General features: G+C 37.1%; 2 protein-coding genes across 6 annotated transcripts in view; both read left to right on the top strand.

Moving 5' to 3' along the window:
• The window catches only part of Rsrc1 (arginine and serine rich coiled-coil 1), a 348477-nt gene extending 326281 nt beyond the window's left edge, over nucleotides 1-22196 (top strand). Inside the window, exons 8-10 of the mRNA XM_035451720.1 lie at nucleotides 12474-12580; nucleotides 21040-21192; nucleotides 21810-22196. Of these exons, the coding sequence (XP_035307611.1) occupies nucleotides 12474-12580; nucleotides 21040-21192; nucleotides 21810-21902 (353 nt within the window). The 3' untranslated portion in view covers nucleotides 21903-22196. The remainder of the gene's footprint in view (nucleotides 1-12473; nucleotides 12581-21039; nucleotides 21193-21809) is intronic.
• Nucleotides 22197-41051: 18855 nt separating this feature from the next.
• On the top strand, nucleotides 41052-70662 carry Mlf1 (myeloid leukemia factor 1). Of its 5 annotated transcripts, none has more exons than XM_027391753.2 (8): nucleotides 41052-41217; nucleotides 56336-56480; nucleotides 61152-61235; nucleotides 62324-62446; nucleotides 64242-64283; nucleotides 64617-64776; nucleotides 67001-67139; nucleotides 69021-70662. In XM_027391753.2, exons 1-8 carry the CDS (start codon nucleotides 41171-41173, stop codon nucleotides 69124-69126), a joined length of 846 nt encoding a protein of 281 aa, XP_027247554.1. In that variant the 5' UTR covers nucleotides 41052-41170; the 3' UTR covers nucleotides 69127-70662. The 5 variants fall into 5 exon arrangements, with proteins under 5 accessions (XP_027247554.1, XP_027247553.1, XP_035307396.1 ...); XM_027391752.2 differs by having other exon boundaries at nucleotides 62318-62446; XM_035451506.1 differs by lacking the exon at nucleotides 41052-41217 and adding an exon at nucleotides 42427-42517 and having other exon boundaries at nucleotides 62318-62446.
• The last annotated feature ends 1427 nt before the right edge of the window (nucleotides 70663-72089 follow it).

Here is a 72089-nt window from a genome sequence, read left to right as displayed (position 1 = left end):
GTGGCCAATAACTTCATGAAAAAATTATCATTAATCACCCAGAAAGTACACATTAAAACAGCAATAAGATCTCACTATATACCAATTAAAATACTACAATTTAAAATACAACCAAATGTTGAAGATACTGGACAACTATTTTATAGACTGTTGGTGGGAATGTAAAGTGACACAGCTGCTTTTTTTTTTTTTTAAGTAGTTTGGCAATTAGGGGTGGCAGTGCAAGGAATTGAATCCATGATCTCAGACCTTAGCTACATCCACATCCAACTTGCCAATTCAACTTACATACCACAGAATTCATCCACTCTAATGTTCACTAACATGAGAAGCAAAGCATATAAAATTGTCCTGATGGGAAACAGTGAGGTGGCTCAAGATGGTTACAGCACTTGCTGTGCATACCTGATGACCCAAGTCAGGCCCTATAACCCATAATAGAAAGAAAGAACTGCCTCTGAAAAATTATTCTCTTACTTCTGTGCATACTATGACATATACATCAAACACATCATAATAAATTTTAAGTTCCTTAGAAAAGTTTGTCCATCATCTGGGAAAACCTCTGAATGTGGGTGACAGATTGTGGGGCCACTAGCCAGGGAACCAGTATTTATCCCTAGTGCATGAACTGGCATTTTGGAGCCCATGCCTCATGGAGAGATATATTGCTCGGTCTAAATACAATGGGGAGGGCCTTGGTATTGCCTCAAGTGATGTGACAGACTTTGTTGGTTCCCCCATGGGAGGCCTCACCCCATCTGAGGATTAGATAGGGGTTGGGGTGGGAGAAGTTGAGGGGAGCAGGAGAGGGAACCAGGATTGGTATGTAAAGTAAGACTGTTTTTAAAAGAAAAAAAAAGAAAGAAAAGTTCGTCCATGAATATTATAGTAACTATATTACACAAAACCAGAAACAGCTCATATCCACTGATGGATAAGCAAGTGGAAACAATTATAGTTATCCATACACTAGAATTCTACCATCACTAAAAGAACACACTAAAACATTACAAAAAATAGTGTAGTTTTTATCTCACAAGCACGCTCAGTGGAAGAACTCAGATATGCCATTTATGTCAAATTGTAGACTTTGCAGACTATAGCTGCAGAAAGCAGGTCTGTGGTGACTCAGGTCAGGATAGGGAGGGAGACTGACTGAAGAGAAGCACAAGGACACTTTTGATGACAGTGGAGACATTGTGTGTCTTGATAATGGTGATACCCAGGTTTAGCTTTGCCAAAGTGGAGCTGGCAGGATAATGAGTAAGTTTAGGGACTTTCTGTTTATAAAGTGTCTTGCCATCTGTCAGATCATTTGATCCCCTAAGTTGTAACTTTGGCAGTAAATAATATCCCCCATTTGGAAGTTTAAGCCATTTTTCAGTCTTTTATTTCATTTACATGATTCCCCTACTACACTAAGTGATTCTGTAGTCTTTGGCATCTCTGATAATATTTTATGGTGAATACTTATGATTTTATTTGGTTACTTATATACTTTGAGGTTTTATATACAATTTTAGTCTCTCAAACAGAGACAGAAGGATGGTAACAAATGGAAGAACATGCTATGTTCCCCCCCAAAACAGGATATTTTGCTATAATGTAATTTAAGAGAAATACTAACAATAAATACTTAAAATAAGCTTCATTAAAGGCCTAACTTGACATTGTGACTGTTTCCTCTAAATTTCTGGGTCCAAATATAGCATGTTTATATAAAAATAAAATGTGTTAGAATTCATAGCTTTCTGTGGACAAATGTTCAAATACAAATATGGTAAGTACCTATTTCTGACATAAAGACATGCCAGGTACTAGCTTGTCCTTGCTCCTGATCCAGAAAGACTTTTTTTATTTATTTATTAATAATGAAACCAAAGAATGGTCAGGAAAGGAAATATAAGACAAAATCCAGCCATCTCCCCTGTCTTAAGAAATTAACAGTTCAAATGTTTATTTTAGTCAACTCTTGAGAATGCTTCTCATTGCCTACTTCAGCCTCAGCAGTGTTGGAGGAGCAAGCATTGAAGCTGTGTGATTCTAAGCTGAGCAGGCTGACACCAACACCAGCGCTCCCAACATCTCCTCAGTCAATTTTCCTTCAATAGTCTTAGTGAATGTAGAATATGACTTACAAACAGAGACAAAGGCATTGCTGCAAGACTTGGGCAGGCTAGAAATTGTTTTTTATCTTCTTTGCACCTGAGAGTAAAACATCACTAATACTGTGGGGGTGGGACACAAGTGTGTCCTGTTGCCTTATTGGAGACAGAGAATTAAATGCATGTGTTATGTGTAGGTTCAACGTTTCTTGTAAAAAATATATCTTTCCATTTTATCATGATCTACTAATAATCTAGAACTTGCCCTTTACAAAATATAAGGCCCCGGAGTTACTATTTGTATTTACAAGCATACCTTTGGATAAATGAATCTTTTAGTCTTCTATTACTCTTCACTTCTGTCTCATTGGTTTGTCAAGTTATACATTTCTTGAAATGAATATTTAAAGTTGGAGGTATAGCTCAGTGGACAAGAGCTTGCCTATTATGAGCAAGGCCCTGGATTTGATCCTCAGCACCACAAAAATAAATAAAAATACACAGATTTTAACCTAAGACAGTTATCCTAAGCAGTGAACCTAAAGATCTTAAAACTTAAGTTATTCTGTTTTAAGTAGTTGTTCATGCAAATGTTTGGTCAGCCATTATTAATATTCCTGTTTTCCCTAATTTGTTATGAAAAGTGTAACTGTGACACAATAATGCACTGCATTTTTATCTTAAATCACAATGATATGTTTATATTTGAATCTAAATGTCAGTATGAATTTGTGAGATCTTATTTTTATATGAATACATGTATTTTATAATGTATGTGATATATGTCTGTGTTTATTATAGCTGTATTTGACTATGCTTATATACACCAAGATTTATATTAAGGCATTAGGAAAACAGGCATAGTCACTCATGGATATTAGTTATATATAAAGGTTATTGAGGATGCAAAGATATAAAAGATAGAAGAACCTAGTAATTGCCTTTAAGATCAGAGCACAAAGCATTAGTTTGGATTTTACAAGGCCAGCCAGCAACAAAAGAGCAGTAATTTATGAGCTCAGCGTAAAAGAATAGCATAATTGCATTAAAAATTAATGCTAATGAACACTAAAATGGGGAAGGTGGTTATGATGAAAGTTTGTATTCATCTTCCCTGGTTTGAATGATGGCTAGTGGCTTGATTAATGGCTTAATTTCTATCAATTAGCGGGGAAAAATCTCCTGTGAGACAAGGGTAAATTGAGCATTGAATTACATATCTTGCTTTTGTGTGCTAAGAAAAAAGAGCTGCGTATCTCTGATATTAGCCACAGTGACAAATGTGGTGTGCCCCGAGATGTCTGCACCAGCTCTCCTGACAGGCGGGCTGTGTGTGGTTATAGGGTGTTGGCGATGGCTGGCAGACAGCATTCATTCTGAGTTCCTTAGAAACATTCAGCTCTCCCATCTACAGAATTTTAATTAGAGTCAATAACAATTCTGGAATTAAAATGGACAGCAGACAGTAACTGCAGTTTCCTTATTCTGATCTACTAATCCGGGTTCTTCAAGTTACATGGCTTTCTTCTATCTCGTTAAATAGAAAACTCCAGTAGCCTTGGTTCTATTGGAATGATTAGTTCCTATGATTGCATTAAAATAGACTTGACTCCCCAGGTTTAACATATCTTGAGCAATCATAAACTAATAGCTTTTATAGTTGGACTGCATAGCAGCCAAATTCATAGAAATTGTGGGGTTTTTTCCTAGCAGCAGTTGTTACACAGTAAATCAAGAACTCTGAAGTGAAAATTTTTCCTGTTTGAGTATTTGTAAAGCTTAAGTGGGAAATGCTTGGTTTTCAGAAACTATTTTATTATTGCTTATTATAAAGATTTTAATAATACAACAATAATTTTTTCAAAAATGTTAAGTATAGAAGATTCTAAAATACACTTCTGTAATCCACATCAAGGTTAATACAAGAAGAGCACGACCATGTATACATCTCTTCTACAAGTAGAGCTATATTACATTTTGCTACATGCATAGGCATTAGAATGCAGAATAAGTACAGTCCCATGTATATTTGTTACTTCTGGTATAATGGATGGAATAAGGGGAAATATATTGCTTGGTGTAAGATAGGTAAGTAATTCAGTTCAGAAACAATGAATAGATCACAAGTCAGGGATTGGATCCCATTTCTACCACCAACTAGCCACATGACCTTGGTTGAGTTACTGATGGCCTTCAGCTTCTCATCTTGCAGTGAGAATAGTAACGTTACCCCAGCAGTTACGATGGGTAAATAAGATGATGTGTGAAGTAGTTAGCCCAAAGTGCCTTAAATCTAGCCTCCCATTGCTGCCAGAATAGTACATGTGGCCATTTAAATGAAAACGTAGGCTCTATCATGTCTCCCACTAGAAAGGCATCACAAATAATATCTGGAGCAAAGGTTTTGTGCATTAGACTACAACAGATTTTCTTTAAACATAGATTCAACCACTTGAGGTAGATTATGCCATAGGAAATGGCAAAACCCCTTCTATCTCAAAGCACTGCATCCAGGCAGCTGTGACAATGGAGTAGCCTCCCCATTGACCCCACTGCCCTGGTTCACTGTGTGGCCAGGACAGATAAAACTTGTGTACCTTCTTGGAGATGTGAGCAGGACTGCCCTCTAGTGCTTTTATTCTCTGTTCTTTCTCAAAGTCTTGCCTGCCCCACCACAAGTGCACATCACAGGGTGAGTGAACCAAAGCCAGTTACAGCCTGGTTGGGTTCAAAGCAGGCTAGTGACTTCAGCATGTTTAGTACTATAGCTGAATGGCACTGAGCATATTACTATATTAGCACTCATCTACTGAGTGCATTTAACAATCTACAAACCTTGCACTGAGCACAGGTGTATCACTTTTTCATGTCAATTTTCTCTGCTGAAATGTCAGGATGTTCTTCCCTGGTTCCCCCATCTAACATAGCTCCCCTAGCTCCTTCTGACCCCCCATTCTGCTCATTTTCCATAGTATCATGAGGCACCTTACTTTACTTGTTTTTTATTTGTCTCTCTCTGAGAGGAACATTCAGTTTCTAAATCCAGGTATGCAGAACAATGGTTGGTGTGTTGAATGTGCTGAGGTCCTTGACAGGAAAGAAGAGGGGGTGGAATCTCTCTTCCTAAGATATGTATAGCCCTGTTACCATCCCCATACCACAAGAGAGCTGAGGCCTGCACAGCGTGCACCATTTGCCCAAGGCTACAACAGCTTGTAAGTGACTGAGAAAGTTTAACCCAGGCAGTCTAAACCCATAACTCCTAAAAATATCTCTTAAGTTGCTGAAGAGATGGCTCAGTGGTTAAAAGCACTGATTGTCTTCAAGAGGACCAGTTCAATTCCCAGCATCCACACAGAGGCAACAATCCTCTGTAACTCCAGCTCCAGGGCATCCAATGCTCCTTCTGGACTCCATGGACCCACCCATTCATTCATGTGCACAGACATACATGCAGGCAAAATACCAGTACACAAAATGCTTAAACAGTTAAAAACATTGAATTTTTTGGTTAAAACTTGTAATTTGTCACTTACCCAAGATTTAATTTTTGATGTTTTTAATGCCTTTAATTTTTGACAAATGTATACTAATTGTTCATTACACACTATGCACCTTCCACTAAGCTCTGAAGGTAATACAGAGGTATTTTGACTCCTAACTGGGCAGACAGAGCTGCCACTCACACAGAGATTGTGATCAGTGTAAGGCAGCATATGCCAGTGGCAAGAGATGGCATCATCACAACACAGTCATTAGACATGGCCTTAAATGACGGGGGAATACACACACATGAAAACTTCCTAGGTGAGAGGAGCTGAGGGAAGATTTTGTTTTTATAAAATGTGGTGGCCTGCTGCCCCAGTCACCTGCTATTATAAAGTTTAACTGAAATTTGTCTTTGCTAGTATAGTCATACTGAAGTTATTTATTTAACCCACTGTAGTTAACAGTTTGATATGAGGTGGGCTTGTGCTGGGCCCCGTGCAAGGACTGCTTGTGAAAACACGTGAGGGTCCTCTGCTTTCCATAGGACTCTGTTCACAGTGTCGGCTTCCAGAAACCTGAACAAGGCCTTTTCTACCTAAAAGAGTTTCCTGATTTTTCAAGTTCTTTGTAGACATAATTTCTGGAGATTTGTTTCCAGGAATATGTTCTATAAATAGTCTTTAAATATTAAGATTGGATCGGTTTCTAGTAATGCTTTTTAAAAGAGACATTGAAGATATATTGGTTTGGTAATAGATAAGCACATAAAAATATGTGAAATGGTGAAAGTATAAAATCCAGTGTGAAGCTTACCAGTTTCCATTCCAAATAGCTATTATAATTGTACAGAATTTCACTGCATTGTATAGTCTTTGGTTCTGGTTAATTATGGTGTCTGATTTTTTTTGCAACTTTTTATAATAGTTTACATAAAGCAACAAGATAAATTTTTTAAAAAGGATAGCAATAACTGTGTTTGTTAAATTTTATTTTCATAAGAAATTAGCTTAATAATTTTAAAATTCTAATTTCATTTGCCTGTAAGTTTTATTAACAAACTTTACTATTCAAGTATGTTTTTTTTTTTTATTCTTGTAAAGCACTTGGAAATTCTTTATAGTACAGACATTGTTGTTTTAATTAAAACTGTGTGTTCATGAATGTTTTCTATTCTTGTTTAATATCTCAGTCAATTTAATCTGAAAATAGGGTAATCATTTGTATTATTCATAGATTTGTAGCAGTACTGTTAGTATATAAATATTTTTTCCTGGAACAATATCATATCAAATAACTCAATAACCTAGACCAACTGACCCAAATTCTTTGTTAACATAAAACACATTTTAACTTTGGATAGGTTCATAAAATATTAATAACTGGAAGGAACCAGTTGAAGATGTGCTTTTTGCATGTCTTTAAGATATCGTTGAAATGCCAGTTGGCCTTATCCCAATATGACATCTTGGGCAATAGTGCCATCTGCTGTTCCAAGCTTGGTACTGCTATTACTGGAGGCAAACTCCCCACCCCTGTTTACACTTGCAATCAAAAATAGAGACTAAAATTTTGTATTTTCAAATGAAATGAAATTTTTCATTAGACTTCTCTGCTTCACAGTTTAAATTTGTAAATAATAATTGTTGATATTCTAAAAGAAAACTTTGTAAATGCTGTTATACCATGAAATCATTAATAATTTCAAGTATGAGAGCTTATTTTTTAATAAACTGTAAAAACTTTATCACAAAAAGATCAAAATTACTTTGTTTGTTTACTTGTTTGTTTGTTTTAGACAGAGTCTCTCTCCCTAGCTGTCCAGGAATTAACTCTGTAGACCAGGCTGGCCTCAAACTCAAGATCCACCTGCCTTTACCTCCCGAGTGCCGGGATTAAAGTTGTGCACTGCCACACCAGCCAAAATTACTTTCTACAAAATTAGTTAATACTGATATTTTTGTCTCCAAATGACTTTCTGATTTGTGTGTGTGTTTATATCTCTTCTGTGACATCTAATCAACAAGGTAGTCATTTTACTTACCAATCACATACTTGTAGAAGTCACTAAGTGCTAATGGCTGCGTATCCTTCCTGTTCCCCGTGCTAAGGTTTTTAAACATGCTTTATTTTTATTCTTCTGGTAACTTTTTTCTTACATGCTGACAACTGAATTCAAGGAGGGCAGAACTCTGTCCCTAAGCTATACCTACTGACCTTCCTCTCCTAGCCTTCCTTTTGATCTGAGTCAGGGGCTCACTATGTTACTCAAGCTGGCCTTACACTCACTGCACAGCCCAGTCAAGCTTTGAACTCACAATGACGCTAACTAATCTCCCCAAGTAGTTAGGATTACAGGTCTGTACCATGAAGTGAGACATCAGTAATTTTTGTTTTTTTCTTTTTGGCTGATATGATACTTTATACACATTCATGTAAACATGAAAGAAGTAACTCATTTAAGTCATATTTTGTTAATTTTAAATTGACACAGAATTTTTTTAATAGCATGTAACAAAGAACCTGAACTAAAATGGTATGGTATATGCTATTGGTGTGTTTCATTTTGCTTCCTAAAATGGCAAGGTTATGCTCAATACTTGCATTTGTAGACATTGATACTAGAATTTTGAATAAGGAACAATTTAATATATTTATGGTTATTGTTTTCAGATAATATAGAGCTGAGCTATTATTATGGAGCAGAAATTTTACATCTCCCAGGCATCTTCCAATTTTTAATTTAAGTATCATTGTTGCTGAGTTTAGGTTCAGCATTATAAGATGAAAGCTGTGTCGTTTGTTTTCACGTTGTAAATCAGGCAAGCTGGCTTTCTCCTCTCTGCCCTGTCACCTTGTTAGTCCCGAGGTGATTTTTTTTTTCTTAAAGGACAAGGATAATGTTCCATTTTCTCTAATCTTTTTTCTCTCTTTTGTAATTTCTACAGTGCTATTTTAATAAGCATACTGGCCCTTTGGCTGGGTTCTGTGATACCACATTTATTTGTATTATGCACTGGTTGTATTTCCAAATTTAAAGCTACAAACACTACAAGCTTTAGAGATCAGTATTGTTTCTCGCTTCACCTCTGACATTTAATACTAATGATGTGCTTTGCAAATCCAAATGAGAGAATATGTTAGACAGTTAGAGGAAAAAATCCAGGAGACCCAGCAGCTGATACATGGGAGACATCATCCTGAAGTCAGAAATAAGGGCTTCTTGTTGAGGATTTGTGATAGTAAATAATCCTGGTAAATCCTGCATTCAAAAAAAATGTTGTTTTCGGGAAAACATTAAAGATGGTATCCATTTTTTGTTATTTTTCTGTGATATAGCTTTCTTCCTATGCATGGAATCTTAAAAATTACACATTAGTATGGGATGCATTAATATTAATACATTAGCTAGACAAAGAATCTCTCATTTCATATGCTCAGTACATCACATAATTAAAATATAGAAAACCTTTTATACTAAAGCAAGGGAGCTATTTGCTGTTTGTAACATTTTGACAGTGTGTGAATTTATACAGGGAAATGTGTTCCTCCAAAAATGGTAAGTTAGCTGCAGATGCTGTTGCTTCCAAGCATTCCACACATGACTTCTCAGCAAGGAGCCTGGGCTCAGGTGGGAGGATGGTCTTCCCCTTGAGTAAATGGATGCTTGCACAGGACTACACAACTATAATCTGTGATTGGCTGAAAGTTGAGACAAAGGTTTTTAAAACAATATCAATTTTTATGGACTCTTCCTTTGGTATTCCTTATGTTTCTCTCTGTAACAGCATCTGAACATTCAAGCAAGGGCTGCTGGAATGCAAAAGCTGCTTTCATACAGATCACCTAATTAAGCTCAGCCATTATCTGTAAAGTCTAAATCCCAAAAAGTTGAGCTGCCTTAACTGAGGATGCAATAGCTTCTGGTTCAGCTGTGTGTTGGTACCACTGTCAAGAGAAAGTTTCTATGGCAAGCATGTAATTTTTGTCTTGCTAACACTATGTCAAAGAAAAACACAAAAATAAGTAAGACTTGACACCTGAAGGTTGCTTCTTACTATTATGCTAGCTATGAAAGAAAACTATAAGTCAGTTGTCTAATGAGCATTCATAAAATCATCACCATGAAAGTATAAGATAGATGATAACTGTATAGCTGTAAAATAGGGTAAAGAAAACTCTAAGCTGTAGTGAGTTGTACTGAAGATATCAGAAGTCAAGAGGAATGTAGTATGCTAGTGTCTAGTGTCACACAGTAAGAAGAGATATAAATAAATAAATGCTTGTAGTTTTATAAACAGTGGAAGCTAAATCCAAACCTAATAAAAACAATTATCTTTGGAATAGAGGAAGAACTCAGGGCCTGGGGTATGAAAAGCAATCTAAGTCTCTGAATGGTCATGTTTTGAATTTTAACCTAGAACTCCATCACCATATAAAAACAGATGTTAGTCAAAAAGCGAGACCTAAAAATCAAAAATAAAGTTAAGAAGATAAATAACCCTATCAAATTTGTAGCTTAATTAAATAGAGAATTATTTCAAGTGACTTTAGAGTAGTGGTTCTCAACCTTCCTAAGGCTGTAACCCTTTTCTATGGTTCCTCATGTTGTGGTGACCCCCAACCTATTTCGTTGCTACTTCATAACTGTAAATTTTGCTATTGTTATGAATTGTAAATATGTGATGTGCAGAATATTTGATATGCAATCCAAGGGGTCAAAGATGCATTAATACCCCTTGTGATTTATAGTAATTGTTGCCATTTTATTTTTTAATCTAATGCATACTTCAGAGGAGAGTGAGTACTTTTGACAGTATTGTTAATATTGAAGATTTTAGCATATGAGAGATGCTTGGGTATAAAATCACTTAAATCACAATTGCTAATTTAATTTATAGTAGCATGGATTCATATTGGAATTTCTCGCTTAGGATATCTTTTCTTCCCGGCATATTAAAAAGACTGAAAAGCAATGGCAATTCGGCAATGGCAAACATGCCAAATGCCCAGATCATTGACTCTGCTGTCTTCTCCTGCTGGAAGGAGTCTGGACTTCGTAGCAAAGTGGATAGTTTCAGTTGAGGGACAAGAACTGTATAAGATAACTCTCCAACTACTAGGGCAAGATACCCAGAGTTGAAGCAATTTGAGCATCAAAATAAGAAAGTACTTACCATGTATTAAAACTATTTGCATAGTATTGTAAGTTAATAATGGCATCTTTGGTCACCTTTAAACCAAAAATACTAATTAAGGCCAGTGAAATGGCTCAGTGGATAAAAGTGATTAACACACAAACCTGGTGACCAATTCCAGTCTCTCAATCCCACAGTGGAAGGAGAGAACCAATTTCCAGCAGTTGTACTCTGGCCTCCACATACATGCCATGGTACACATATGTGTTAGAGAGGAAGTACTTTTTTGATCCCACAATAGAGGCTGTATTTCAGTCACCAACAGCTAATGAGAGACTGTTCCCCAATGTAAAACAATCAGAACTAGTGAATACAAGAAAAATTTACTATTTTATAGCCTCTAATGAAATAATTGATTTAAGAAGCAAACATTAATGTTACTAAAAGTATTAATTGAAAGATTGATGAATAAGAACTTTATAATGAAAGGTCAGATTGACTCATTACCTTGGACCCATTGATCAGTCTGAACATCTAAACAGGCTGTCAGAGGGCTTCCTGATTTAATGTAACCAAAATTACACAACAGGGCCAATTATAAGTTTTGAAGGTTTATTTATTTATTTTGATTGTTATGTGTATGTGTAAGTGCCTGCATGTGTGTGTGCACCACATGTGTGTCTGGTGCAGGCAAGAGCCAGAAGAGTACCTCAGAGCTCCGGGAACTGGTGTTATAGGTGTTTGTTGGTACTTAGACCTGAACCCAGGACATTTGCAAGAACAACAATGACTTTTAGCCCTGAGACATCTCTCTAAATGTCAAATAATATGTTTTTGATCAAAATTAGTTGAGCGGGAATGGAGTCAAGTCTCGGTGCTGTTCTGCACAAACAATGGGTGATAGAAGACCATGTTGGATAGCATCATGAGGTTAAGTCCAGCCAGATCCAGAAGGCAGAGAAATATGACATAAGTAATTCACTTTCTTCAATAAATAATTAACAATGAAAGGGCGGGGTGGTAGGCTCTGTGGACAGAGCCTGAAAATCCCTACCACCAAGCAAGTGTAATGTGGATCCTTGTTTGTATCTTGTTCAAGCAAGTCTACTGCAGGTAGTCATCTTTTAAACCAGTGAAAATTATATGTGGAACATGCAAGTTATATTTAATTACTGGTAATTTGAGGCCTGAAAAACAGTATTATGATAACATTATTATTATTGGTGTCAAGCCTTAATCTGTTAGAGGTGACCATTAAAATATTTAGGGGAAACAGTACATGGTCTGGAGTTTGTTTTTGCACACTATGCCCTCTTGGATTTGTTTCTACATATTCTAGGTCTCCATCCCAAAATATATTGAGAATGAGAGTCAGTAGACTAGCAATAACAAAATGTTGGTGATTATAAAAATTGGATGATGGTTTTGGGTGGATTTATTGTCCTTTCATGCCTTTTTGTGTATTTTCATAATAAAATGTTAAAATAAAGTAGAGGGAAAGGCCTTCCCACAAAATTGCTTAGATTACCAAAAATCCTAATAGTAATACCTCCTCAGTATATTTTAGATTTTAGATGAGAGCCTTAGTTTCTAGTTATATTTTATTTTTGAAATTCAAGGGGAAAATACTTTCTGTAGCTTAACTTAATGTATTTCATTTACATCCAGTTAAAAGAAAGAACCAGGCATGGGTATAATGAACAAGCTTGTACCAAAGTTCACTAACACTGTTCTTTTTCAGACCAAGCTACCCTGGTGGAACAAGTAAAAAGAGTGAAAGAAATTGAAGCCATCGAAAGTGATTCTTTTATTCAACAGACATTCAGATCAAGTAAAGAAGTTAAAAAAGTAAGTTTTTACATGGTCATAATGAGTAAGCCTTTGGGTTCCCACTGAAGAGACACTTTATTAATTAATTTCTTAGATATGAGTGCTTCCTCCAGTGGGCATATGAATTAGGGAAAAAATGTCTGTGGTGATATCTTCTTGTCCAAATAAAGCTTCTCTAAAGATCAGAGGATGGAGCTTGCTACTCGCTAACCATAGAGGTCTGTACAGAACAGAAGTGAGATGGCTGGGAGGAAACAGGAAGTGAGATGACTGGGCAGAGAGAGTATGAAAGTGGGAAGAAACAGGAACTCACTCTCTTTTCTGCTGGGAAACTAATGAGGTAAAGGTGGCTTTGGCTTACCCCTTCTCTCCACTCTCTCAGCATTTTCTTCTGTATCTGACTCTAGGTTTTTATTATTTAGACCAATGAGAACCCCATTTACAAATGTTAGTCACGCTGGTGAGAGAAGGAGTTATAGAGAATCAGCCCAACCCTCTCTATATAAAATACTGTAAACATGGATCTGGCACCATTTTTATTTTAAAGTTTATCAAAACAACTAAAATATCACTGTGATTCTGTAACTGTAACATCCATTTCATTAATATAGACAGGTTTATTTGATGGGGTTTTGGGATTTTTTGGAGAGGGAATTTGGGGGACGGTGTTCAAGACAGGGTTTCTCTGTAGCTTTAGAGCCTGTCCTGGCTGGCCTCCAACTCATAGAGATCCACCTGTCTCTGCATCCCAAGTGCTGGGATAAAAGGCATGTAGCAACACTGCCCTGTGTTTGTTATGTTGTTGTTTTGTTTTGTTTTGTTTTGTTTTTTTACTTTTTTTTTTTCGAGACAGGGTTTCTCTGTGTAGCTTTGGAGCCTATCTTGGCACTCGCTCTGGAGACCAGGCTGGCCTCGAACTCACAGAGATTTGCCTGCCTCTGCCTCCCAAGTGCTGGGATTAAAGGTGTGCACCACCAACACCTGGCTTGTTTTGTTTTTTTACAAATCTCTGTGTGCTCTTTTTGAATTGTTATTCCTAGACAGATATTGGAAAATGACTTTAAATGATAAAACTATTACTCAAATAGAAGAATCTATCTCTGGTCTTTGCCTAGATGTGTGTCATTTATTCAACTTCAGTAATTTAGTAATTTCAGTAATTCAGTTTTGAATGCATTTAATTTCTGTTGAATTTTTCACTTATTTTTTCACTTAATAATACTTCTCTTAAGAACTTGCATTCCTTTAGTGGGAAAAGATGTTATAAGAAATACATGTGTCTTTTTGTAGCAGTTATATAGTGAAGTAGTTGCTGTAGTTTCCATTTAAAGTCTTCTACTACATTACACTTCTAAAGTGCAAATGTAATAAGACTATATAACATAATAATGATAGATGTAATAATCATTTATTTTTTGATATCAGATTTCTAAGTCATGTTTTAGAATGTTACATGTTCTTAATAAGATGAAATTACTTGTTCAAATTTGCCTTATTTAATGTTTCAAAAGCTATCCTCCAAAATTATGCCCAAAAGTACAAGGAGCTTTCTGTCTTTTACACAAAATCTTTTTCATGTTTATTAACCTGATATATCAAAATTATCAGGTTGTTTCCTATAGCATTCCTGGTGTTAAGAGAGATCTTAAACTTTACCAGATATTTTTAAAGATAGAACATGCAAAGACATGAGTTGAGTGGATGATGTAAGTCAAGCACAGGACTAGATACCCTTGGATAACCCATAGCCTGCATTTGAACTTTGAGAAGTGTATCATCACAACTCCTGGAAGGCATAGCTATGAAATGGGCATTCATATGTGTATATGTACATTCTATTTAATATCTTAATCTTGCATAGTATAAAGACATTTGCCTAAAGGAAAGTATTTATTTGAGGATTTGGCCTTGTATTTATTTTCTGAAGTTCATTCTTAATTCTCAGTTCTTACTGGATGTTCTTACAATCAATGAGCAAGTTTTCCTGTAAAAACACTCATCTAGAGTCTGTAGACTGGGTTTGGCCTTTGACACTTTCCTATATGGTTTTCCTTTGCATTTACTTTTAATTCATGTTTTTCTTTTCCTTAAAGAAAGTAAATCTAAAAAAAAAAATTAGTATCAACAGAGAATATGCTGGAGCCTCAGGAGATGTCATTCCCCCTTGAATACACGGTAGAGTCGTAGCCATCCAGCACATGACTGTTATTAGGAACTACACTCCGAGATGCTCAGAGGAGCAGTGAGGGGCTAACAAGAATAAATTTATACTCCACTGAAACATAAAATGAGGGACAATTTATTAGCTTAGAAAGTGGCATTGCTTTCTAGTCTGAAATGTCTGAGTCTGCAGTAGAAGGCCAGGACTCAGGATGCCTAAGAAGATGAATTATTTATGAGGAGATTACTTAGCAAAGAGAAGTAAATTATCCTGAGTACTATTTCATCCAGGTCCTGGGGAGACGTGATGGGCTATCCTTGCTGCATAGCAAAGATTAACTCTCTTGGGGACTAAATCACCCAGGGCCCACGTTTCTACATCTGTCTCTTTGGACAGTTTGTGCTCTTACAAAGTTTGCCTCTAAAAAAGGCTGTCCATGCTAGCACCACTCTCAGCTAGTGTCAATTTCCTTAGGAGTTAAATCCACTAATTAAGCTAGAGAAATGGCACCAGGAGGAAACTGCTTCTTAGCAATAACATTCAAGACATGGCCATCCTACAAAACATATTTATTAACCTAGTTCAACTCTGAAACCTTAACCAAGTACTTAGGGAATGTGATAGATCCTTGATAAATAATTAACTTTAGAGGCCAAGATATAACTTGTTTTCAGGATATTGTCCCACATAAACTTGTTCTCAAACTTTGACAGATAATCCTCCAGTGTTCAAAAGGAAAGTAAATAACATGGGCATTTGTTTTAATTTGGAAGATTAGGAAAGTATTTTGAAATTATACCACCAGGTGGCAGAATTGCACAAAGTCAGCTCTTAGGTGTTTTTTTTTACTGTTAAGCCACAATTTTCTCTTATAGTTTCTGCCACTTAATTAAGGCGCAGCTACTGATTTTATAACCACGTTCAACAATTCTACAACTCCCATGCTCCAATCCTAACTTTTGATAGTTTTAATTTACATGTATATTTATGCTTTTTTTTTTTTTAATGTTGGGGCTTAGAGCGCAAGAACTCTTGCAAGCATGAAGATAAGTGTTTAGATCCCAGCACACAGAGAGGAAAAAAAGCCAGTTGTGCCCACATGTGTGCTGTGGGAAATAGGAGGGTCACTGGGTCCTCCTGGCAGCCAGCCTAGCTCCAGATTCAGTGAGAGGCCCTGTCTCAATCTATGCCTGCAGAGGCATAGAGTGATAGAGCAAGACTCTGCATCCTCCCCCAGCCTCCATGCATGTATGCCCATACACACACACTGGAACACACACACACACTGGAACACACACACACACACAATGGGTAGCACACATAGGAAAAAAACAGAATGAGACTAATTGGCCTCTATAATAAGAATGTTACCTCTGAAGAGAGAGAATCCACAGCTTCTCCATATCTTTTCAAGGCAGTTCAACATGTGGTCAGCATCTCCTGCCTAAGTACTGTGGGAGCATGATGGGGAACAAAGACAGGTAGTCTTTATGAGGATATATGGACTACCAAAAATTGATGAACTGAGTCTTATTATATTCCCCATGCAGAATATTGGGCTTGCCTTTAATGAAATTTCATAAATGTGTATCATTAACTTCATTTCTAGGGCCATGACCTTCTAGGCCCAGTAGATCAGAGATATATAAATGTTTGAAATCTGGATAGCATGGGAGGGGGATATTGGCTCCAAAACATAAGAAAACTGCCAAATAAAATTTAATAACCATTTCTCTTTCATGCATATATATGTGTGTGTTAATGCTGTGGTTCACATGAAAATCATTAACTATTTGGTTTAATGTTGATAAGCATACATTCATTTGGGAACAGTTTGTGGCATAGATTTCTCTAGTTTGTAACAATTTCTGCTCTTATTTGATGACTTCCCAGAAATATAGCTTTCAGGGACATTTTGTTTATAAAAGAGTAAAAGTCTTCTATGCATACAGACCAGCTTCCTTTAGAATGAAAATGAATTCATGCTTGAATCAAATAAAATGCTAAAACAATGAGTGAATCTTACCATTATGCATTAGCTCATCTTGGATGAAGGGATGATTGAGTATATCAGGTGCTTGTCATGTAAGTATGAGGACCTGGGTTCCATCTCCAGAACCTCATGTAAAAGTGTGATGGTGTGCTTGTAATCCTAGCACTGGGGAGGCAGAGACAGGTAGGGTCCCTTCCGTCACAGACCTAGCCTGTTTGTTGTGCACCAGGGCAGTCAGAGACCCTGTATCAAGAAACAGCATTGATAGTAACTGAGGAACAGCATCTAGTGTTGCACTTTAGCTTTAACATGCATTCACATGCATGTAGGAACTAGCTACTGACCACCATATAAGGACTTTCCCTTCTACTAAAACAACTATAGAACTTGACAAGATCAATGGAGCAGTTTCGGGTATCTAACGTTAGGTAGCACAGGAGTGAACATCTTTTTTTTTTTTCTAGATTTTTTTTTAATTAGAAAGAAGATTATTTTACATGTCAATCCCAGTTCCCTCTCCCTCCCCTCCTCTCCTGCCCCCCCCCAACTGACAACCTACCTATCCCATACCCTTTCTGTTCCCCAGAGAGGGTGAGGCCTTCCATAGGGGGTCTTCAAAATCTATCTTTGAGATAGGGCCTAGGCCAGCCCCCTTGTGTCTAGGCTCAGGGAGTATCCCTCCATGTGGGATGGGCTCCCAAAATCCATTCCTATGCTAGGGATAAGTACTGATCTACTACAAGGGGCCCCATAAATTTCTGAAGTCTCCTCACTGACACCCACATTCAGGGGGTCTGGATCAGTCCCATGATGGTTTCCCAGCTCTTGGGGACCAAGAGCTCTCCATTATTCAGATCAGCTGTTTCTGTGGGTTTCACCAGCCTGGTGTGGACCCCTTTGCTCATCAGTCCTCCTCCTCTGCAACTGGATTTCAGTTCAGTTGAAGGTTTAGCTGTGGGTGTCTGTTTCTACTTCCACCAGCTGCTGGATGAAAGCTATTGGATGACATATGAATTAGTCATCAATCTCATTATCAGGGGAGGACATTTAAGGTAGCCTCTCCTCTGTTGCTTAGATTGTTAGTTGGTGTCGTCTTTGTAGCTCTCCAGACATTTTCCTAGTGCCTGATTTCTCTGTAAACCTATAATGTCTCCCTCTAATATATTATCTCTTATCTTGCTCTCTTCTGTTCTTCCCCAACTCAACCTCCCAGCCCCATCCTGTCTTACTCACCCCTTCTCTTTCTTCAAACTCCCTCTCCCCTCCCCACATGCTCCCAATTGCTCAGGAGATCTTGTCCTTTTCCCCTTCTCCAGGGGACCATGTATGTCTCTCTTAGGGTCCTTCTTGTTTACTAGCTTCTCTAGCAGTGTGGATTGTAGGCTGCTACTTCTTTGTTCTATGTCTAAAATCCATATGTGAGTGAGTACATACCAGGTTTGTCTTTTTGTGACTGGGTTACCTCACTCAGGATGTTTTCTTCTAGTTCCATCCATTTGCCTGAGAATTTCAAGATTCCATTGGTTTTTTTCTGCTGAGTAATACTCCATTGTATACATGTACTGCATTTTCTCTATCCATTCTTCAGTTGAGGGGCATCTAGGTTGCTTCCAGGTTCTGGCTATTACAAATAATGCTGCGATGATCATCATTAAACAGATGTCCTTGTTATATGAATGTGCTTCTTTTGGGTATATGCCTACGAGTGGAATTGCTGGATCTTGAGGTAGACTGATTCCCCTTTTCCTGAGGAATCGCCATACTGATTTCCAAAGTGGCTGTACAAGTTGGCACTCCCACCAGCAGTGGAGGAGTGTTCCCCTTTCTCCACATCCTCTCCAGCATAAGCTGTCATTGGTGTTTTTGATTTTAGCCATTCTGACAGGTGTAAGATGGTATCTCAGAGTTGTTTTGATTTGCATTTCCCTGATGGCTAAGAATGTTGAACACTTTCTTATGTGTCTTTCAGCTATTTTAGATTCCTCTATTGAGAACTCTGTATTTAGTTCTGTACCCCACTTTTTCATTGGATTGTTTGGTGTTTTGGAGACTAGCTTCTTGAGTTATTTGTAAATTTTGGAGATGAGCCCTCTGTCAGATATGGGGTTGGTGAATATCTTTTCCCAATCCATGGGCTGTCATTTTGTCTGTTGACTGTGTCCTTTGCCTTACAGAAGCTTCTCAGTTTCAGGAGGTCCCATTTATTAATTATTGATTTCAGTATCTGTGCTACTGGTGTAATGTTCAGGAAGTGATCTCCTGTACCAATTGGTTCAAGGTTCAGGAAGCGGTATCCTGTAGCAATTCGTTTAAGGGTATCTTATGATGAGTGAAGCAAAGTACGATTCTCCCAGTTCCTGGCCCTTCTGCCTGAAACCAGTTTCCTGAACTGGTGCTCAGTGGAGGTGTGGCTGGGCTTGGCAAGTAGCGATCAATGGTCTAACTGTACATTGTTCTGGTCTCCCTTCTGATTTTTCTTCTTTCAGATTGTGCACACTGCTCCCTCTGGCTAAAGCATTCTCTTCCTTCCTCTCCACATGTCTAGCTATTCTTATTTTTCAGGTCTTCAATCTTACCTCCTAAATAAAAGATACTGTTCCTAGGCACCGGATTTAAACTGGACTCACCTCTCCAAACCCCTTCATTCTTATTTATTTTTTGCTGGTGTACTATTATTAATCATTATGTATTTATTTTCATATATGTGTTTATAATCTGTTCATTCAGTCAACAACAAAAAGCTCACCAGCAAAAATACATGGCCCTTTTCTAGTTTATTCTCCCTTTGTATCTGGGGCTTACCAAACAGTGTTTAATGAGATGGCTAAATTGATAGGTATCCAAATTGAAGATAAAGTAATCTAGGAAAAACTTAATTAATTTATGCATGATTCATCTTCTGAACATTTTTCATAGTAATATTTGTTTTGAACTTCATTCAGAAAATGGCTATTAAGAAATAGATATAAGTCCAAAGAAAATAGAAAAACAATAGAACTCGTAGATATAGAAAAAGACTACAGAAGAGAATTGACCTCCCATTTGTTTCTTTTATACTATATTTTAAGTTTAATTTCAGATTCTTATCTAGTTCATTTCATATAATCCCTATAAGTTTACTGCTAATCAGTCACTCCTCCGGCCACCTCCTCTGTCAGACAAGATTGAAGTTTACCTGAGTCAGCACCTGCCACTTGTTCCTCCAACACTGATCAATGATTTATCAGTCTTTGTGTTCCCAGTACTTACAACAATGTGTGGGCACCATGGCCTGTAGTTTGCAAGAAAACACTGAATGTAGTTTGCCAAAAAAAAAAAAAAAAAGGAACAAATTTAGGTTTTTTCTTACATAAAGTGATGTTTCTTTAAAAAAAAAAAAAAACTTTTATTTCAGAATATTTAAGTAATCTTGCCAGGCGGAGGTGGCGCATGCCTTTAATCCCAGCACTCAGTAGGCAGAGGCAGGCGGATCTGTGAGTTCGAGAGAGCTAGTTCCAGGACAGCCTCCAAAGCCACAGGAAAACCCTGTCTTGAAAAAAAAAAATATTTAAGTAATCTTAAAAGATAATCTATGAGTCCATCAATAGATGTTGCACAGATCGATAAAATGTGCAGATCCATACAATGGAATATTTTTTAGCAACTACAAAAAAATGAAGTACTGATATGCTATAACATGTATGATTCTTTAAAATACTAGACTCAATGAAAGAACCAGCCACAGAAAACCACAGAGTGTCCAAAAAAACCAGAGTAGACAAAGCCGTCATTAAGAGGTTGGAAGAAATAAGGAATGATTGCTAAGATACATGAAATGTTGGAAGGAATAATGAAGATATTCTGAAATAGATTATGATTACTGTTGTATAATCTTGTAAATATGCTAAAACCCATAGTATGGTATGTAAATTATAGCTAGCAGGGATAGATATGTATTTTAAGGATAACTTTTGGATTTCTCTTTATACCTGAGGCCAACCAAATATTAGAGGTATATTGTAATATTTTTATTATTATAATTTAGACACCAGATATGTGTATATGTGTGTGCATGTGTGTATGCATGTATGTTTCAATATTATAAGACTAAACACTGATTTCATAAGAAAAATACTCTGATCATAGGAAATGAAAACAGTTCCCCCCACACTTGTATTTGTTTCTTTGAGTAACAATTTTTTCCTCATTCAGGAATGTGGAACCTTTTGAGATGAACATCATCTTAGAGGAGACTTACTACAGCAATTATTGTTCAATATTAGATATTATGAAACCCAACTTCTAAATGTGAATCATGCTTAGATTGCTGTGTTGCATTTTCAGTCTGTAGAACCAAGTGAAGTGAAGCATGTGACTCCAGCATCAGGACCAACATCAGTAGCTGCTGACCCACCCAGCATTGGAAAGGAAATAGACCCTGACAGCATCCCCACGGCTATCAAGTACCAAGATGACAATTCTCTAGCTCATCCAAATGTGAGACCCTTAAACCTGATGAATCTGTTCACTGAGTCACCCAAGCAGTCATTCCTTTGTTCTGACACTAGGAAGACACGAAGGAAAGGGTTCATGGCTTCTCTTTGCTACAAATGGGCAGCTGACCTCAGGCCTTAGGATTGTTTATGTATATTTGAGTCTGATGTTGTCTACATGTTTCCTGACTTCGGGAACGATTCTGTACCTAAGAAAAATGGTCAAAAAAGGAAAATGGTTTTCCTTTTTTATAACTAACAGCAGAAGTTCTAATGCTAGCTCAGCTCTGGTTTTTCAGCTGTGAGCTGTCACTAAAACCATACTTTACTGTCTTTACACAATAATGTGATTGATGTTCCTCAGAAACATGGTGAGAAATAAACTCACAGACATAAGTTGTGAAATGGACAGTCAGTAAAACCATGTTCAGGTTGTTCCTTTGCTCCACTACTGCTAAGTGCTAACTCACAGTGGGTGGGTTAAGCAGTGACATAGCCCTCAAGGTTGAGCAGTGTACACTACTGATCTGAGAGTCGTCTATCACAGTGATTTGTGTTGTGTAACACCAGTTTCGAGTTACTGATGCACAGTAACATTCCTTCTCCTTTCTTTTACTGTAGTTATTTATTGAAAAAGCTGAAGCTGAAGAAAAGTGGTTCAAGAGATTAATTGCCCTCCGTCAAGAAAGATTAATGGGCAGTCCTGTGGCCTGAGGAAGAGACTTATGGTTGAATTGACAGAAGCCTTGTGAAAATTGAGGTTTTTAAATACCAATATTAACTTTTACTCAGAATAATTTAGCCAATTACATAGAAAGAAAATCTCATTTCTTCTATTGTGTTCAACTGAATATTTGTTGATTTGAATCAAACATTGTGAATAGTAAATCTATTATAAAAGGTATGAGTGCATGAACATATTGTCCTGTTAATAAAGCTAATCACAAAAAATGTCAGGGATGAAGTAAATAAACATTCAGCAGTGTTTATCATTGTGGTTCTTACAAAGTTGTGTTTTTGACCCTTTTATGAAATCTAAGCAATGACTATGTCATATTTGAAGGCAACATTTTCTGCTAAAGATTCTCTTGTGCCAAATTTGATATCAACCCTCTAATCTAGTCCTCTGGAGGCCTTGGCAGGAGGATCTCAACTCCATTCTGCACTACAAAGCAAGTGCTGGGACACCGTGAACTACATGGTGAGGCCTTGTCTGAAAATATTTCAATTAGAAATCAGTTTGTGTTAGTTCTCTTTTGAAACCTGTAAGCAGACCCAGCCCTTTCCCTTGGAAATCATATGCCCACTCTATTAGCGACTTTGCGTTGTTGTGACAAAAGGCCTGAAATAACTTCAGAGGAAAGGCTTTTGACTATGGCTTGAGAAGATTTAGCCCATGGTCAGCTGGTCCCACTGCTTTTTTAGACCTATGGCAGGTAAAAACACAGCAAGAGAGCAAGGCCTAGGAAACCTCACTATTGGCTGTCAGGAGCCAAGGGGCAGGAAGGGGCTAAGGTCTTCTGAGGTATACTCCACTGAGATATACTCCACTCACCTGCTCCTAATGTGCTCCCTCCCTCCTGACAACCCATTCAGCTATGGACTCATGTAACCCGTTGACAAAGTTATAATCCTTAGAATCCAGTAACTCTCTCTGTAACGCCACCAGTGGGGAACCAATACTTAAACATTTGAGCCTTGGGGGTATGGGGAGCCACAGCCCCAAGATGGTGCCTGGCTGAATGCCAGCGAGACTGAGCTTAGCTGTAAACAAGCCTTATTTGGAAGCGCTTAGTGGATCTGGTGTGCCTCCTCCAGCTGTGACCTATCTGGGATGGCCAGGTGGTGTAAGCTAATTGGGTAATGAGCTTGCTTATAAGGGCTTGGTGGGGGGACTGATGTACAAGGTTCCTGAATAAACTGCTTGAAGAAGAGTCATGGTCGTGTTTCTCTTGCTGGTCGAGATAGACGAGACATGGGGGAAACACTTCATATCCAAAACTTAATAACCATGATAGACCTATTTGATGAACCAGATACCCATGATGGAAAAAAACAGCTTGTGTTCCCTCCTGAGGAAGCAGCATATGCTGTGTAGAATGCCTTTCTCTAGAGGCCGAGCAACAGAGCTCACTGCAATCCATAGTAAATGGACTAAAGAGAAGGACTTGGGTCCTTGCTGTACAATCTGGATTTCAACCCCTGATGCAAATGCTTCCTTTTTCCATTTTTCTCTGCTTACTTTCACATAGTCTCTATGAGGACTGGAGCTTAAGACACAGCCATGGGAAGTCCTTGAGATATGATACATAGGACATTTTGATTCCGTCTTTTTCATAATTTAGAACTACAGAAATTCTTGGCTCTGTTAAAAAAATGAAAAATAGGAAGAATTTGCACTCAGTTGCAAGTGTTATGCAGAACTTTTTTGTTTGGTTGGTTGTTTTTTTGGTTTGGTTTGGTTTGGTTTTTGGTTTTTCAAGACAAGGTTTCTCTGTATTCCTTTGGAGCCTGTCCTGGAACTCACTCTGTAGACCAGGCTGGCTTCAAACTCACAGAGATCTGCCTTCCTCTGCCTCCGGAGTGATGGGATTAAAGGCATGTGCCAGTAATGCCTGGCAGAATTTTGTTTTAAATGCTTGTTTTTATTAATACATTTCCTTGATCATAGTAGAAGCTGTCTTTTCCTCAGCTCTATAATTAAACATGGGCAGTATCAAGTCAGTTCTGTGTAGTTGTTGATGCCGATACACAGATACACAGTAGTGGTTTCAGGACAATTTAATGTTTCTGAAATATTTTGCTTTTTAGTTCTTTGTATAATATGTAAACTATAAATGTGTTCTCACCCTCTTAGGAAATACATGTCTAGGAAAGGATATAGGTTTTCAGTTGGCCATAGGGAGTCTCCAGAATTTTCTCAGTGTGCTTGAGTCTCCCCATCTGTACCAATGAAGATACTATGACCTGCTTTATAATACACCTTCCACTCATATTCCTTGATAACAGGTACACCAAATACAGAGGATTGAATTAGAATGAGTTTGTATTTTAAAGATAAACGTTTTGTGGGAAGAAGAAAATCAAGTTGAAGTTTGTTGTTTTAGGTGAACAAATAAACTTGGTCCTAAAGAACTCAGTGACTGCTTCCTCCCTTCACTTGGGTATGTCATGAATTTTGTTTCCTTCTGTTTCTTTCTAAAACTACCAATATGACCACAGAAGCCAAATCAAAGATTTAATGAGGAGACTTCATAGAACATTTCAAAAGCATTGCCAGACTCAAGCTAGATGATGCACCGTGGCCATCTTTAATATCCCAACATAATAAGCTTGTAAAACACACAATCCTTTTCATGTTACTTAATTAATGATAATAATTCAGCTTATATGTGACCTTAAGTGCACTGAAGCAGAATTTCTTGCAAATGATAGGCGCTAATGCAAGTTAGGTTTTTATTCCCTGTGCTAGTTAGAAAGAATAGACTAAGAACGATGTTTCTGGCACTCAGTGTTTATGAGGAGGCCCAAATGATGAGGGGACTGAGTACTTTAGGTCATTTACCTACTTGGCTTGAGCATCCTATCTACATGTGAAATGAGGATATTAATAAATGACCTTCCTGCTTTGAATTTTTTGTGGCAGGGATACCATTTAAAATGTTCATAGAAAAACCCAAGGGAACATTTTGACTTGGGGAGCATTTTTGAAATACAAAATAAGCAGTTGCATGGGTAATAGTTTAAAAAGCTACCCTCCAGTTTATGTGTGTTTCTTTGTACTTTGATCTGTTCATGGCAGTAGCGCACATCCCTACTTTGTGTTCAGTCAACCTTTCCTGATCTGCTTCCTTGACAACACCATGATTTTCTGTTCTGTCACAAGGGAACTGCCAGGTACTAATTTGAGTAATCCAGAACTTCTTCATGGTCATATTTACCAACTTATTTTCATGAATGTTATTTTGAGTGCTTAGTTTATGCTTGGCACATTATAGGGACCTTTGAACATACACAAGGTGTATCAGTGAGGTTTAGCTACAAAACGCAGACATATAAATAATAGAAGAAATCCTGCACATACTAGCCAGAGAGAAGACTGGGTTATGTAAAATAAAGAAATTAGTCTGAATCAAAAAAGTTCAAGAAGGCCTCATGGAAGAGATTACAATGGCAGTAAAACTAGACAGCTAAGCAGGCTGGTGCCTCCAGCTCACAGCCGCTGTTCATTCCTCCCAAAGGCAACTTTGGAAGACTGGTTGCTTCCCCAATTCTTTTGCCTATGGTTTGGTCTTTCCCAAAGTTTTTGTTTTGGACAATCAATCAGAAATATTTTGGTGAAATGACCAGACAACTGTTAAATACAATCCTAAGAAACTTATTCCTGGGCTCCCTTGTGGGAAAACGTGTCCACTCTATAACAAGAATACCAGAGGCTTTACAAGAGATCAAGAATAAAGCACAGGTAAAGAACACTGTGGATTGGGTATTATCTTAACCTTTGCCATGAAGATGGACTTTTAATATTTATGCTCCAATTTATGATAGTTTTTTCCCTAAAACAAATAAAATGTCCAGACATAATATATTTCAAGACTGCTTTTGCTATCATTTTACCCTAGAATTTGGCCCAATGTTTGACACAGCAATCACAGCTATTTTTTTTAATTATGAAAGAATTTCCCATTTCAAATAGCAAATATTTTACCTGTCTGGTTATTTAATTTGTTCAATTAAGGATAGGGTATTTATGTTCATTTCTTATTGCTGGGATAAAATCCCCAAGTAAAGCAGCCTATAGGACGAAGGATTTATTTTTTTCTCATAGGTTTGAAGGTTTCATCCATCATGACAGGAGAACATGGCAAAACAGCTTATATGGTACTTAGTAGGCAGGACAGTGTACACCTGGCACTAGCAGGGTGTTCTCTTTCCTCACCTTGTAAGGCAGTGGTTCTCAACTTTCCTAATGCTGTGACCCTTTAATACAGTTCTTCCTGTTGTGGTGACCCCCATTATAAAATTATTTTTGTTGCTACTTTGTAACTGTAAATTTGCTACTTTTGAATCATAATGTAAATACTTTCAGATACAGAGGTTTCCCAAAGTGGGGAAACCCATATGTTTAGACCCATAGGTTGAAAACCACTGTTTTAGACCATTCAGGTCACTTAACCTGTGGGATGATGACAACCACATTCAGAAGTCTTCCCTCAGTTAGTCCTTTCTGGATATATACTCAGAGACACATCTAGAGGTGTACAAAATCATCTAGACTCTCCTCTAGCCAGTTGAATTGACTATTAGATTAACCATCATAGTTGTGGAGTGCAGCCTGTGGTTTCAAGCCTCAGCACCAAAAATACATAGAGAGTGCAATAAAATAAATTTCACAAGCTCATTGGAACAAAGTACAAAAAAATAAACTTTATAACCAATTTAGTCTGTTTTCTCTGATTTATATATCTAATGTCTCTAACCCTACAAGGTTTAGCTCACATGAAGTATAAAATACATGGTACCATCTCTTCTGAACTAGCATCTACTGGCAGTGACTCTAGACTTTAAACAAGCACCTCATTAGTCTCATATTTTCCCAGGCTTTCATTAAAGTCTAGTTTTCATTGCATAGTTTGCATTGAAACTTTTTTATTTATTTTTTTAGAAACAATCTTATTTTACATTGAAACTTTTTAAAAGCATAAATGTTTTCCAAATACCAGCACAATGAATTTGTGAGTAGTTTTGTTTGTTTGTTAATTTTGTTTTTTTTTTAACAAATTCTATGGATAGATCAAATGATGTGGGTATGATCATTCAGGATCTACCCTATGCTGCCCTCCTATGACTTCCTCTCCTTCCAAAGAGATAGATCAATTTTCAAAAACTAAAACTTGCCAATGTAGTAAGACAACACTTTAAATTCCACAATGTACCACTTTATTTTTAGGTCTTTGAGAGGAATTGCAAAATGATACCACTGCAATTCTCAGAGTGGTGAACTGGGCTGACCCTCTCTCTCTTTCTGGATCCTATACATGGTACTCAGTCAAACCCCACAGTACGAAAATTCTGCCTTCAGAAGCTTTTCACAGTGAGCTGTCAATGCCTTGTGTCGAGCAAAATCTATGACTGTGTCTGTCTCCATGATCCAAAAAGTTAAAACGGAGTTTTTTTAAAAATGGTTTCCAAATACCAGGACCAGAGAGTAGTGAGCACTTATATTAAAGATGGGATGTGTTCTTGGAAGATGCTTGTTTTTGTTTTGTTGTTTTCTAAAAATCTATGGATAGATCATTTATTTAGACTTTTTGTAGCTTAAGTAATTCTCCTTGATCTGGAGAAGATAAATCTTAGAATTGTTAAGGTTTGAAATAATGGTCTTCTTTCAAAATACTGTACGCTTGAATGACCAGTATCTACTCACATGAAGGAAAAAAAAAAGTCATCTAAAATCTTCTAAAGTCTTATAACTATGCTTGCTGCATTTCATAAGAACATGTTTTAGAAATGTACCATAAAGCATAAATAGCAATGTGAGCCCTGTGTCATTTAGTAGCTCTCTACCAAGAGCACTTGACCCTTCAAGGAGAAACTCATTTTCACATTAGCACCTGTTCTCTGTGCCTGTGCCTGTCTTCAACATGTGTGGCCCACCTTCACCAGAGGCACTTAGGCAGAGCAGAGACTTTCAGCATACATTTATAGTGAACAATAAGAAGGTGGCCAGTGACTGCCACACATGTTACTATACACCACAGGCTTTAACTTGAAGTTCCAATTTTAAGGTTTTTTTTTTTTATCTTAAAATAACTGTGGTACAATTTCCAAGAAACATTGATCAACTAATTCCTAAGTTCCTAGGGAGGATATTTAAACATAGACCTGTGAGATCTTTGAATAGGAGTTATATAAAAATATGTCTTTTCTCATGTGAAAACCTATTTTGAAGTTACCACAATCTGTGACAAAAATCTGTCCCTTTTGTAATAACAAAGGCAGCAAAGGAGTGAAATGGTAGATTTCAATTCTAAAATGAACCTTGTAAATTAAATGATTGCCTGCCATCTTACTAGATTATGCAAGTTCTTCAAAGTTCCCAATGTTTGCCAATATATTTTAGATAAATTATATAATGAAATCATTTCAGGTAGCAACAATGCTCCTCATTTGCTACCTTTTGTATACAGGAAATAGCTTTCTTGAATAACGTAAAATGAAAGTTATATATTAAATTACTGTTTTTCTTGTCACAGTTGCATGTCTGTCTGTAATAATACCTGCCACTGAGCCTTGCACCCTGAGTTCAGCCCCTTATTGCACATGATGAAAAGTGAGAACTGACTTGCACAAGTTGTTCACTGAACTCACACCTCAAAGAAAAAAAGACAGAGAAGAGGGTGAGGTCATGGGAGCAAAGTATATACCTTCAAGTGTGCACCCTAAGTGACCTACTTCCTCTAACTAAATCCCATATCTCTGTTTCTACCAAAAAATGCCAGCAGACTATGAAGTCGTTTGTGCATTAAACCAATGGATTTGGGTTAGAGCTTTCATGATCCAAATGTTTCCTATAGACCTGCCTTTGATAGTTATACTGAGGACCACACCTTCAACACATGAATTGGGGGGATATTTAATATCCAAACCACAGTGAGAAATAGTGTTTCAGTTCATTCATAACAGAAGATTTCTCAAAAACCCAAGTTCTCTCAATAAGCCACATTTATATTGAAGATCCTACAAAGTGACTAATGCACTGTGATTATGGAGAGATAGAATATTGCAGATCAAGAGCCAAAATTATCTTACATGATCACCAGTGCCTTTTAATGCCCATTTACCATCAATCTCTGTATCTAACAACCTCATAACTACAATATAAAACTTTGACGCTATATCATTAAGCTTAGGAGAAAACTAGCTTCCACTAATCTTTAGTTAAGAATGCTATATGGTAACCTCTGGAATTCATGCAGAGGTTTCCCCTTGGTTCTACTTGGCCTTCCTGATATCCCCACAAAGGCATTTGGTAAAGACACTGTGGTGTCTTGAATGAGAATGGTCCCACATGTTTGAATGCATGGTCCCCAGATAGTGAAACTGTTTCTGTAGGATTAGGAGGAGTGACCTTGTTGGAGGAGGTATGACCTTTTAGAGGAAGGCCTGTCCCTGGGTTTGAGGTTTCAAAAGCCCCACACCTGGCCTAGTGTTTCTCTTCTGCTGCCTGCAGATCAAAAGCTACTACTGCTCCTGTGGTGATGTATTGTTTATGATTTATTAAAGCCACTGGAGATGAAAATAGCAGCCATACTAGTTAACCATAGAGGCCAAAGCAGTGAGTGGTAGCACATACCTTTATTCCCTGAACTCAGGAGATAAAGGCCGATGGATCTCTCAGAGTTCAAGGCCACTCAGGGCTACAGGAGATCAAATCAGTCTAAAAGAGTAACAGCGTGCACCGCCTTTAATCCCAGGACTCATGAAAGGCATTTAAGACAGGAACAGGGTCTCAGAGCTGGCATTCTGAGATTGATTCTCCAGCCACACTGAGGAGAGGCAGCAGTCTGAGGCTTGGCGAGAGCTCATGGAGACAGGATCAGCCCTTTCAGCCTGAGGTAGAGATAAGAGATAGTGGCTTGGTTGTTTTACTTCTTTGATCTTCAGCTTGAAGCTTTAACCCCAATATCTGTCTCTGGGCCTTTTATTTTTCATGCTACATGCTCCAGCACCATGCCTGTCTGCTTTCTGCCTGGATGGTCATGGACTCAACTACTGGAACCATGAGCCCAAAATTGAATGCTAACTTTAATAAGAATTGTCTTGGTCATGGAGTGTCTTCACAGCAATAGAACACTAACTAAAACAAGCACTGATTTCTTTCTTTGGTTCTCTGACTGTCAAAGTCCACATGGCCCCTTCCACAATAAGTAGCATTATTCAGATAACTTACATTTCTGTCCCTGGAATTGCTCATGTGTTTTTGACTCACCATAATCTATTTTCTCTCAAGCAAAATCTGTGTGTTACATCCACAAACCATAGCAAATTTTATCCAAAAACAAAAACTTAGCTACACAATACATCTACCCATTGAAATTTCTGTTAATATGGGAAAAGTCTTAACCTTAACCTTCTCTCAGCATTCCAAATGCTAGACAAGCTCCTCCTAGTGAAGTTATACTAAGTACAACAGCCGTGGCCTTATATACAAACATTTCAGATATAAAGTGAATGACATTTAAACTCAGAATTGCTAACCTCCTATGCTCTTCAACACTTTATTGCAAACTGGTTCCAGTCAGTTAGAGTAGTTCTTTAAAGCTGAAAACAATGTCTTGGAGAAAGTCTTGCTTGAAGGTTTCAACTTGACTCTGTCTTCAAAGTATACATCCATGGAATGAAGGCCTAGGGAAATGAATCACAATGTCATCAACTTAACTCTAGTTTCTGTCCAGCTTGACAACTTAAGTGCTTTGGTTTCTTAACTAAACCTTCTCTTTTTTCAAAGGAAAACTGAAAGGCAATTTTCATTCATCATATATTCAACACATAGAAAGTGCTCAATTCAACTCCAACTCTACATTTCTAAACAAACTTTGCTGCATGGTTTCTGTCTCCACTAGGAGTATCTGACTGTCAACAGGTACTAAATTACTATTTAATTACCCAGCTGTGTGATCTCATAGAGATGAAAATTTCAGTAGGTCTTCAGTATTGTCATTTTTTTAGCCTGCACTTGGTCCTCAAATGACAAACAAAAGGGAAATAGGAGACATAGTCTTGCTCTCTGCTTTCCCAGGAGAAAGATTCCCTGGACAACTTTCCTAAGTAGCCAGCTCTGGAAATCAGGTGCACAACTGCCGGAGTATCCCCTACTTACATGTATGAAAAACGAATGTATTGGCAGGAAATAACTGTACAAAAAGTGGGTTTAGCTGCCCTGGCACCAACAATCCACAAGTAGCAGTTTACAGTAGACTCTTCGTTACTCTCTGTAATGGCTTTGAAAACATATCTGCAAGTTTGTCATGATTGAATGTTTGTCTGTCTCTGTGACTTGCTTGCAACCAACAGATTATATGGGAGGTGACACAATGTGATGCACCCAGCTAGTTCAGAAAGACTTTTGCTTATACCTAACTCTCCTGGAACACTCACACTTTCAACACTTGACAAGTCACAGAAAATGACCAAATATTAGTCCCATCATAATCTGACAAAACCAGGCTCCTGTAGAATCCACTTGTTGGTGTTACCTAGGTAATAGTCTCAACTGAATGTCAGCTCTAAACCTGCATCAATCATCAGACACTGGAGTACAGACCCCTCCAGTCACATAGTCTTCCCACTAAGGCCCCAACACAAGCACATCATCATTTGTCTGTCTAAGGTCTTCATCCACTGAAGTTATTATGCTAATAATGTGATTGTTTTATAGCACAGGAGTTAGGGTTTGGGATGCAGCAATAATAAAACATCAACTATACTGAGTCACTGAAAAACTGCTTAAGCCATGTACTGGTGAGTACTAATATTTATATGAATGTTAGTATGGTAGTTTGAATAAGAATGGCTCCCATAGGCTCATAGATTTTAATGTTTGATCACCAGAGAGTGGCAATATTTGAAAGGATTAGGAGATATGGCCTTGTTGGAGGAAGTGTGTCACTGGGGATGGGCCTTGAGATTTCAAAGGCCCAAGTCAGGCCCAGAGGCTCTCTATCTTCCTGCTGTCTATGGATCCAGATGTAGAACTTTCAGGTACTTCTCCAGCACTGTCTGCCTGTGTGCTACCATGTTCCCCTACCATGATGATACTGGACTAAACCTCTAAAACTGTAAGCAGGCCCCAACTTAATGCTTTCTCTTCTGAGAATTGTTGTGGTCGTGTCTGTTCACAGCAATGGAACACTGACTAAGTCAGTCAGCTTTATGCTGGGCAATTGCTACTATTATTAGAGAGGCTACCTGGCATTGTGCCCTGAACTTGAGCTGTAGAGTTCAGATTCACTGTTGCAAGCTTCTTTGTTTCATGAAAACAGAAAATTTCCATTATGTCAAGTTCCTATGTGAGTGGGAATTTGTATGTGTAGAATATTTAACATAACATAACATAACACTCAGGAAAAAAAAACAGAGACAGTAAAAGTAGGAATAATACAATTCTCTGAGTTTATGTTGGCCATCATTTTGTTTTTTAGAGTAAATTTTCTTTTTTTTCTTATGAGCAATTTTCTTATTTTTACAAAGCAGATTCACCATAGACATTTATGGGCAGTATCTTGTAAATGTGTTTGAACTAAATGACAAGTAGAGTTAGAAAATGAGAGGCCTGTATTATAACAAACACTGGATTATTTAGTGTCTTTAGCTGAAAAGCAGCATGTTCTACAAAGCTGACTGTCAAGAGTAAGGCTCTATGAGCCATAACCATCAAAATGACTGTGAATTAAGAGAGAAAATTAATTCCCAAAGGAAATCACTGTAGATCTCATTATTTCAGGAATAACCCACCTTAGGACTTTAATTAAAAATAATATTTATTCAAAATAAATGAGTGCTGGCAGGTTTCTGCAGAAGCCATAATTTTGGTTATGCTAAATCTTCTTATATTAGTGCTGACATCATTAATCTCATTTGAGGTGCCCTCCAGTCTGACAGCCCTTATAGCACTGGGGCAATTTCTTGCAGAAGCCTTTTTATCTTCACTGAAGAGTTATAATTCATGCAGATACCTAATGTAAAAAAAAGCCTGGGCAATTAGAGACATCACTCTGAGATCGTCACTGGCACTTTATCATGTCAGCGAGTATCCCTTAATGAGTTTGTTCTCATCAGAGGCCAATATCTCAACACTGCCATCAAATTAATGGTGGCTACCTTATTGCTTTCTTTATGTATACCTACTAGTATCCATTCTAGGAAAGCATCAGGTGTTTTTTTTATCAAAATTCACAGAATAAATCTAGATAAAACACAGCGTTTATTAAATCAGAAGAAACAAATCAGCGAAAAGAGACAATGGAAGCAGAAAAGGTAAGTTAGAAAGACTCGAGCAAATACAGGAACTGTGCACTACAGTGTTTGGTTAAGACACACTTTCAAATTTGCCAGTTAATTGTTGGCTGCTATTTCAAGCCCAATGTAATAATTAACTCTGATTATTTTGTTCTGGCCTATTCTGATTACTTTCATACAAGTTACTAGTAGACATCTGAACAATTAATATATAACAATGCCTGGCCTCATGAGTACGATCTCCAGTATTACAATACGTAAATAAAAGGAGGAAAGATTTTTCAACTGGCCAGGGGGAGAAGCATCCCAGTGCTCACATAGCAGATGTAAGGCCCTGGGTTCAATCTCCGGTATCACAAAAAGAAAGTAAAGTGTAGGTTTACTATACAACTACTGTATGTGCTAGCTCCGTGACAGCAAACACTAAGACGGTAAAATCTTGGAAGCAGACAGTTTTATTCACAAACTGTTTTGTGTGAACTATTTTATTCTAACATTTTATCAAAACTATCTGAGAGACAATCTAGAAAAAAATGAAATGTAAGTATTTTAGTCCAGAAGCCAATATAATTTCAATCAAATTTAAAATTTACTAGAATGGATTTTAAAAGTAATAGAATACATTGAATCTGACAAACTTGAACTAAATTTTGTGATTCCGGTGAAAATTAGTTTGCAGTCTAAATGTCCCGCAGAAATGAATTACTGCCTTGTGACCCTGACATTTTAAAATCTGGACCTCGATGATGTGTCTGGGGACTGGTGTCCAGAGGGCCTCATGCCAGAGGCCAGGGTACATCTTACCTCTCTGAACACATGATTTGCTGTCGGTCTAGTTTAGAGTTACGTGTGGAGAAGCCAGTGTGTGGATGTTACAGGGTTCATGTGTCTCTTTCATCCATGAAAACACTCACAGTAACTGGATCACAAGCTGCAGCCTGCAGCCAAATTCAGCCACAGGCTTGTTTTCTGTGGCCTGCTCAGAGGCACTTTGTTTTTAATTAGTTGTGAACTTTAAAAAATTAAGAGAATTCATGTAAAATCCAGTGACCAGTGGGCATGAATCTCTGCAAGGACATCTGAGCACTAAACAGTAGCCTGCTCCTTCAGCAGGAAGCCAGCCCCTGCAGCAACCTACAGGCCCACCCCTCTAGGTCCCTACAAAGACACAGCAGGATGACAGGAATGGGGTTTCTCCTCTGGCTGAGAGACCCCCCCCCCCCCGTTCTTGCACAATAAGCATAGTACTAGTGTTTGCCTGTCCAGTCTTTCCAGCATTGAAGCTGTGTCCAGCACACTGTAGAAGCTCAATAAAGTTGTTTGCTACTTTGATTATTAATCCCATTGCCATCGTCCACTTCCCTCCCTGCCTTTTATTTGACTAACTCCAATTGGTGTCTGTGTTTTTTAACTCCACTCCTCAACTGACAGTAAGGGACACAATGAGTTTTGGTTTAGTTTGGTTTGGTTTCTTTGGGTTTGGCTGTTTGTTGAGAAAAGGGGGGCAGAAGAGCTCATACCAATGTGTTGATTAAAAACTGGATTCCACAACCTACCACCAAACTTCCAATTCCAACCCGACCACCTCCTAGCAAGTATGCTTTAGAAAAACTTCTTATCCTTCTACAACAGCTCATGTTTTCCTCGATGAAATAGGGATGGGTTCTGTGAATCAATGTGCCCTGGCTATAGGAACTTTTATTAAGTAACCCAGCTCATAAAAACAAATATCATTGTTTCTTCCATATGTGGATTCTATATTTTCACATATATACACATACATGTATATGTATATGTGTGTGTGTGTGTGTGTGTGTGTGTGTGTGTGTGTGTGTGTGTGTGTGGATGATATAATTAGAAAGGAAAGTACGATGGGAAGGAGTCAACCACACACACACATCAACCACACACACACAAACACACACACATACACACATAGCAAATACACACTACAGATAACACTGAACTTTGACCTAAGAGTGACTGGAAGCAGATAATCTTACTTTTGTAACTAGTGAAGGCATCGAAACACATCACAAAGGAATGAAGACATTCTAGTCCTCAGTAGCTCTCAACAGATTCCCTTGGTTGTATTGCCAATTCTCTCCAAAAATAACTTTTAAAAAAACAGCTCTCCAAATAGCCTCCTTAAACCACTCCTGAGAGCAGAGGGCCTCTGCTATTTTCTAAAGAAACTTTTCTACTTTTCAGTTGGTTTTGATTCCATAGTTCTATTTTCTTTTTTAAAAGTGTTACTTCTTATCTATGTAAATGGAAAATACAGATCTCACCTCAAAGGGAATAAGAAATAGCTCTTTCTTAGCCAAATATGAATGGCCATAGTGTAAGAACAATACACCTGGATGACCCTGACCCTGACCCCGCCCCCTAACAACCGAGCACTCACCTGCCATGCATTGCAACCTGTGAGGTGCAAAACCCCAGTGCGCATATGCAACATTTCCTTTAAAAGGTCCTGCCACCCATCCCTCTCTTCCTTTTGGCTCCTCTTGGGTTGGCTGACTACCCATCCCCTTCTCCCCCCTTTTCTGGTAAATAAACTCCACGTGGGTTGTTTATCCTTTGTTCCTTTCTTTATATCAGCAGCTGCAGCTTAAACAAAAGAATAACACATAGTAACATAGAGTCGGGTTGCCCTGAATAAGATGTCCCACCATGAAAGCTATTAAAGGAAATTTTAATTAAACACAGAACTATTAAAGTCACAAATTAAGTCATACCAAATACCATAAGTAACCAAGCAGTAGCTAAGTTGAGAAAACTCTGCTATGGACTTCAGCTGCTCTCAGTCGACTTTCTTAGCCTTTGGATTGGTGGAAGCCAGTGGTCTGCTAAGAATACATGTAACAGGTTTTGATAATGAAAAAGAAACAGGGTTGGGCAATGAATGGCTTTAAAAGGGACTAAAAGAGGCCAAGATAACTTGGCTCTGAGCCTGCAACAGTCTTGTTTTCTGCAGTCACAAAGTCTTGTAGTATCTTGAACATGGGTATACTTTTTCTCCTTTTTTTCTGGAAAATTCAGTGTATATAAACAGAAAACATTGCTGAACTTTTATGTGACAAATCAATAGGAAAATACTGCTCTTTATGAAAAAAATAAAAATACCTCTCTTTAAGAAAAAAATTTGAGGGGCTGGAGAGATGGCTCAGAGGTTAAGAGCACTGACTGATCTTCCAGACATCCTGAGTTCAACTCTCAGCAACCTCATGGTGGTTCACAACCATCTATAATGATATCTGGTGTCCTCATACATGCTGGCAGAACACTGTGTGCATAATAAATAAAAAATTCTTTTTATAAAAAAAGAAAAAATTGAGAATCTCAAAATAAAAACTTTAGAATAACAGAATGTTGATTTTTAAAACATACAAACATAGTCATATCAGCCTTATATTTGAAAGCCAAATAGAGGAGCAAGTGCAAAACTTCATCAAGAATAGACGGTAACTTCATACACAGTAAGAAAGAGTAAACTGCCACTACTACATGCTGCAATAGAGGTAAGTTCAAGGAAAAAAGCAAATCTTAGAATGTTACTTACCCTTGAGGGGTGTGGCCTAGGAAGTATCCTGAGGAAGTTTTCTGGGGTATTAGTAATACTTTCTGGTCCACACCTTTAATCCAAGCAGTTGGGGACGGGGACAAGGGTAAGCAGATCTCTGTGAGTCCGAGGCCAGCCTGGTCTACAAAAGTGAGTTCCAGGACAGCCAGGGCTGTTACATAGAAAAACTCTGTCTCAAACCCTTTCCCCTTAACCCAAGAAGAAGCTCTTTGGGGGCTAGAGAGATAACTCAGCAGTTAAGAGTACTGGCTGTTCCTCTAGAGGACCTGGGTCCAATTCTCAGCACTCACACGGCAGCTCACAGCTGTCTGTAATTCAAGTTTGAGGACATTCATCATACTAGGCATGCATGTAACTGTGCATGCAGGCAGAATACACATACACATAAAAGAATATAAAGAAATCTTGTTTTTTTTAAAAAAGAAATACTTTCATATCTGTAACTTGGTGCTGTTTACATATGCCAACACCTCCAAGGTATTATGTTTCCCTCCAAAGTTGTCACATGACAAATTATGAGTTGATCTAACATCTCATTCTAGGAGCACATTTGTCCTAGTTTCATCCTGTTTCCATGATACACAACATGGTTAAAAGCAATTTGTGGAGGATAGGGTTTATTTCTGTTTATGCCTCCAGGTTACAGCAGGTCCCCAAGGGAAGTCAAGGAAGAAGCTCCAAGCAGGAACTTGGAAGCAGAGATTGTGGAGGAATGGCTTGCTTACTCACTGGCTTGGTCTTTACTTGCTTTCTTATACAGCTGAGGCTCTGAAGCCTAGGGCCTGTGCCTCCTACTGTGGGCTGAGCCATCCACATACATCATCAACCAAAACAGTTCCTCCAATGCATGGCCACAGGCCAATCTGACTGAAACAATAGCTCAGTTGAGGTTCCCTTTTCCCAACTGACCCTGGGTTGTGTCAGGTTGACAATAAAACTTACCAGGTACAATGTCTAAGTGCTGTTAAAAGAGGCTGGGGCACAGAGGCCTTGGGTGAACTAAAATCAACATGAAGATGTTTATAACAGCCTAAAACTAAGGATTATAGAGAACTATAATAATGTAAAAAATCTTCCCAGCACTCAGGAGGCAGAGGCAGGAAGATGTCTGTGATTTCAGAGGCCAGCCTGGTCTCCAGAGTTGAGTTCCAGGACAGGCTCCAAAGCTACACAGAGAAACCTTGTCTTGAAAAAACAAAACAAAACCTCGCTGACATTTTGAACTCTTGGCTAGAGTGTAGAGTGTAGAATTGACCATATTGCATGCATTTCTCTGGAAGTCTTTCCTTGATTTGGTCAGTGTTTTTCCAAAGAAAACATAAGCAGTTGTGTGACTAGAGATTACATGTGTGAATATTAAATTTACCACACAAACATACTAGTATGTGACCCTTTTAAACTTTGCAGGGAGGCCAAGTAGGATAGTGGAGATAATATAAACTTTGGAGCAGGACAAATCTTAGTCTAAAGTGCACCGTCGCTTCTCTGGACACCAATGTTTCATATGTAATCAAGGAGAAGCATCTTATTATACATGGTATTGGAAAGTTTAACTGAGAAAACGAACTTGGAAGCACTTAGAACAATGTTTGAAACATTAGAATAACTGAGAACTATTACCCTAATAAATAAAGCTTAGTTTTTTACTCTTTGAAGGTGAGTTCCAAGTCACATGAATAGAGCTATCTATACATGTGAGATACCAGGCATCTTTGTAAGGGACTGAAAAGTTATGTGTATTTCCCTCCTATAGCATTTTGCTCAAATTCACTTTCTCAGTGAAGACTACTAATAAACTGTATGATCCATTCCCTCTCTTCCTAATTTTGGGATTAGCACTTACTACCTTTTAATTTCTAATCCACCCTCATACAGCATTAACTGCAGGAATGTTTCACAAATAACAGTTATCATAATTGTCTTTACAACAATTTCCAAGGTCCTCTCCTCTCAGCTTGGTCTATTGTAAGACCCCCGGATGCTCAGGCCTCCAGAATCTTTTCCCAGGACTGTGGCCACCCCAACCACCAGGGGGAGGCGGAAACTTGATGCAAACAGCAAGAGGCTTTAATGAAAGGTAGACGTTTGTACAAATGGGCTCTCTCAGCATTCAGGCTAGAGAGCAGCCCCGTCCCCGAGGCACAGGCGTTTTTAAAGGCACAAACCATAAGCTTAGGAAGGGCCCTCGACTCTCTGTCCATTGAATATGTGACCAGAGTCATGGGTTCCTAGGAAGCCCTTTGTCTTGAGGGGAGGCCTGGGAATCAGATAGCCTCCTGGCCCCACCAGTTGTAAAACCTGCAGACCTCAGGATGTGCTAGCTAATGGTAGCTATCTCTTTGTTTCACAGGGACCCTTAATTGTTAATGATTGACACATTGGCCAGTGGGGCAATCTGTTTCCTTCATGAGCCCCTCGGGGAGGGTGGCCATCTGGGAATTCTTGATACCCAGTTATCTTATGGCCTTGTAAGGGAGTAATTGCTGGTGGCTGGTAAATTCCAGGCACTAAGTCATAGTAGTAGCCTTGGTCAGTTTCTGGACTATATTTCTTTGCTAATTTTTAAGTCCTTCACTATATCTGTAGTGCTTCCTTAGTGGGGTGTTCATCCTCTCCTGACCCACCCCTTCTTTCGTAGATGTCATGAGCTTTTGGTTCCAATTCTTTTTCTTCTATCACCTTTTTAAAGAAAAGGCATTATACAATGTGTCTAAACTGTGTTTGTAGGTCTGGGTGACCCCTACCAGCCTGTCCCCAAACTGAAGTGTTCTGTTTAACAATGTGGTAAACTCCATGCAACAAGATGGAACTTTTTCTCACAATTTTCTTTCTTTAGCATCAATGCAGAAGTATTTTAATATTATTGCTTGTCATACTACAGTTTGCATTCATTTTATAGTTTTTAAGAGTTTGATCTCTTTTACATTTGCTTTGTGCTAAACAAACTAATTCTTGATGTTGTACAGAAAGTTTTGCCATGGAAGTAGTTTACAAGTTCCCTGATCCATTATGCTATCTGAGCATCATGCTGAGGCCAGAGGAAAATTAAAATAGCCTATTTATTTCCTGGAAGGGCTGTGAAGTCTGCCCTGCCTCAAGCCAATAGGCTCAGGAAACTAGGACTGTCAGAGAAACCTGGTGAAATGAGGGAGGGGTAAAGGTTCAAAGGATTAAATTTCCAGCTCCAAAAATAACCCTGAGTACTCCTGCCACTTCCAAATCCTGCACACTTCTTCCAAGTGGCAGCATGCCACTTCTCTCCCACAGGGCCCTGAAGAGCCGTGGACACCCCTCCACCTCCCTAAGGGTACTCCCCAGAGAGTGTGGGAACAAGCAAATTGAGGGTGTCTATGCAAGATGCTTTTCCTCCCTTCCTTGTCATCATCCATTGTCCTTCTCTTCTTTCTTCTCTGTCCCCAGCTCTTGGAAGGGCCTATGTAATACTTCCCAAGCCTTAACAATTGGATAATTACTTTAATGTTGCTCCCCCCCCATAATACCGTATCTAAATCTCACCAGTACCATTTCCTGAATATCGTGTAAAATATTTGGTCTTATCAATAAGGTATCTAACTGCTTTAAGATGAAAATAAGTGGTTTTTTTTGTCATGAATAGAAGTTTCCTTTATACCATAATGTAATTAATAGAAAGAGAATTTTAGTTAGTTAGATATGGCTGCTTGTTGCAGATCTTGTGCCCAATCCTGCTTGTTAAGAATTCTGGTAACGTGTTACAGACTTATGAGCTTCAACGTGAGATCCTTGAAATGGACAAGGAGGGGACCAAAAAGAGAGCAATTTCTTCTTTCATTTTTTGATTCTGTGTCTACATCTTTAATGTATTGCTTTGAGTTTTAGGTCGCATAAACATGCATTTGTTTTGTTTTTGAAATCGGATAGGCTTCATCTTGTTTCCTTCAAGAAGTGGTGAATACACTACTTGATAATTGTACTTAAAACCTTTTTTTCATTATTTGACCAGCTACCAGAGAATGGTCGGGACCAAGGGCGATTTGGACAAGGTCATGAAGAGCCGGTCTAAAGTTTTGGCTCCCACAGCTCTGATACCAAGCTGTCTCTCAGGAGCCTCGCTGAAAGGTCGGTCGCCTTGGGCCTCCAGCCAAACTTCAAGCCTCTCGTGTGTTTACTGCGGTTGCCATGGCAGCCGCGCACCGTCCTCCTCTTCCCCACCTTACCTCAGTGACGTCATAGGGTCGGGGCCAATGGGAAAGCATCAGGCGTCAGGCCCCGCCTTAGTCGCGGGCGCGGCTTTTGCCGCGGGCTGACGCTTGAAGCCTGTGGGGAGCAGGCTGGTGGCGGCGCGGAAAGCTGCGCCCATTTCCACCCCGCGCCCGCCGCCTGCCGTGCTGCCACGATGTTCCGGATGCTGGGCAGCAGTTTCGAGGACGACCCCTTCTTCGCGTGAGTGCCCCAGCCGCACGCCCGCTCCGAAGGGCCAGGGGACGTGGGCAACGGCCCGGCAGGTTGTGGGGTGGACGGCGGGCGGGAGGCGCGGAGAAGTGGCTGTGAGGAGGAGTGGGTGTGAAGAGGAGTGGGAGTGAGGAGTAACAGGTGTGAGGAGGAGTGGGAGTGAGGAGTAACAGGTGTGAGGAGGAGTGGGAGTGAGGAGTAACAGGTGTGAGGAGGAGTGGGAGTGAGGAGGGGTGGGAGTGTGGAGTAACAGGTGTGAGGAGTGGGTGTGAGGAGGAGTGGGAGTGAGGAGGGGTGGGAGTGTGGAGTAACAGGTGTGAGGAATGGGTGTGAGGAGGAGTGGGAGTGAGGAGGGGTGGGAGTGAGGAGTGATGGGAGTGAGAAGTGGTTGTGAGGAGTGATGGGAGTGAGGAGAAGTGGCTGTGAGGAGGAGTGGGAGTGAGGAGGGGTGGGAGTGTGGAGTAACAGGTGTGAGGAGGAGTGGCAGTGAGGAGGAATGGTTGTGAGGAGTAGTGAGGAGTGAAGGGAGTGAAAGGAGTGAGGAGGAATGGGTGTGAGGAGGAGTGGGTGTGAAGAGTGGGAGTGAAGAGTAACAGGTCTGAGGAGGAGTGGGAATGAGGGGGAGTGGGAGTGAGAAGTGTCTGTGAGGAGGAATGGATGTGAGGAGAAATGGGGGCATGAGGAGAATGGGGAATGAGAGAAGTGGGGACAAGCTGAAGAGATTTGGGGAGCATTAGGTGAAAAGATCAAGATGTGGCACATGAGAGGTTTTAAGGCTATAAGACAAGAAGAAATGGAGGGCATGACAGAGAATGAGCTGAGCAGGATTAGGGATGTGAAGAGGATTTAGGGGCCTGAGGTGAGATAAGAAGAGAATTTGCTGGTGGGAGGTGAGGACTAGGCTACCCAGCTTCTGAACAGCTTTCTATGGCTGGAGGCCCAGGCTGCTGATGATTGGGGCAATTTGGGATTCAGTTGCCTCGGATCTGAAGACCTCCTATGCAGTAGCAGGGCTTAGGTGGTGACCGTAACTGCCATCTTGGTGGAACTTCTGGTGAGAATTAGTCACTTTAATAGATAGGGATGGGGAGTGCTTTATAAGGTGACAGTCCTTGCCTTGAGAAACAGGTTTTTGGTATTTTATTTTTAAATTTTGTTTTTTATTTTGTTTTGTTTGAGATAGGGTCCTACTCTGTAGGCCTGACTGGCCTGGAACTCTTGTGTAGGCCAGGCTAACCTGGAACTCAAGAGAGGTCCACCTGATTGCTCCTCCTGAGTGCTGGGATTAAAGGTGTGTGCTTAGGTTCTTTAAAACAAGTTTTCATATAGTGAAGGCTGTCACCTTGGCAGCACTACCAAGTAGGAGACTTGTGCTGGATGCTTCGAAGGGGTTGGATGTTGCCATGCAGCCACCTTTTGTTTTCTTTGCCTGCTTCCTTAACAGAACTGGCCTTGTTTGGAAAGGGACTTCTCATTTATTATTGCAAAGATGGGGGAGGGAGAAAGAAATGATATGCAATGAACACCTCAGGTGACAAGGAATGGTGAATGGTCCCAGTGAAATAAATGAGGCCTTGAGGTTTCATAATTATCTTGTTTTCTGAGAGTATTTGGGTTTATTATATGCCTAGTTATAGCAAAATGAGTAGCCCTTAATTAAATGTATAATTTGATATGTAATTAGTATCTTTTAAAAGTCTAGCAGGAGTGTAATTTAAGCTGTTGGATGATCCTCTGAGCAAAGGCAAGGAATCCAGGATTTGAGATCAAAAATAGTAACAGATCAGAAACAGACTTACACATCAAAAAAAGAAAAAACTTTCTTCATGCTTAGCATGAAAAAGACCATCAGTCATACTCTTCAACACTTCATAGCATTCTTCACATCCTGGCAACCATTGTCAAAAATATAAGGCAAATTTGTAGTAGTTAACTATAAAACTGATTCATGCTTACAATTTATTTTTATAGCCATTATACATAGCATAAACACATGTGAGAATAAACAAGGAAAAGAATGAATTTATATTTCAGATAATCTGTCCTTTGACCTAACTCTTGCACTCCAATTCTAAAAAAAATAGTATTCATTATTTAATATTAAATTAAATAATTTATTAAGGTGATACATTTACTAAACCATCTATTGACCTTGGGAACATAAAAGGGAAGTAGGACACATTGATCATACTCAGTGGTTTTATATAAAGATTGTACCAGATGCTAACTTTGTGCCTGATCTTTGGGTTCTCTAGTGTTACTTTAATTTAGAAAATATTCAGTAAACATTGTTTAATGATGGCCTAGTATCCTTTATGATTTATGGAGCAGTTATGTATAATGTTTCTTAACTGCTGATAGTAATTACTATTTTCATTAAATAATGCCATTGTTTATACTGGAATTTCTGAGTTAAAATATTACTCTTAAATTTTTTTCTTTTAAAAATAAACCTTATCATTAAAAAGCCTTATAAATAAACAAAAACATCACAAATACAGACTAACTGGACCCATGGATCTTACAGATAGCACTGAAGTATAGGATGAATACAAAAACTTCTTTCTGGAGAAGGTTCTGGGAAATGGCCAAAGCATACATAAAGTGAAAAGGACACAGCAGATGAGAAAAAGAAAATAAAATTCTACCTTGAGCCCAAGCTCCATATGTTTCATGCAAAGCAGCCAAAGCTCCTACAAGACTCAAAAGTCTATCTGGCCTAAGAACCAAAGACAGAGCTTAGTACTACCACGGTTACCGAAAAGTATCTGGTGAGGGTGGGAATGGACAGCATCCCGAAAGAAAGATAGAGAGCTTTCCTGTGGATAAATTCTGTAGAGATCTCTTTTAGGCTTAACTATTTGCATAAGTCAGACTCAGAGCAGTTTACTGAAGATTCAAAATTCAAGCAAGATTTAATCTCCCATTTAAGACACAGGATTTGAATTCTAAGGCAAACACATTAATTACCTTCTTAGGAAAGATTTACCATTCCTGAAGAATATAACAAGATTTGGAACCTCTATAACATAACAGCCCCATTCTGTAAAATGAAGTCAAAATTACTTAACAGGAAAAATGATGCATTTTCTAGATACAAGACTTATCCTAAAGTTACCTAGATAATAGAATTAATAGGCAAAAATTTAAAGCAGTTGTAATTTTGCTCCATATGTGAAGGAAAATAATGATTGTCATGAAAGAAAATATATGACATCTCAACAAAGGAAGTGAAATTTATACATAACATGTCTATCTCTAATGTGTATAAATATAATACTGTACATATTATATATAAAATAGAAATTATAGAGCTGAAAATTACATTTGAAAGAAAAAATTGAGTAAGTGTAGCAGAATGGAGATGACAGAACAATCAGTAAACTTGCATAAAGACAAATAGAGAACAAGGATTGACAGTGGATACTTTTGATCAAGTTCCAGGCCTGCCAGGACTACATAGTGAGACCCTGTGTCTAGAAGGAGAGAAACATGAAGAGAAAAAGCTCCCTTTGAATTATAACAAGAAATAATAGTTACAATATAGCATAGAGCAGAGATAATGCTGGCATTGTGATAGAGTTTTCTGTAGACATTGATGCTTTGGCATCTTTTTAGTTTTGTTTTTCCAAATTGGGCTTTTTTTCTGTAATAAAGAATTCTATTAATTCATGGACATTTCATTCAGCACACAACAGTGGTAATTTAGTCACAAACTATGTTTACAACATCACAATCTTCAGTGACCATTTTATGCTGAGTTGGCAGAAATTGATGGTTTTCCTTGAAATTACTTTAGTGTTATTATAAGAACATGTCTGTGGTGGGCAGAATAATGATTCCTGTAAAGACAATCATATCCTAATTCCCAGAACATTCAAATATGCTATTCTGGTCAGAAGTTTCATAAGCTTCTTGTACCTGTTTCAGCTGCCCTCTAGTTTGAGTTTATCTTATAATGTATATTAGCTTCTTGAACATTACACCTGTAACACAGACACTGAGATCAACAATTAATAAATGGGACCTCCTGAAACTGAGAAGCTTCTGTAAGGCAAAGGACACAGTCAACAAGACAAAATGGCAGCCCACAGAATAGGAAAAGATATTCACCAACCCCACATCTGACAGAGGGCTAATTTCCAAAATTTACAAAGAACTCAAGAAGCTAGTCACCAAAACACCAAATAATCCAGTTAAAAAGTGGGGTACAGAACTAAATAGAGAATTCTCAATAGAGAAATCTAAAATGGCTGAAAGACATATAAGAAAGTGCTCAGCATCCTTAGCCATCAGAGAAATGCAAATCAAAACAACTCTGAGATACCATCTTACACCTGTCAGAATGACTAAAATCAAAAACACCAATGACAGTTTATGCTGGAGAGGATGTGGAGAAAGGGGAACACTCCTCCACAGCTGGTGGGAGTGCCAACTGGTACAGCCACTTTGGAAATCAGTATGGCTGTTCCTCAGGAAAATGGGAATCTACCACAAGATCCAACAATTCCACTCTTAGGCATATACCCAAAAGAAGCACATTCATACAACAAGGACATCTGTTCAACGATGTTCATTGCAGCATTATTTGTAATAGCCAGAACCTGGAAGCAACCTAGATGCCCCTCAACTGAAGAATGGATGGAGAAAATGTGGTACATTACACAATGGAGTACTACTCAGCAGAAAAAAAAAAAACAAAAACAAAAACAAAGAAAACCCAAAACAATGGAATCTTGAAATTTGCAGCCAAATGGATAGAACTAGAAGAAATCCTGAGTGAGTTAACCCAGTCACAAAAAGACAAAAAATGTGTGTACTCACGCATGTATGGATTTTAGACATAGAACAAAGAAGTAGCAGCCTACAATCCACACTGCCAGAGAAGCTAGTAAACAAGGAGGATCCTAAAAGAGACATAAATGGTCCCCTGGAGAAGAGGAAAGGGACAAGATCTCCTAAGCTAATGGGGAGCAGGTGGGGTGGGGAGAGGGAGTTTAAAGAAAGAAAAGGGGAGCAGAGGAGGGGAGAGGAGGACGAGGGAACAGGAAGATCTAGTCAGGGGAAGAATAGAAAGCAAGAAAAGGGATACCATCATAGAAGGAGCCATTACAGGTTTAAAGAGAATTCTGGCACTAGGGAAATGTCCAGAGATCTACAAGGTTGACCCCAATACCTTAAGTGCCTTTCCCCAATAATGAGATTGATGGCTACCTTATATGCCATCCTAGAGCCTTCATCTAGTAGCTGATGGAAGCAGAAGCAGAAGCAGACACCCACAGCTAAACACTGAACTATACTCCTGGAATCCAGTCACAGAGAGGGAGCAGTGATGAGCAAAGTGGTCAAGACCAGGCTGTTGAAACCCACAGAAACAGCTGACCTGAAAAAGGGGTTGCTCATGGACCCCAGACTGATAGCTGGGAAACCAGCATAGGGCTGTTCTAGACCCCCTGAAGGAGGAAGTCAGTTGGGAAGTTTGGACAATCTATAGGGCCACTGGTAGTGGATCAGTATTTACCCCAGTACAAAAATGAACTTTGGGTGCCCTCTCCAATAGAGGAATACTCTCTCAGGCTAGACACACTGGGGAGGGTCTAGGTCTTGCTCCAGATAACTTGACAGACTTTGAAGATTCCCATGGAAGGCCTCACCCTCCCTGGGGAGCAGAAAGGTGTTGGGAAGGAGGGTATGTGGGGTGCAGGGGAGGAGGGGAGAGAGAGGGAACTGGGATTGACATGTAAAAGAAGCTTATTTCTAATTTAAATTTAAAAAAAAACTGCTACTATGTTCCCTCATGTAGACATCTCCACAAGCCCTCCTAGCCATTGTGCATGAGAGAGCACCTAAGACAAAACCCAGTCTTTGAAATAATGTAATTTTGAATGTAACATCCTGTTCCGTTATAACCAATTTATTTAAAAAACAGATCCAGAAGTCCAGCTCATGTTCAATGGCAGAAGAAGTTACATGATGACATGAACACCAGGGATTTGGCACCATTGAACCACTGGAGTATGGTCTATCACATCTAAATGAATGAATTCCTTAGTATACTGTCATCAAATTTATAATATTTCTAAATTGATTAAATTTTAAACGTGAAAGAAAAGACAAGAAAATTATTATAGACTATACTGTGTAAGATTATAATCTGTGGTGAAAACTGAATACCTGTGCTGTGGGTGTAACACAGTTGGTAGCATTCTTGTATGAAGCCCTGGATGTGAGCCTCAGCACCACATAAAACTAGGCATAGTGGCAGGTGCCCATAATCTTAATACTCTGAATATAGAGGTAGGGGGATCAGAAGTCTAAGGCCATCTTCATCTATATATAGTGATTTCAAGGCCATTTAACTACATGACACCCCATCTTAAACAAACAAAACAAAGATAAAAATAGACCTCAACCTGAAAAATGATAATACGCTTAAAGATATGTGGTTGATATTTTAAAACGAAAAGACAAGACCAAGGGTTGCTTTAAAAAATAAAAAAAGGCTATTTAAAGAACTCTTAACAATCAACAACAAAAGACAAACATTTTAAAATATTTAAGGTATATTTGTGCACTGATTTTTAATCACTTATATGAATAACAAATTCAAAATAAAATCAAAATGATATTATACTTGTTCAAATAATTTTACATTGAAAAAACTAACTACCAAGTGTTAACAAGAACACAGTGCTAAAAGAGCTCCTAATACACAGCATTTATAATGTTAACATGCTCTTACTATACATACCAGCAAGTGTACTTACAGATGTTTACCAAAAGAAACTTATTTGCACAAAACCTAGCATTTGAATACTTACAGCAGCCTTATTTATAAAGACAAAAAACTAAATTTAGTTAACATTTGGTGACTAGAATAGCATGGATAAATTACAAAAGCATTATTCTAAGTCAAAGAAAATATATAAAAGATAACACACTATATAATTTCATTATATGAGATTCTTGAAAAAGGCAGAACTATACTGACAAAGCCTGTGATAGTTAATGTTGATTGCCCAACTTGACTTAATTGAGAAGTGCCTAGATTAGTAAAGCACACCTTTGAATAATTGGGGGAAGTTTCTGGAAAGTATTAGCTGAGGCAAAAAACACAAGGTGAATATGGTTGGTCCCATCCTAACAGGCTGGAGTCCCAGATAGAGTACCAGGGAAAAAGGAGAGAGCTCATGGCATGGGTATTCTCACCGCTTCCTAGTCACTTTGATCAGAGCAGCTTTCCTGCATTTTGCCCTGCTCTGCCATGATAGACTGAAACTCCGAAATTATGAACAAAATGAGTCCTTTAAGTTCTTTCTGTGAGGTATTTCATCATGATAATGAAAACCTAACAAAGCATATTAGTATAAGTAGAATTTGGGGAGATGGTTTTCTGCAAAAGCTCAAAACAGAACATTGGGGATGATATAAATATTGTATATCATAATTGTGGTTAGACAATTTTTTGAAAATTCAAAACTGTACAATTATTTGGTGTAAATTATACCCAAGCAAAGCTGAATTCAAACAAAACAAAAAAAAGTTTATGTACACCCAAATACAAATTCAGTTAAGCATTTGCTAATCCTATAGCAATTACATTTGAAGCAATTGTGCTTTTTAGGTTTTTTTCGCTTTTTAGGATGTTTTCAGGGAAAAAAAGGGTGGTGGACAACACTCAGGCATGGTCTGCTATAATCTGAGGCAATAAACCAGGGGCAGTTAGATACATTGTGAGACAAGGTGGGTGATTGCCAAAAAATTGCTAGTTTTAATTGTAAAGCGTAATAGGTAACTTAACAGCAGACCTAGAGAAAATCAGAAGGCTCAGCAGGAGGCACTGTCTCCTCCCATTGAGAGTGCCAGTGGTATTACTCAGGAATGTGATTTGCATCTGGTAGTCCAGGAAGGAATGCTTAAGTCAAAGCTGGAACCAGCAAGCAGGAAAGAAAATGTATTCGAACTACTCCCATCCAGTTCACTTTCTTTCCTACTCTATTTAATGCCCAGTGCAGGTTTAACTGTTCACATTTTCTCTTTTTTTGTTTTCCTTCTCTCTGTTCTTCTTATCCCTTTTTTCCTCCATCCTTTTTTAAAAGTGAATTCCAAGAGAATACAAACATCTGAGTGAAATACAGCTAATATGAGATATGAAGATAGAATTCAGTAAAGAGAAATTGAGAAGAAAACCAATCTGAAATGCTGGAGGTATAATATTCATTGAATCAAATAAAAAGCTCAGAGGAAAAACTTCAACAGAATGGGCAAAGGGAAAGAGAGAATATTAGAGCTTTAAGACAAGGTGGATGAATTGGAACATTAGTGACAAGGAAAAATTAATAAGAAAATACAAACAGAATATACAAGAATAAAAGATCCAGGGAACACTGTGAAAAGATGAAATTTATGGATCTTAGATGCAGAAGAGTTTCATGCTAAAGGCGTAGGAAATATTTTCAATAAAATCATAGTAGATAATTCCCCAAATCTAAAGAAATTTTTATCTAGCTACAGTCTGTATGTAGATTTTTTTAACCAGTGAGACCAGAGAAACAAACTTCTTCACATCAAGTAGTTAAAAATAAAACATGGAGAGCAAAGAATATACACTGAAAGCTATATGAGAAACACCAGGTACATATAGACAGGCTTATAAAAATAAAAGCAGATTTTTCAAGAGAAACTAAAAACCAGGCAAGTTTGGAATGATGTATTTCAAGCTCTAAAAGATTGTCAGTCCAAGTAACTATAGCCATACATTGGAACAATTTCTTGGTTTTTCCCTCTGGCCACACTGGAATAAAACAGAAAGAGAAACTGTAGTACACATACAAACTCACAGAGATTGATCAACAGACTGTTGAATGATGAATCATTGAAGAAATCAAGAAGGGAATTTTAAGACTCCTATAACCAAAACACAACATACCTATACCTAGTATATGCAATGAAAGCATCTCTAGGAGGGGAGTTTATAGTTAAAGATACCTACATTAAGGAAAGAGAGAGAGACCTCTAATAGCCTAATGATCCACTATATAGGTCCTTAAAAAACAAAAACAATCTAAATGCAAAATTAGTGGATAGAAATAAATAACATGGCAGAAATTAATAAAATAAAATGAAAAAATACAAAGAAACACTGAATGATTGAGTTCTTTTAAAAAGATAAATAAGATTTAAAAGATAATATCAACAAATCCTCAGCCAAAGTAACCAAAGAAAATAGCACAAATTAATGAAATTAGTAATGAAAAGAGACATTACAACAAACAGGTAAATTTCATCTTTGAAATTTTTGAAAGGAAATTTCAAAGATTATGATGTACCTTAAAGAATTATTTCCACTAAGTTAGAAAAATTGTATAAAATTGGATTAATTTATTGATGCATATGACCTACAAAAGTTAAACCAAGATGAGATTAAGTAATTTAAACAGATCTATAACAAGTACCAAGATTGAAGTAGCAATTAAAAAACAAAACAAAAAAATTTCAAAAGAAACAAAGTACAAGCCTAGGTGGATTCAATACTGAAATCTGCAACTACAAAGAACAACTAACACTAATACTTCTCAAACTATTCCATAAAATAAAAACAGAAAGAATACTGTCAAACCAGGATTACTGATACCAAAACCAAATAGACACAACAAAGAAAATTACAGGTCAGTCTCTCTAAACATAGACACAAAAGTTCTCACTAAAATTATTTGCAAACTATATTCAAGAACACAAGATCATAATCCAGTTGGCTTCATTCCTAAGATACAAAGGTAGGTCAAACTAACGCAGGCCAATAAATATAATACATCACATTAATGAACTGGAGAAAAGAATTCACATGATCATCTCAGTAGGTACACTAAAGGCTTTTAAGAAAATCCAATATCCCTTTATGACAAAAATCCTGAAGAAATAGGAATGGAAGAAATATATTTCAGTATAATAAAGTCTATTTATGGCAAACCTGTTAGTTAACATCAGAGAAAAACTCAAAGCATTTCCACTAACATCAGAAATGAGACAAAGATACACCCCTTTCCTACCCCCCCACTCAGTATAGTCCTTGAAGTGTTAAAATAAGACAAAGTATATAAAGGGATACAAATAGGAAAGGAAGAAGTCAGAGTATCCTAATTTGAAGTTCATAATGATCCTACACATAAGAAACCATAAAAAAATCTAACAGAAAACTCTTAGAACTGGTAAACACTTCCAGCAATTTAGACACCAAACTAACATTTAAAAAATCAGTAATTTTCCTATATGTAAATAAGAAACATGCAGAAAAAGCTGGGGAAACAATTATCTTAATAAACCTAAGAAAGGGAATGGTCATTACAGTGAAAACAGTAAAGAGACTATAGGTGAGTTAATACTGTGAAAATGGCTATATTCCCAGGAACAATCTTCAGAGTTGGTATAGTCTGCTTCAAATTTCTAATGTTTTCACAGAAATAGAAAATATCTTGGAATTTGTATGGAAGCACAAAAGATTCCAGATAACCAAATGTATGCTGGAGGCAACACTATACCTAATTTCAAATTATACCATAGAGCCATAGTAATGAAAACAGCATGGTACTGGTACAAAAAGACATGTAGATCAATAAAATAGAATAGAGAACTTAAATATGAACTTGTGCAACTACAGCTGTTCTTTATATACGCCCTCTTGAAAAACTACGCCAGGAGCCGGGGAGGTGGTGGCACACTCCTTTAATCCCAGCACTTGGGAGGCAGAGACAGGCAGATCTCTGTGAGTTCCAGACCAGCCTTCAAAGCTACAGAGAAACCCTGTCTCGAAAAGCCAAAAAAAAAAACAAAAAACAAAAACAAAAACAAAAACAAAAACTGGACATCCACATTCCAAAAAAAAAACAAAAAAACAAAAAAAAAACTATTCTTATTGCTCATACTGAACAAAAGTTAACTCCAAATGGATCAAAGACCTTACTGTAATACTTCACACTCTGAAGCAGAGGAATAAAACACTTCGATGTAGACATAGACAAGGACTTTCCTACTAAGACTTAGTTGCTCAGGAAATAATGCCAACAATTGACTACATGGAGTTAAAAAAGATGTACAGCAAAGGAAACAATTGTGTAAAGAGCCAGTTTGCAGAATGGGAGAAAAATCTTTGTTAACTATACATCTGATGGGATTAATATGTGGAATATGCAAAGAACTCAAATTTTAAGTTACAAGAAATCAGTTTAATTAGTAAATGAAGTAATGAAGTGAACAAACTATTATTAAAAGATGAAATAACAAATGACCAATAAACATTTAAAATGTTAACTGTCTTACCCTCCAGAAAAATACAAATTAAAATTATGTTGAGATATCTTCTGACCCCAGTCAGAATGACAGTTGTCTGATCAAGGCAACTTACAATAGAGTATACAGAGGAATTGCCTGAAGTTTAAGATGGTTAGTCCATGGCCATCATGGTGGTAAGCAGACAGGAATGGTTCGGCTCTGGAGCAATAGCTGAGAACTTAACAGGTTGAGACAACAACAAGGCAGAGCAAGTGCACTAATTGTGCATTGAGTGGGTTTTTTAAACCTCAAAGCCCATCCCCAGTGATAGGACTTTTCCAAGAAGGCCACATCTCTTAATCTTTCCCAAACATTTTCACTAAACTAAGGATCAAGTATTCAAATATATGAGCCCTGTGGAAGCACTGCTCATTCAAACCACCACAGCAGTCAGCAAGAAAAAGCCACTTCCGGTAAGGATATGAACAAAAGGGAGCCATTATATATTACTGATGGGAATGTGAACTTTTCCAACCACTATGAATATCTGTATTGAGGCTCCTCAAACTAAAGGTAGTCTACCATATACCTATATATACTGTTCCTGTTTATTATTATTATTATACTTTAATTTATTACAGAGGTACTTGCATATAAGTTTTTTATTGCAGCACTGTTGACAGTAGCTATGTTATGGAACTAAGCTAAGTGTCCATCAACAGAGGAATGGATAAAGAAAATGTGGTATGTATACACAATGGATGTTTTTCAGGCCTGTCATTTTCAGGAAAATGTGTACAACTAGAAGTCAACATAATATGCAAATTAAGTCAATCTCAGAAGAACAAATATAATTTTCTCTCAATTGTAGTTCCTTAGATTATATAGATAAACAAATATGAAACTACCTAGAACAGAAGGAGGGAACAATGGGAGGCAATGTTGTGACTATACTAAGCCAAAAACATAGAAACCTATTTAATGTGTGTCCTTCTACAATGTCAGAATTTATTAAGTAACAAATCCATAAGGCTTAGCAGTTTCAGTGACAGCAATTTGTCATATTATCTACCTAACTTGGTAGCCTGAGACCAAGGTTCTTTTACTCCAGTCCTAATTACAGATATTAACTTTTATATTACACAGCACACAGTACATATCTGTATCTATGCACATGTATTGGTTACAGAATGAATACAAGTTGAAGAAGTTGAAGCAGAGTTCACGTGTTCAGAAATAGGCTAAGAAAGCATCTGTACTGATGAGATAAGGAACCAGTACAGTCCTATGAGGGAGCTGCTTCAGGAGCTGCTGAAGGGCTCCCAGGAGTCAGGTTTGACAGTGAAGCCCAACTGAAAGGCCCAACCATAGGATGCAAATCAGGTCCAGATCTTACAGAGGTAGCTCCCTTTCTTTTCCCAAGAAGTCACTTATCAGTCTGTGCTAGATGGGTGGTACCTAACAGATGGTACAGTTTCTGAATCCACCCAGAGCAAGTTAGGGCCTTAAAAATCACTTCTTTGTATATAATATGGAATAACTTAGAGTAAGGCACAGTCTGATCTGAACAGGCAGGAATACTCTCTCAAAGTATATTACATAGTTGTAATAAATGTCCTTATATGACCCATTCCATAACACACCATGATTATACAATGAAAAAATAATTTTGGTGCTAGAGATTGAACCTAGAGCCTCATATATGATAGGCAAACTGAGCAGGTTTTCAGCCACATGCTACTTTTTTTAACTTCCAAGATGATGTATGAAGAAATCTGAATCTTGCTAGTAGGATTGAATTTTGAGCTGATGCTATATAATTCCCTAGAAAAAAAAGCCCTTTCTTTCTGAGGTTACTGGCAGATGTTGGCTTTTTAGGCCTTTATTGTGATAATGTCAAAGGATTAGAACTGGGTTGACAAAAGAATTTATAGATGGTAACTGAAGTGGAGAATTCTGGAAGGAGGCCACACTGTTGTGGGGAATTCAGTTAGATAGCAAGGAGAGACATAATGTTAACTGGGTAAACTAAGTCACAATCATGCTATGCTTTCTAAAATGAAAAGTAAGTTATTGACTCACTGGTTAGTGTATTTATAATTGGAAAATATTGGAAAACTATTGTGATGAAGTATTACAATTTTTAGGTTTTTGAATAGGAATTGCAATGAAAAAGTTAACAAGTATGTTAAGTACATAGAAGAGGGGCTGGAACATTATCATTTCTTCGTGTTTTTAATGTAAAATCTCTTTCCCTGAGAAGCATCTAATGCTAGAACAATAGGGAATAGTGTCCATACATGAGAGAGAAAGTGAAAGGAAAAGAAATGAACATTTACTAAACTTACTAATGTATCACATAATATATTTTGTGTTTTCAGGTTACGTAGTTTGATCTTGATAATAGGAATATTTGATACTATCCTTATTTTGTAGTTGTGAAACCTTGTCCACAGAAGGAATGCTCAAATTCTAATTCAGGTACCACAGAGCCATAGAGGACCTTGTTCCTCAAAGATTGATAAGGACCTATTTGAGTTAAAAGTACCAGGGATACATATTTGTAAATCAGATCCAGAGCCAGTATATTTGATTGTCATGCTAGGTATGAACAGGAATCCATATTGTTTACCAGCTTGATAGTTGGTTTGATAATTTCAAAGAAGTTTGACATTTCTTGAGGCTTGATATTGAGATATTTTGATGGTTGTAGTATTAGAATTACTAGAAATAAAAATTAGCCTTAGAAGCAAGGCATGGTGGCACACATCTTTAAGCCCAAGTCTTGGGAGTCAGAGGCAGGTGGATCTGTGAGTTTGAGGCTAGCCTGGTCTACAGAGTAAGTTCCAGGGCAGCCAGGGCTACCCTGTCTTGAAAAAAAAATAATTAGCCTTTTAAAAATTACCTTTGGCTTTGACTATGCAGATATAATTGGTACTTTTATAGTACTCTTTAACATAGCTATGGTTCTTAGTGCTCCTATTCAATGATAAACTCTTAGTAAGGAAAATTTAAAAATTGTGTTATTTTTTGTTAAGATTTTGTGTGTGTGTGTGTGGGGGGGAGCCTGTAGAAGCCAGAAGAAGGTGTTGGGTCCCCTAGAACTATAGTGAGATGCAGTTGTTAGTCTTCTGGGGATACTAGGATACCCCAGAGATAACTACTGAGTTATCTCTCCAGCCCCAACCAGTATTATTATAATTATATTTCAGGAGAGCTCCTTTCCAAACTTTTATTTGTGTATGTTCAATTTAAAAGGACAACTTTTGTAGGTTATTTGATGCCTATGTAGTATTCTCTTCTGTTGTTGTTGGTTTTTCAAGGCAGGGTTTCTCTGTGGCTTTGAAAGCTGTCCTGGAACTAGCTCTTGTAGACCAGGCTGGTCTTGAACTCACAGAGATCCTCCTGCCTCTGCCTCCCAAGTGCTGGGATTAAAAGTGTGCACCACCAATGCGTGGCTTGGAGTATTCTTTATTAACCTTGTAGAATTAAGTTATAGACATCCTGTAGTGGTCTTACCTGATAGAAATATTTTTCTGATTTTTTTCACAGTTTTCCTCTTCTTAAACTACTTATGATAGGGTAATTTGTATTTACCATTTTTATACAACATGAGATGAAAGTATATTTTATTAGTATAATAACTATAGTGGATAGCAAATAGAATAGGATTTTACTTATTTTATGATTTTATGATTATGATACTATGTCTTTTATCAAATCTCTTCTTCTAAATTATAATATTTTGTCTCCTTAACAATTATATTAACTCCCAAGGTTTATAAACCAGTTTTTCTTAAGTTATAACATTCAATTTTCCATTATTCTGTATTTTCAACAGTGATTCCTTTCTTGCACACCGAGAAAATATGCGCCACATGATGAGAAGTTTCTCTGAACCTTTTGGAAGAGACACGCTCAGTATCTGTGATGGGAGAAGAAGAACCCATAATCATAGAGGACATAATGATGAAGATTCCTTAACTGTGAGTTATTTTAAAGACAGCAAGAAAGCTCTGTAAGAACAGGACAAAAATTTTATATAAGTTACATACTTATAATATAGGGTAAGACTAATACTTCTGTCATGGAAATATTTATTATATAAAAGGAGATGCATGTTGAAAAGCTTAAACTTGGAACAATGAATGTTAATGGTACAGAATTGCTTTGTGCTATTAAAATTTTAGGATCATAAGGTTATACAATTATAAGCCATACTAAGCCATTGTTTCTTGCATATTTTCCCTCTGAGAACTTCCTCCTATGTGCTGAATTAAAACCAGCAAGAACTCCTGGTACCACAAACTTCAGAGTTTTAAGTAGTAACAAAATCTTGTGTGGTATTTTTTTTAAGATTTTATTTATTATGTATGCAGTCTTCTGCCTGCACGCCAGCAGAAGGCACCAGATCTCATTCAAGGTGGTTGTGAGCCACCATGTGGTTGCCGGGAATTGAACTCAGGACCTCTGGAAGAACAGTCAGTGCGCTTAACCGCTGAGCCATCTCTCTGGCCCCTTGTGTGGTATTTTATCTTTATTGGACCACTAAGTTTTTGTTAGGACACATTAGACATTCAAAATGTAGACTAATCTTTATATTAGAAGATTTGTATAACTGCCAAACTGGGAGGATATAAACATACTCAATTTAGTGAAGAAAAGATAGTTTACATTTGTGTGTTAACCATTTTGGTTTTATCCCCTCTTTCTGTTATTTTTCACCCCTCAGAATGGCAATTACAGAATCCATAGGGAATTCCATAAAAATGGATCTTCACAATTGAAATATAGATATTTAGAGTTCAGCAAACATGATTAATCAATTCACAGAATTCTAGACTACTCTAGAAAAACATTTTCATATTTTCTGCATAATAAGCATAATGAGAGCAAAATAGTTTGCATCATCATAAAACCTGATAAATAAAATTACATGTGCCATTTCAAATAAGAGTAACTTTTGCATAATCACACTTGTTACTTTCCTTTTCATTAGTAAATAGTGTCATTTATAGGCACTGTATAATACTATAAACTAATGTTACATTGTGAGATATATATAATTTTCAGTTTAATCTATTTCCTAACAGCTAAAAATTAATAGTAGGAAAAATTGACAGTGCAAGAGAACATTAATTATGAATATTGAAAATCATTTGAGTATTAAAATACTAACTGTATTTGCTGTAACCATATCAAACATATATCTCTTTGGATTTATATGCATAAATGAGCTACTTACAAGAGTTCATGAAGAAAGCTTATAATTCAGCTGGAAATGTATTGAAAATGTTTATACAAATAAGCAGTAACTCCATTGGTAGTCTGTTGGAGCAGAAATAACTGTCTCTTCCACAGACACTTACTAAAACCATTAAATGTTTAAGAGGAACTGGAATAAGAAATGTATAACCTAATAGATAACATCTCTGTGAAACTAGTTGGCAAGATACATTATTTAGAACTATTTGTGTGTAAGTATTCTTCAAATTATATTTATCTTGCCAAAGTTTCTTCAAATCAAAAGGAAGACATTTGGAAGAAATACATAAATGTAATGATTAAATGGGAAAGTCAAGTAGGAAGATAATTCTGAATATAAAGAAACTTCAAGCCTGGTGGTGGTGGTGGTGGTGCATGCCTTTAATCCCAGCCTCAGCTACAGAGGGAGTTCCAGGATAGACTCCAAAGCTACACAGAGAAACCCTTGTCCCCCACCCCACCCCACCCCCCGCCAAAAAAAAGTTCTGGGCCAACATTTAAATGAAATTTTAAAGTGATTGGTCCCTTATTTTCATGTGTAGTTGGGTGGCTATAACGAAACACTTTAGAATGAATAGCTTATAAACAGTAGACAGTGCAAGCCAGTAAGTGGCACCTTCCATGACCTCTGCATCAGCTCCTGCCTCCAGGTTCCTGCTTGAGTTCCTGTCCTGACTTCCTTTGATGATGAACAGTAATTTGGAAGCCTCAGCCAAATAAGCCCTCTCCTCCCCAAGTTGCTTTGGTTATGGTGTTTTGTCACAGTGATAGTAACCCAAACTAGGATACTGTCTCCAAAAAAAAATAAATAAATAAAAACTAGATAATCTGATATTTAAACTTGCTAGTTACCTTATAACTCAACATACAACATATAGATTAGGTGATACATCAGTGGGCATCTAATCTTTTCTTTCAATACAAATAAATAGGAGTAAGAATTTTATTGGTGCATTTAACATGTTCCTGTTCTAAAAGTAGTGGATCATTAAAAAATATGGAATAGCAATAGTAATAGAAAATGCTTTAATTTCCTAATCATTATACTTTACTTTTGAAATGTTTTTCTTAGCCTATAGCAAATTCTTTCTTTCTAAAATAGTCATATTTTCAGTAATACTGTAGCTTCTTTATTTGCTGGCCAGACAGATGCTACAATGCATAATAAACAGATAATTTTTAAAATACACATTGAGAATTTTTTATTAAAAATTTCTGTAATGATGGTAGCTATATGGCTGAGTTATATGGCTGTGCAGTGCAATTTTATATTTTAGCTATGCCAATATAATAAATGCAACCAAAATTTATTGTATATTATTTTTCTAGGCAACAAGTTTTTCTCTTGTGCCTTTTGGAAGGTTTGGTGGTATGGTTCGTGTCATGAGACAAATTATTTTAGCTATATTTTTAACAGATACTTTAATTAACTCAAGCAGAGTGAGTTTGCATGCATCTCATTAACCTCCATAATGGCTGTTAAGCTTCATACTGGAGACCTTTGTTTCATGTGTTAAATTTACCTGAGTGCTTAGACATGGACTTTCTAAAGTAATTACCAGTGTTGTTAGGGTCAGAGCCTGGGCCTGACAGCACAAATAAGCCAGACTTACTCACTGATCATCAGTAGGCCAATTAAACAGACAATAGTGAAAAGCTAACAAAGGAGATGTATTCAATGTTGCCACATTAGGAAGAACTAAAATCCAGAGACCTTCCCAAATCCACCTTCCAGGGTCTTTACCTGGTATTTTGATGTGGATGGTGTGTGTATTACATAAGCAGTCCTAGTCACTGTGTGGTCCCAGCCATCACTGACCTATTCTTGTCTCTGCTCCATTCTCTCCTGCAAAGAATCTCTCAAGTTGTCATAACTAAATTCTTCTATTGCCTAGTATCAGCCTTCAGCCTTTTCATTTTCCTACCATGAAATTCCTGAGAAAAATCCAGTTTCTTGGGGATTATTTCAGTAGTCTGATAGCCACAGAGAGGCACAAATATATTTTTTAGAATACCTTCATTTTTGTCAAGATTAGTGGTTTTCAACCTTCCTAATGCTGCAACCTTATAATACAGTTCCTCATGTTGTGGTGAGCCCCCCAACCATAGAATTACTTTTGTTGCTACTTCGTAACTGTAATTTTGCTACTGTACAAATTGTAATGAAAATTATTTTTTGGAGATAGTTTGCCAAAGAGGTTGAGAACCACTGGCCCAGATGGTTACAGTAAGTAAATCAAAATAAAACATTTGTCTTCAGAAATGGAAAACTAGATTTTTGGGGAACATTTACTTGTTTTTCAAAGAAACTCAGTAATTGTATTTCAGACTTGGACTCCCAAATGCCTATAATGACTTTCCACAAAGTAACAAAGCATAATGTTTGAGAAAAACAAAAAACAAAAACAAAAAGAACTCAAGATTGGCCATTTTCTCTCTGACTTTGTTTCCAAGGAGTCCTTGGTTTCTCTTGATAGAACAGCCAACCTTTTAGCTTCCATCAGTTCTACTAGTTTCTAACACCAAAAAGTAACCCAAGGATTAGGACATAATAAATTTAGAATATTTGTATATATTTTCACGAAAAACTTTTCATTATTTTGCACTAAATTTGAGTTATTTGTGTCTCTGAAGTTTGAGATGTAATATTTGTCCTTCCTGAGGAACTAGTTCCAAAAGAATGTAATATATCACCAAGATACTAGGAAAATAATGAGGAAGTTCACACTGTGGTAGTACACAGAGTACAAGCCCACAACCCAAAACTTTTGAGTGTAATGGTGAAGATCAATCGGAGGTGATTCTTAAAAATTTTTGCTTATGTATGGAGACTTGTACGCATCAGTGTAGTACTAATAGGGGCCAAAGAGAGAATGTCATGTACTAATAGGAGCCAAAGAGAGAATGTCAGATACTTGGTAGCTGGAGTTAGAATTCTAGGCAGTAATAAGCTTCTTGATTACTAGGAACTGAACTGAGACCCTACACAAGAGCAATATGTGCCATCTTAGCCACCTCTCCCTAGAGAAGACTTTTTGAACCTTAAGGGTTAGTAAGAAGAAGATAAGAAAAGCATGGGGGAAAAAGAAGAACTCTGGTTTAAGAAAGCTCACAAATGATAATATATCTGTATAAGTATATATACAAACATATACCTAGGTATATAATGTGCATATATGTTTGCAGTGTGTAATTCCCTAATTTGTATTGGCTTTTTGCACTTTTGCATAGGCTTTTTTTTTTCTTTAACTCTCATTGTGTAGTCCTTCAGTTATTTTTGCCTAGTTGATTACTGCATGATACAGAAAATTGGGGGATTTTTTTCAACTGTTTTGAAAAAATTTATTTGCTTTGGTGTTATAGTTAATAACATACTTCCTAAAATCCTGTAGCATACAGATGTCAGCCCTTTTCAGGCAATGGATCGGATGATGTTCAATATGCAAAATGGTATGCAGGAGTTACAAAGAAACTTTGTAAGTACTAAAAAGAAACTTATGAGAACATTATTTTCCATTATTGACATCCTATATTGTAGTGATTTTCAAACATCTTTAACCATAGTTAAAATAGCAAAGTTATGGTTATATGATTAACCCGTATACAATATTACATGATTATCGTATGTATTAATTAGCATTATTACATGATTAATAGCCTTTTATAAGTTATATAATTAACCCATGTACAATTCTTATATAATTGGTTCTTGCATAATTTATTCCTGAAACAAAAGTGATATTATATTAGGATATTATAATTATGATAATATCAGCTTACTGATATTTTCTCTTAATCAATTAAAAAATTATAAGTATATTTGATTAATTTATTTTATAACCTAAAAGTCTGAAAAGTTACATTAGTTGGCTTACACACAATTAAAGAAAATCTAACCTCAAAATATTCTTAAGCCACTATTGTACATTTTCTATAAATTTTCATATTTTATTGTTACCTATTTACAAGTTGCATTACATGTAATTAACTAAAATTTAATATTTAAAAAAATCTCTGAAAGCAGAAATGATTTGGATGCTAGATTAGATCCATACATTCTAGATGTTATTAACAAATATTAGTACTCCTGCTGTTCTGCTTATATTAGCATCAAAACAAGTAACTTGGTTTGATCTGAAGGTAACATGTATCATTGCAATATCCATTTTGAATTCTATGAATCATTTAAGAACACTAAAATCTAGGGTATTAGCAGTGGTTTTAGGAATGTATCAATTTGGTACCCAAAGAAAATATGAAAGTTCCTAGGCATACCTAATTCACTTGATCTAGATTGGCAAGACTGTACAAGGGATGGCCTCTGCCTAAGGGACTGTATCATCTTTATTTAAATCTCAGCCACACAGGCTGAGATATGTGACTCACTTGTTATTCTTTACAGAAAAAATAGAAATTTGCCCCCCAAACAGAAGTAGATTAGGACATCCAGTTCCATTTTGATAACTATATATAGCTAATGTTGTTGCTTATTTGAACTCTTGGCATTCATTTTTCATGTTTAACTAGAATCTTAATTTACACTTTCCTTTGTCACGAGGGTCAGCTTTCAATGGATCCAAATGGACATTCATTTTGTTCTTCCTCTGTTATGACATATTCCAAAGTAGGAGATGAACCACCAAAGGTTTTCCAGGCCTCAACTCAAACCCGTATGGCTCCAGGAGGAGTAAGTTTTATTTCTGTTGTTTTTAGACAAAGTCATTCTGTGTAGCCTCAGCTGGCCTCAAATTTGGAGAAGTCCTGCCTCAGTCTCCTAAGTATGGAATTGCTGGTATGAACTACCATGCCTAGCTTTGAGTATTTTTAAAATATTCCTAGTGTTTTATTAAGTTATAGAAAAGTAGATTGTCGGGGCTGGAGATGGCTCAGGTTCAGAGGACTGGCTGCTCTTCCAATGGTCCTGAGTTCAATGTTCAGCAACCATGTGGTGGTGGCTCACAGCCATCCATAATGAGATCTGGTTCCCTCTTCTGGCCTTCAGGATTACATGGAAACAGAACGATGTATACATAATAAATAAATAAATCTTTTTTTTAAAAAAAGTAGATTGTCTGTCTGAAGGGGGCAGGGCATGGGAGGGAGGCATGGTAAAAAGGCACTCACTACTATGGAAACTATTAGTGTCCAACTGTGATTAGTTGATGGAAGTTGTTTATCACCCATGAAGGTGACCATCACAAAATTATCTATTGATCTTTATTACATCTATACATTGATAAGATAGAAACTAAAAGAAGCCTTTTTTATGAAGTAAATGTCTACTTATAATTTATATATGAAGTTAATTTTAAACTAATAAAACATTTAAAGTATACAGAAAGGATGTATAATAAACCCATATTCCCATCACATGGTTTAGTTAAATCAACATTTTTCTCTATTTCCTTTAAGACTTTTCTTTTTTATTTTTTGAGTATGATTGTAACAGATATAAATCTTCTAAGATCACTTTTCCTGTCTCTCAGGGGACAACCATTTTCCTATACCTGGAGCTTATCATACTTGTACATTTTATTGTTTATGAATACAGAATAAAATACAAGATTATTTTATAGAGTTCTAAACTTAATACAAACAGTATCATTATTTTATGTATCCTCTAAAACTTACCATTTCTCAGTTGTATGTTTCAGAAATTTACTCAAATTGTACATGTAATCCAGGTTTATTTTTTTATTTTAATTTGTTTTTGTTTGTTTTGAGCCAGGGTCTTACTATGTATCACTGGCTGGCCTGTAACTCACTATGTAGACTAGCCTGGCCTTGAACTCATAGAGCTTCACCTGCCTCTGCCTCCTGAGTGCACCACCATACTCAGCTTTTTTTTATAAAGATCTTATTATTTATTATGTATACAACATTCTGCTTCCATGTATATCTGTACACCAGAAGAGAGCACCAGATTCCATTACAAATGGTTGTGAGCCACCATGTGGTTGCTGGGAATTGAACTCAGGACATCTGGAAGAGCAGTTGGTGCTCTTAACCTCTGAGCCATCTCTCCAGCCCCCATACTCAGCTTTTTATTTCTTTTCTTTTTAACTACTATGTAGTACCTAGTATATAAGTATAACGCAAAATTTTATCAACAATATCTTGTATAAGAATCTAGGAATATTATTTCTGGGTTTGTAGGTTGTGTATAACCCCTCACCTTTACTTTAAAATTACCATAGTGATAAAAATTCTTGACTTCTACAGAGATATGAAAATCCCCATTTCTCCACTGCCTTGTAGGTTGCAGTAAGATTTTAGATTAACAGAATAATGGATGAAAAGTAATTCATTTTCAAGTCTGATGTGCAAAACACACCTATTAGTGGTATCTTTGCTTTGTTTAGCAAATTTACTGGCATTTTACTTTGCTGAACATAGTGAAGTCTTAATGTAAACTGAGTATAATTATAGATGTCACATTGGCTAGAATAAACATTCTAATAATGCTTCCATGGAATTGGTAGGTTGGAGTCAAGAGACTCAAGCCCTTCAGCATAAATGATAAGGTAGGTGCACTTACTAGCTTCCATCCATTACATTGTCAAACACAGTGTTAAAGGTTTTATATAACTTACTTTATATAACTAATTTTTATATAACCTATTCTGTTTTAATATTGATTTACAACTTAGAAAAAGTTAAATTGAAAACAGTTAAAGATTAGAAATTTTATTACCACACCAAGTTGATAATGGAACTGAATATAGTTAATCATCTTATTAATTGTACAAAATAATGGAGTTCAGAGCAGCAAATAAATAGACCCTGAAGAATGTAGAATTAAATCCATTCTAATGTGCTTAAATGTTAACTGAATAAATTTTACTTTAATTTTAAAGATAAAAGAAACCAGAAGAGCAGTGAGAGATTCTGATAGTGGTCTAGAGAAAATGGCTGTTGGTCATCATATACATGACCGAGCTCATGTCATTAAAAAGTCCAAGAACAACAGGACAGGAGATGAAGAGGTCAATCAAGAGTTCATCAATATGAATGAATGTAAGTTATCACAAAAAATTATTTCTCAAAAGGTAAAATAGTAGCTTCATTTCTAGAACTTTATGAATTCTTATTTTATTAGGATAGCTTATAAGGAATGTATAGGAAATGCTGGGCAGAGTAATTCAATTGTGATTCTATCATCTAACATTTTTACAATTACTTTTGTTAAGGTCAGGTACTATTTACTTTTCTTATAAAATGATAGAATGAAAGATTTTGAGTTGTTTTTTAGTAATATTATCAATAGACAAAAAGAGTTTTTACTTTTTTGATTGTCAAGAAACATACTTAAAAAGTTTAAAGAAACAAATAAAAATCAGTTCAAACCAGTCCCAAAATAACACTCAAGTTTTGATAAATTTTTTAATAGTTTTATGCATAAACATGTTTTTTCAAATTGATATTTTGCTATTTTGTTCATACTATGCTCAATTTATCTTACCATTGTAACCACAAACACCTATTATTTTTCAAAAGTATTCTGTTACCTAAAAGTTTGTAAATAGATCATAATTTAAAAGATTTTGTCTAAATATTAATAATCAACCTTTTATGTTTTAATTGAAATTAAAATTATTGAAATGTCACTACATTTATTTCATATTTTCAGGAAATACTTTGAATAATGTTTTATCATGGTAAAGAGCTTAATGTATCATTTCAGAGAAAAGAAGTTTTTTTAATTAGATAAAAACTAATATTATGGGCTGGTGGGATGGCTCAGGGGATAAGATATGCACTTATTACCTAACCTAACAACTTAAGTTTAACCCCCAGGGCCCTACATGGTTGGTTATGCAATAAAATGAAAGCCAAATAACTTGAGCTTTTTTTAACTATAGTAATTATGATCTTATTAAAATATATAGAGGTGCCTAGAGAGATGATTAGTGGTTAATAGCACATATTTCTCCTCCAAAGCACTTGAGTTCAATTCCCATTGTCAGGATATAGGGAGCAGAGGAAGGCCTGAGTGAATGAAGTCCTAAATGATTGTATATCATTGATGTAGACACAGCCATGACAAGGACCAAGGCCTCAGACCCATGAGAAATTGGCCTAAGGCATTCCCCAGTGGTTCAGCCTAGGAATTGACAAAGCCTTCTTCTTCTCGTCCAAGTGTGAATGTTTACAGAGGATTAATCAGTGTGTACAAAAAATAGCAACTTCAGCTTCCTCCTACACACACACACACACACACACACACACGCACGCACGCACGCACGCACGCGCACGCACGCACGCACGCACACACACACACACACACACACACACACACGCACACACACACACACTCTGATGCTCAGTAAAAGGTTCCAGGTTGTTGACTGGGTGTAGTTGGTGCCACTCAAGCAAAGTGCTTACAGCCTACCTGAACCCAGCTTCTCTCTCTCTCTCTCTCTCTCTCTCTCTCTCTCTCTCTCTCTCTCTCTCTCTCTCTCTCTCTCTCTTCTCTCTCTGTGGTGTGTGTGTGTGTGTGTGTGTGTGTGTGTGTGTGTGTGTGTGTGTGTGTGATTTCTTTGTTCCCTCTCCAGCCCTATTTAGGGTTCAGGGCCAACCTATGCGGGTTGTTACATCATCAGGTGGCTCACAATTACCTATAACTACAGTTCCAAAGAGATGCCTCTGACTTCCAAGGGCACCAGCACTTGCATACCCACACACATATCATATGTACATATATATATATATATATATATATATATACCCTAAGTATCAATATATTGGAAAGATAAGTTTAACATATTTTTATAAAGATAATCTAAAAGAACAAGAACAATCATCTATGTGTTTGTTATTTTAATAGAAATTAGCTTATCTACTTCATGACATCAGAAATTAATAGTGTTCGGAAATTGACAACAAGCTTAAGAAGGCAAGTTAGGATCATGAAGAAGTGAATAGAAATGCAACCTACTGAAAGATTGTCCAAGAACATGGGACATCATGATCATTTTGAGATGATTCAAGAGGAAAGTTCGTAAATGAGTGTACTTGATTCATCCAATCCACATAGAATAATAGGATAATCAAGAAGATAAGTGAAAAACCATATTTACCATAACCAGATAGTCCTTAGGAGAGCAACAAGAAAGGAAATATTGCAGATGCATCCTGCCTCTGTTGTAACATTAGACTACATGAAATGTGTGGTGACCCAAGGTGATGCTGACAGTAGAGACCTAAATACTTGTTCCCTTTATTTTGACATTTTATATAGGTGATGCTCATTCTTTTGATAATGAGTGGAAAAGTGAAGTTTTGAAGTTCAAGCCTAGTGGACGACCATGCAATCTAGAAAACACTAGAATTCGAAGTGTGGGTCATGATAATTCAGGGCCACGAGAACTCAAAAGGAGGTAAAAGTTGTTTCTAACAGTGTGCTCTTAAAGGGTATTTAAAAGTTATGTACTGTGTGTTGGGGAGATAGCTCATTCAGTAAAGGTAATCTCATGTAATCTCAAGGACCTGAGTTTGATCACCAAAACCTGTGTTTAAAAAAATAGCCAGACAGAGTAGCATGCACTTGTAATCCAGATCCCTGAGTCTCACTGGCCAACCAGCCTTGCCTATCATTTGAGTCATAACCTAAAGAATGGTAACCAAAAATCTTTATGACCTGTACAAGTGCACATGAACATGAACCTACTCACTCATGTATTCTTACCCCACCCCCACAAACATACAACAACAATTTTATGTAACTACCTCTTATCAGGTTCTTAAGAATATTTAAGTTGTATCTACAGAATCTTTTTGTTTGTTTGTTTTATTTTTTGAGACAGGGTTTCTCTGTGTAGCTTTGGAGTCTATTCTGGCACTCACTCTGTAGACTAGGCTGGCCTTGAACTCACAGAGATCCTCCTGCCTCTGCCTCCCCAGTGCTGGGATTAAAGGTGTGTGCCACCAACACCTGGCCTCTACAGTATCTTTTAGGAAAAAAGTAACAACTTTATATTGAGTCTTAAGTACTCCATGTAAATCAAAATTTTGTTTCTAAAAGCAAATAAATACTATTTTAGAACTATTCTTAATCATCAGGGCAAAAATAGAAGATAAAAATCCTTAAGAAATTTTATATACTGTGATGTAGTTATCTTGTGATACAACTCCTAATGTGAATATTCAAAGTCATACATGTCACACCAGGTTAAGATATTTATATAGACACTATAAAAGGAAAGGATTGTATTTAGAAAACTTAACTTCCTTACCAAGTCAAAATCCAGCATTTAATTATTAATGAATTTTAAATACTTTCACAGTATGCAAAAGTATTATGTAAGTATTTCATGAAATATGGTATTTTATGTGCACTAGATATGTGCATTTAGATATATTTTACAAAAACTTTTATCTTCTTTGAAATTGCTTTTGGAATAACAGGGAAAAACAAATTTATTGAAACCACATATGAAAATTTATGGTGCTTTTATAAATTTAGTACATATTCTGAAGTTAATTTAAGTTCTTGCGAGAAACTTCAACAGCCCTGGAAACAGAAATCCACTCTAGCTGGGTGGTGGTGGTGCATGCCTTTAATTCCAGCAATCAGAGGCAGAGGCAAGTGAATCTCTGTGAGTTTGAGGCCAGCCTGGTCTACAGATCGAGTTCCAGAACAGCCTCCAAAGCAATACAGAGAAACCCTGTCTCAAAACACCAGAGGGAAAAAGAAAAAAAAAAAAAAAAGGACTTGTTCAGGAATTTAGAGCCTGAATGCTTTCTACTATATGACTTAAAAATTTGCCTGTATCTTTTTGGTAATATTTGTCACAGATTAAAAACTTTTGGTTAAACATTTAACATTACTATATTTAAACACAAAATTAGGGCCCAGTTAGAGAGCATGTTCATTTTGGATGTTCTATAAATTTGTGGCCCTAGTAGCTGCATTTTCTGTTAGTTCTGTCCATTCGGAATTTCAGAAATGAATTTCCACATGATAAAGTGTGCTGGCCAACATATTAACTATTGGATATGTGTGACTACTGAATTCCTTTTGACATGTGGGTGGCACAACTCAGGAGCTGAATTAAGTGTAAATGTTACTAGAAGCTCCCATTTTTACATTGTTTAAGCTGCAAGTGATTCAGTATATCTTGAATAAAATAACTCCTTCCTTCTTCAATGTTCAATAAAATATTTTTCTAAGTTTTTAAGGAACTTTAAGGATTAAACTATAATGGCTTTTAACTTGAGTATTTTTAAATGGTATTAATTGTCGTATATATATTTCTTAGAGAGAAAATTCATCGAAGTTCAGCCCTTGAGAATGGAAGACGACAAAACGTTTTTGTGGACAAACTCAATGTCAAAGGATCACCTGGGAAAATCACCAAAAAATAAATAGCCATGCATTTCATTTGTTTAGTTGGTTGTTTTAACAAAAGAAGTCATGGTGCTAGGTAATAACATAATACAAAAGACCAATCTGTTGTTGAATTGATACTGTACTTAGCAACTTTCTTCTGAATCTTAATGTTCTCGTACGTTTTAGCTTTACATTGTTCATACTTTAGGAATAAAATTTTGATGTTCAACAATGTAATTAAATTGGTAAACATTCTATATTAAACAAAACTTTTTAAGACATACTAACTTTAAAATGCACATGCTGATTTTGCTTTCTCGGTTATTTTGATATGTAGTACAAATATATATACACTTGTTTACTTACCATGGTTGATTATGGTTCTGAACTAGTTCTGTCATTTAGCTTGGTACAAAAGTAGGATGTTAAAATAAAATGCACTCAAGCCATGTGGATGGTGGCACATGCCTTTAATCCCAGTGCTCTGGAGGCAGAGACAGGTAGATCTTTGAGTTTTAGGACAGCCAAGGCAACACAAAGAAGCCCTGTCTCAAAAAACCAAAAAATAAAATACACTTAGTGTCTGCTAACATCCACAGTAGAGTGATTTGAATCAAAGTTTAGTCTTTCTCAAATTTTGTAATGTGCTATATACTTGCCTAACTTTAAAACCTTAAAATAATAAAACTATATTAGTGATCCAGGCAAGGTAGCTCACAACTCTGATCCAAACATCCTAAAGAATGAGGAAGAACTGCTGAGAGTTTGAAGTCCTGAACTATAGAGTGTGCAACAATATCCCAAAAATTATATATACAAATATATACACACAATATATAATACACACAATATACATTAGTATTTTATAAGAAATTTTTACTATGAAAAAGAACAAGAATAATCAGTTGTTTTCAAGAAAATATTTTGAATTGCTAACATATATGAATTTTGTTACTATTTCTGCATATAGTATAGGATTTGTTCCATACCACATTCATACAGTTTATCATCATTTAAATATCATTTCTCTTAAAATTTTAATGTGCATATTTCTGTCTTGTCAAAATTCAATGAGAGATTCCTTTTACATTTAGAAAAGTACATTTTCTGGTCTGAAAACTAGAATAATTGATTTTTCTCAAAATTTGTTAGCTGTGTATTTGAGCAAGGAATTAATAATTCAGTTGCTCCCCTTATAATTATACCACTTTAAAAAATCATTTAGCCTTTTACTCTGGTATGCAAGCACTAATCTATAGAAGTTGGGGATGAAGTTTTTAAGAATATAGAGATCTTAATCCTTTCATAATTTTTATCAAGGAAAAAAATGACCAAAAAATGCAGTATCATTTTATAAGCCTCAGCGTTTTCTAAGGAGTAAAACTATGCTCATATTTTACAAATGGACTATAATATATGCTTAGTTTTATTGATCTTTAATTATGTCCTTAATTGGTCATTAAAATAAAAAGTGTTCATTTAATAACCAAACTTGATAATGTATTAGTTAAAACGTTCCTCTTGCATGGTTTACTAAAGCAATAACATAACATTGGGAAGTTGTTATAATGCATAAGTGTATTTTTCATTTTATGTGTGTGTGTGCATGTATGTGACTGCATATTTGTGTGTGGGTTCACATGCACATGTGTGTATGACCTCAGGTGGTATTCTTCAGTTGCCATTCACCTTATTTTTGAAATGAGGTCACTCTTTGGCCTAGTACTCAACCATTAAACTTTTTGTCTGGTTACTCAGCCATAGGAATTTCTGTGCCTCACTTCCCAGAACTTGAATTACAAGCACAACCACCACCCTCATCTTTTTCACGTGGGTACTCAGGATCCAGCGCAGGCCCTTGTGATCACAAGACAAGCATTTTCCCAACTGAGCCATCTCCCTAGCTAAAAGGCTGAGGGTTTTTTGTTTGTTTGTTTGTTTGGTTGGTTTTGTTTTTACATCCCAAAGTTTCCCCTTCCTCCCTCCCTTCCTCCCTCCCTTCCTCCCTCCCTTCTGTCCTCCTTCACAGTTCCTCCTCCTCTACCACCACCACTCCCCAGCCCACTCCACCACTGTTCTTCAGAAATCAGCAGGCCTCCCATGGATATCAGCCAGCCAGTGTATAGAAAGTTGCAGTGAGACTAGACACTTCTCCCTCTTCTATTAAGGTTGGACAAAGCAATCCAGTTGGAGGAAGGAGTCCCAAAAGCTAGCAACAGTCAGAGACAGCCCCTGCTTCCACTGTTAGGAGTCTCACATGAAGACCAAGTTACACCACTGTAGCATATGTGCAGAGGGCCTAGGTCAGTCCCAACAGGCTCCCTGGTTGTAGGTTCAGTCCCTGTGAGCCCCTATGAACCCAGGTTAGTTGGTTTTGTGTGTGTGTGTGTGTGTGTGTGTGTGTGTGTGTGTGTGTGTGTGTGTTTGTGTGTGTGTGTGTGTGTGATGCCTTTGATACCATTGGGTCCTGTAATCCTCCTCCTCTTCCTCATGATTCCCTGAGATCTGCCTATTGTTTGGCAGTTTCCATCAATTGCTGGGTAAAGCCTCTCTGATGACATTTGGGCTAGGCACCAATCTATGAGTATAGCAAATATCATTAGGAATCTAATGGCCCTCAGGGTTGGAGGAGCCCTGAGAGCTCCCTGTCAGGATATGGGGCTCCAGCTGTGTAAAGGCTTACTTTTTAAACAATTCCTTTGCATAACTTGATTTGATAGGGCAAAATCTCAAAAGATAACTTAATCTCCTTTTGCCTAAATCATAAGATACCACGGCAATATTTCCTAAGTTTCATAATAACTGAACATAGAAAGCCATAAATAAAAGTGTTTTCCAAATATGTTGCTGAGTACATGATATGGTATATCAAAGCTGGGCAAGTCTGTGATGCACACCTGATGGGATTATATGACATTCTTGAAATTACAAAAAGATTTTTGTTTAATAGTGACAAAGATGGGGGACTATTTGTCAAAAAGAAGGAAGATTAGGAGAG

The sequence above is a fragment of the Cricetulus griseus genome (assembly GCF_003668045.3).
Source record: "Cricetulus griseus strain 17A/GY chromosome 1 unlocalized genomic scaffold, alternate assembly CriGri-PICRH-1.0 chr1_0, whole genome shotgun sequence".
NCBI classification, from domain to species: domain Eukaryota; kingdom Metazoa; phylum Chordata; class Mammalia; order Rodentia; family Cricetidae; genus Cricetulus; species Cricetulus griseus.
The sequence above is the reverse complement of the archived record's forward strand: the minus strand, read 5'-3'. Positions and strand labels throughout refer to the sequence as shown.

Coding starts and splice junctions, on each gene's coding strand:
- Mlf1 (XM_027391752.2), top strand. CDS start 41,171: ATGTTCCGGATGCTGGGCAGCAGTTTCGAGGACGACCCCTTCTTCGC. Junction 41,218..56,335: donor GAGGACGACCCCTTCTTCGC/GTGAGTGCCCCA, acceptor TATTTTCAACAG/TGATTCCTTTCTTGCACACC. Junction 67,140..69,020: donor CCACGAGAACTCAAAAGGAG/GTAAAAGTTGTT, acceptor TATATTTCTTAG/AGAGAAAATTCATCGAAGTT.